Source organism: Protomyctophum bolini, assembly GCF_963924005.1.
Source record: "Protomyctophum bolini genome assembly, chromosome: 17".
NCBI classification, from domain to species: domain Eukaryota; kingdom Metazoa; phylum Chordata; class Actinopteri; order Myctophiformes; family Myctophidae; genus Protomyctophum; species Protomyctophum bolini.
Window position 1 is genome coordinate 37,570,877 of NC_137878.1, and position 72,089 is coordinate 37,642,965.

General features: G+C 44.0%; 2 protein-coding genes across 2 annotated transcripts; both read right to left on the bottom strand.

Annotated features, from left to right (window-relative positions):
* Nucleotides 1-859: 859 nt before the first annotated feature.
* Nucleotides 860-37,413, bottom strand: poc1bl (POC1 centriolar protein homolog B (Chlamydomonas), like). The gene is made up of 13 exons (XM_080787247.1): nucleotides 37,274-37,413; nucleotides 25,707-25,936; nucleotides 24,236-24,471; nucleotides 23,446-23,531; nucleotides 21,770-21,939; nucleotides 17,054-17,243; nucleotides 15,590-15,775; nucleotides 14,962-15,079; nucleotides 14,294-14,470; nucleotides 8,265-8,396; nucleotides 7,859-7,969; nucleotides 6,221-6,373; nucleotides 860-3,618 (listed from the first exon to the last, which is right to left on the bottom strand). The coding sequence occupies exons 2-13, from the start codon at nucleotides 25,840-25,842 to the stop codon at nucleotides 3,487-3,489; spliced, it is 1,827 nt and encodes a 608-aa protein (XP_080643373.1). The 5' UTR covers nucleotides 25,843-25,936; nucleotides 37,274-37,413; the 3' UTR covers nucleotides 860-3,486.
* A 9,308-nt stretch (nucleotides 37,414-46,721) lies between these two features.
* On the bottom strand, nucleotides 46,722-54,584 carry LOC308331758 (5-hydroxytryptamine receptor 3A-like; the record flags this gene model as incomplete). The annotated part of the gene is made up of 10 exons (XM_080787248.1): nucleotides 46,722-47,292; nucleotides 47,934-48,016; nucleotides 48,781-48,927; nucleotides 49,810-50,020; nucleotides 50,612-50,766; nucleotides 51,463-51,632; nucleotides 52,016-52,125; nucleotides 52,918-52,962; nucleotides 53,197-53,345; nucleotides 54,266-54,584. 10 exons carry the CDS (start codon nucleotides 54,582-54,584, stop codon nucleotides 47,062-47,064), a joined length of 1,620 nt encoding a protein of 539 aa, XP_080643374.1. The 3' UTR covers nucleotides 46,722-47,061.
* Between the last annotated feature and the right edge of the window lie 17,505 nt (nucleotides 54,585-72,089).

Sequence of the window (72,089 nt, forward strand, 5' to 3'; positions counted from 1 at the left end):
CTAAACTATACCTAAACCTAACCTTATTCCTAAACGTATTAACCTAAGTAAAACTATGCCTAAACTAATGCCTTATTAGCAAACTTTAAAAATAATCTTTCTAAATCGTTCTAAAAAACTGTTGTAACCAATGTATTTTGGCCCCATCTCAAAATATTTTGTTTGTTTAGGGACCACCAGGCGCAAAAATTTGAAATAAAAATGTTCGCTTTTAACACTCTGCCAGATCCAAGGCATTTCAACGTATAGTTGATAGGATTCTCTATGGCAGAATGGCGTTTGTGAAAGATTTACTGAAAATTCTCTGTTGTGAACGTGCGACAACGAAAGACCTTCAGAGAATGCTTGACTTGTCTGCATGCTTACAGGAAAAAAAAATAACTGAGTTGATAAAATGTTTAGTTTTTGTGTTGGAAGCCATTTAAAAATATATATTCAAAGATTTGCAAAAATGTTCACGATTCTTCAAAGATGGCAGGCTCATGGTGCACCACTTTGTGAGCTTGAATTTCTGCCATTGTTTGAACAGCAAAAGTATGAAATAATTGGTTACAAATCTAAAATGACAAAATGGGGGCGTTTTTTTAGTTTGGTTTTTTTTTTGGGGGGGGGGGGAGCGTTCTGGTTACCCACACACAACCAAACATCCCTTTGTTCTTATAGCTCAGTAGTTCCAGAGATGCACTGTCCCACTCAGGTCCCTTTTAAAACCATAAAAACAGCAATAGTTAAAAGAAAAAGTCGATAAAAAAAACAGCACAAACTAAATTGAGCAACCCTTCACGGTGCCTGGAGTCATTTTGAATGATCAGTCACCCCACCCAACCCCCCCCCTCCTCCCCACACACACACACACACACTGACTAGTATGAATATTTGATATTCATAAGGTGCAAAATTAAAGACCGCAAGGAGCACACCGAGCAGCCGTCTTCAACAACGATGCAGCAGCTATTCAGCGATATACAGCGAGAAATCCTGCTCTTCTAAAAGCCGCTCTATAGTTCCTATAGGCTACACAGTTCCATCGGTCAATCAAATCCCATGTTTATTTGTGGACCACAATCCTTGAGACGATTAAGAAAAACCAAAAAAACAAAACATATATAATTCTCCATAGAGAAAAACGTTCTGCGAACCAGGGGATGAACGAGTGACGTCAGGACTTCTATAGCTCTATTGGTTCAAGTACTGAGAGACAGGTGCTTTCTTAGAGAAAAGGTGCACACCCCCGGAATGACCCGAGAAAATTAGCCGATCTTCAAGCTCACAACGCGCCACAATGAGACACATTTGTGAGCTTGAAGATCGGCTATTTGCCGAGTGTAAGTGAAGCATTGGACCTGTGAAGGCACAGCTAAGCTGTCATTTTCGGCACAAACAAGACTACCCCGACTAAAACCCAATAAAAAGCAGAAGGCACAGAGCGATGGATTTGGAATCTTCAAGGTGCAGTACGTTATTTTCTTTCGTTAAAGTAAGTGTTAAAACTATAACTCTATTATATTCCTATAAGTAATTGGCAGTAATAGGCGGGGTTCCTAATACACATTTGGAATTTCAAAATTCCATACTTTTTCCCCCAGACGCTCGCTCTCCCCGGGCAAGCTGCGGCCGGAAAACCGAGGTGTCGGAAGGGGGAAAAAAAACTGGACGGTTCAGTGTCAGAATGTGTGGTGCCCCCCATACATTGCCTCCCCACAGAGAGTCCCCTGACCAGGGGCCGCCCCACAGAGAGTCCCCTGACCAGGGGCCTCCCCACAGAGAGTAATAGTCTGGAAACATAAATATCTTTCCATACATTATTTGACATTTTGCATTCTTTTCCAGACCTGGAAAAGTATGAAATGGAATTCCATACTGTTCCATACTTGCGTAGGGAACCCCGTTAATATATAGAGTGGTTTGTACGGTAACATGCGTGTCCTCCCCGTCTCCAGCTCTTTATCAAAAATAACTAATATTTGGTTGATCAAAGTAACAATTATTCACTACATGCTCTAATTGTGTAGACTTCTTGTAAATTAAGTAATGCAGGTGTGTAACAAAATTGGCCCACAGACCACTGGTTGAGAATCACTGCTAGCATAGGGCATAGAAGTGGCAGCCATTTTCTGGTGCCATCGATCCAAAACCCCTTCATCTTTCCCAGAAATTTACAAAAATATTTATCAAGCCATCCAGGACAAGAAAAAAGTCAACTGCTTACATCGCTGGCACAGGTTGCGTCATCTTTGAGCCCCTCATCCCCCAAATGTAATCATATATTAAACAATCGGTAAACCTTAAGACTCCCCCTTGATCAAATTGAGTAAACATTAGGACTGTTCATCTAATTCGTAATAATCACCCAAAGTTATAAAACATATTTTGCACTTGATGTAGTGCAACATGACAATTGAATTTAACATCTTAGAAAAATAAAACCCAAATGTTTTTCAAAGACACTCTTTGAGGGAAGGCACTTATTTTTTCTTGCTGGACTGTTTAAATCAGCCCTCGCATCCCGCATTCACGTCCTGTCAGTGAGAGAAAAACTATTTAAAAACTAAAATTAAAAAAAGAACGACATTGAATTGTGGAATGATACAGAAAACATGGGCTGGACTGCTTTGCACAGGCACTTAAAATTCAGGAATAAAAATAGAAGCAAATGAACCATTATGGTTCCATTTGAAGAACCGTTAGGGGTCCATTTGGTTCCCTTTTGGTCCCCTTTCAGGTCTCTCTACTTTGAGCCTCACCACCCTAACACAATTCATTCCATCCCCCAATTGGTATGAAAAACTAGCCAAACTGGCCACCAAAATGACATTTCCAGCACAATTATCATCCGTCCGTCCGACCACCCGCCTGTCCACTGTCAATTCCCAGTTAAAATGAAGTGCCGGTTCAGAGGTTCTGAGGGGGCGTGATTCTAAATTGCGGCCCGGTTGCGTAAAGAACCGCCCACGGCAACCTGTGCTCGGTGGTGTGCCTCTCGTGGCTCAAGTTCGCTAGAGACGGCACCCCCTTCGTCGTGGTCTAAAAAAACGATACATTATCGGCAAAAAAAATAAAAGAAATAAAAAGTCTGCGGTTGTTGGAAAAATAGTGACTGCAACGGGACTGGAACCTGGGAGGTGTGGGTTAGGAGTCTAATGACCAACGGGACTGGAACCTGGGAGGTGTGGATTAGGAGTCTAATGACAAACGAGGCACGCTATACCGTCGTCTTAGATCACGCGTTCGGCGGCAGAGCGCCGCGCTCGGCGGCAGAGAAGACGGCGGCGAGGACAGCAGCCGCCGCCGCGACCGTGGAAGATTAATTGCACTTTGGGTTAAAAGAGTTTCCCTCCTCCCTCGTACGCTTCGTCGTCTAAGAGCCATCGAACGTCCACTGCTTGGTGTCTGTCTGTCTCCATTGTCATTCGTCTACCATTCGAAGGTCCACTGCTGGTGTCTGTCTCTCTACCATTCGAACGTCCACTGCTGGTGTCTGTCTCTCTACCATTCGAAAGTCCACTGCTGGTGTTTGTCTCCCGGCGTGCAGCGTCTCATCTGGACGTCGGCGCGTCCCTCTGCCGTGCGGAAGGCCGTGACGCACATGTCCGAGTGGGGGTGATAGATGCTGCCGTCCTGCAGAGAGGGCGAGTGAGGAGAGAGAGAGAGAGAGAGAGAGAGAAGGATTAAGTGCCTATCTTTTTTTTAAATATATATATATTTTTTATCCCACGATTTTGTAACCCATTTTTCACCCCTGTGTCAATCATATAATGTGATCCTGGGTGTCCAAGTTGCTCATTTTACACTTGACAGGGGGGGAGTTTCCCTGGTTGGACGTAGCGTGTGTGGAACGGAACACGTTATTCCAACCAGTTCCTTTCCCCTTAAGTGCCTATTTCATAGACCAGTTTTGACCACCGAAAACGGCGATCAGTCCAAAACAGAGAGATGTGTTGTGTTGAGCGTTGGTTGACCACCGCGGCGTGACGTCACGTCGGAGCTTTCGGCGGTCAACCTCTTCACCGAAAACTGGACTATGTTCTGGAACTAAGTGTTCTAGTGTTAAGTGGAGAGATACCCATCTGGATTCTGATGACATCACCGTCGTCCACACTCCACATGCAAATCAGTTTGCCTGTAGACCACTTTCTTTGAGGCTAGTTATTCAGAAAACCTCAAGACCACAGAAAATCTACTGAATGATCAAACTTCAGGTTTTTTGGGGTGCAGTTGAGGTCAGAAAACCTACAAAAAAAAGTTATGTCACCAGACCTTTATCTATCTATAAATGCACTCTGTAGTCTCTGTACGTTATGTGTGTACGTCTGTAATCCACGTAACTCGAGAACCGTTCGCCCCACAACTTCAAATTCGACAAAAGCGTTGCACAACCCCACAGGGAGTGCAGTGCAGTGTGTGTGTGTGTGTGTGTGTGTGTGTGTGTGACTGTGTGTGTGTGTGTGCGTGCGTGCGTGTGAGATCGTGTGTGGGGCCCCCCCAGGCAGCCACAAGTCCTGGAAATGTGAGAAATAGTCCTTGTGGGGACAATAATTATCCTTGTCCTCCTCACAAGATAAATGGCCGGTTTTACGGTTAACCCATTCTGACCGGGAACCCCTTTTGGTGTCAGCATCATGTTATGCTTTAGCTATTGAAAAACAGCAGATCTACAAGCTCATATCGCGCCACCGAGTGGCGCGCTACGAGCTTGTAGGTCTGCTATTTTTGAAAAATCGAAGAACGACTGACATTTTTTAGAATCTGATCTCAGGTCAGAATGGGTTCATCAGAACCAGTGTGTGTCCAGTGGAAACCTCGTATGAATCTGATCTCAGGTCAGAATGGGTTAAAAGAGTTTCAGAGTTACTGTAACTGTAGTCTTCCAATTATGGGGAAACATTCAGGTTGGTCTTCAGATGCATTTAGAGGTTATAGCTTTAGGCGCTGGTGGGAAGTATAGTAACTAACTACTGTACTTAAGTACAAGGTTGAGTTATTTCTTACTTTATTATAAGTATTTCCAATTCCTAATACTTTTACTTCTGCTCCACTACTGTACATCTCAGATCTAAATATTGTACTTTAACTCCACTACATTTGGTTACTATAGTTACTTTGTAGATTTGGAGTATTATTAGCCTACAAAGCATACATTACCCACAGCCCTATATAATACAGCATGTGCATTCCGACCATTTGAAAATAGCCGATCTAGCTTGTATAGCAGCTATTTAAAAAATATCTTTTATACATTTTTATACACTTGAAACCTTGTGAAACAGGACATTTCATGCATAATGAGTACTTTTACTGTTGGTACTTTAAAGGGGCATTCCACTCATTTTCAACATTTTACTATGTCATTATTAATATACCTTAGAGGTGTAGGTCCTTTATCTCAATCTGAGCCCTAACAATTGTGTGTGTTTGCGAAGACGATTTTGGATATTCTATGACGTCACAACATACATGGTAAAATAAACGGTAAATAAAATACTATTAAAATTCTGGATTAAATTACATTAGACAAACACGAGATTTCTCGTTTTGGCAAAAAAGAGTGTTTTCCCAATTTCCCCGAGAAGAGGATTTTCCCCAATTTTCCCGAGAAATTGCAGGTTCTGCAAGAGGGGAAAAGGGGTGAAAATAGTGTTTATGAAAAAATATTGATGTCCTCACAAGGATCAATTATTACATTTGAGAGAATTCCACGCCCACAATGCAAATACATCTGTGCCCATGGGAGCGCACAGATTAGTGCACGCAGGTTCAGGTGGTCAAAGTCATACACCTTCCCAGAACTGTGGTGAGCAGTGCACCTCTCTCTATCCTTGCTCGATTACAGAGCGACCACAACCTGCCCAGCACGTCTAACAGGCGTGCAAGCTTCTAGTAGTAATACAAACATGTGTGTCTGTGTGTGTGTGAGTGAGAGTGAATGAGAGTGTGTGAGAGTGTGTGAGAGTGTGTGTGTGTGTGTGTGTGCGTGTGCGTGTGTGTTTGCTAGACAAAGCTCAGTCATCAAATCCAAGTCATTCTTAATATCGAAATGTCAACACAATCCTCCTGTGTGCTTGCAGTCTTATGCAAAGGTTATGTAGACAGTCAGATGACAGAATGACTGTACACACTATACAGTGTGAAGAGTGAAGAGTGAAGTGCCATGTGATTTCTGGTGGTGTGCGGTATAATTATCGTTCGTGTGTTGTGTGTGTGTGTGTGTGTGTGTGTGTACCTCTTTGAAGTGCCACGTGACGTGTGGTGGCGTGGCGTCCTTGTCGTGCGGACAGTGGCTCATCCCGATGCCCGCCTGTCCCTCTGACACCGTGGCACACAGCTCCGTCACAGAGTTGAAGCGGATCTCCTTCTGGGTCGTGTATTCAAAGTACTGCAGAGGGAGGGAGTAAATATGGTGCATTTATATATAGCGCCTTTATCCAAGGCGCTTTACAGAGATTGTGCATCACATTCACACACACATTCATACAGCAGCGGCAACCATGCAAGGCACCGACCAGCACATCGGGAGCAATTAGGGGTTCAGTGTCTTGCTCAAGGACACTTCGACAGTAACTCTGGGGGAGCCCGGGTTGGAACTGGGCTTTGCCCTCCTCTCAATCACACCAAACACATTAAACTCCACTCCCCTCCTGTCTGCTGTGGTTTCAACATCGCAGGCCGCCGTCGGGGACAAAAGGCAGCCTGGCTCGCTGGGGCATGTTGCCCTTTAAAAAAAAAGGGCCAGGTAATCAATCTTCATACTTTCAACCTGTCCCTTTCTCTATCTAACCCGCTCCGGGCCCCCCCCCCCCCGTGTGTGTGTGTCTGTCTGTGGCGCTTTCAAACTTATTTACCCAGCAGTGCCATTCAGTCTGCCTATGAAGGCTCATGTATCTTTTAAATGGAACCTGGGTTCTTGGGGGAGGGGGAGGGGGGGGGGGGGGGAAGAGGGGGCGGGGGGGAGGAGGGGGCGCCTCAGGTTCCCGTTTCAACGACCAGCCATGGAAACATTGATTTTCGATCACACATGCTGCTTTTTGTGGCCCCGGTGGCGGGACACCTGATGCGCCGCGTCAGATGGGTAATAAGATATACAGGACAGGGAGAAGATTCACACAGAGAGAGAGAGAAGAGCCCTGCTTCTGGGCTACTGTCCTGGGCCCCGCATTAAAAATACATTGTCGCAGACAGATAACCCCGCGGCCCCGGCTGTACCCTCTATCAAATATGGAAGACCACAAGGATTCTGTTTTAAATCTAGCTGCCGAGAAGGTCCTGGGTTCGATTCCCGCTCGGGGTGCTGGTGGCGTGTTTCCTCCTCCGCGTCATCAGTGCCCATACCCGAAGGCGGGGTTGGGGAAAGGGCCTTTCTGTGTGGAGTTTGCATGTTCTCCCCGTGTCCCCTATAGGGTAGGTAGGTACGCTCACAAAAAACATGCAGTAATCCTGGTCTCTAAACTGCCTCCCCCTGGCCAGCCGGGGCGCCTGATGGAGGGGAAAGGAACTGGTTGGAATAACGTGTTCCTTCCACGCGCTACGTCCAACCAGGGAAACTCCCCCCTGTCAGGTGTAAAGGAGCAACTTGGACACTCAGGCATGAAGGAAGCATGAGTTCAAGTCCGTTGCTCTCCCTTGTCCCCCATATATGGGAAAAATTATAAGAAAAAAAGAAATCTAGCTGCCGAGTGCGCTTTGTGTGATATATTACAACTGGCCTGAAATTAACACCCCCATACTTCCATCGCACGGCGCACGCAAAAACGTAAAAAGTAGCGGATCTGCAAGCTAGCAAAGGGTTGCAGGGAGAGAGAGATGGAGAGAGAGAGCGAGAGAGAGAGACATGGACAGCGTAAAAAGAGTTTTTTTTACAGACCTGGTTGCCTCCCTGCCCGTGGCAGCCGAACAGAGAGATGTGGGCGCCGGTGGGGCTGTGCTCCGGAGCGTTGTAGTCCAGACACTCTGAATGGATCCCAGAGCTACGCACCTGTTGGGAGAGGAGATATATACAAAGGAAAGGAAAGGTTTGTTTACCCAGGGTAACTGGACTAAGCTCAAGAACTTGTTTTTTCATCCAGGCCCTGCTCATAGAACATTTCATGGTAGGGGTTCAATGCCTTGTCCAAGGGCACTTCAGCGGTGGTAATTTTAACGTGCCGGTCCGGGGATAGCCGCTAGATGATGAGAAGTACAGGCCGGTGCAATTACAGCGACCGCTATGATCCGTGCAATAAGCGCCGTTTTGACCGGAAACGCCGGCTAGGACGAGGAGGAAGACTCACCGCTCCGTGCCAGCCCTGGCGGTCCTCGGGGACGTGCAGGTCGGGGTAGATGTTCTTCAGGTACCAGTCGAAGCTGTTACACTTCAGCCTGTCCCTCAGCAGCACGCGGTGCGAGATGTCCCCATACTTCTCCTGGGAAGCAAAACAGGCACGCGCATTCATTAATGCGCATTAATAAACTATTGAAAAATAGCAGATCTGCAAGCTCATGCGCTATGCAAAATAAACGCACGCCTCTCATTACTAGGCATGTCAGTAAAAGGCCTTTAGCGTTGCCAAGTTTGATTTAGTTTTCGTCATAGTCTTTTGAATAAGATTCCATTTAGTTTTAGTCATATTTTAGTTATCAGTAGGGGGGGTTGCACTTGCACCACATCACACTAAGTTCAGACTTAGCCTAGTTATAGCTTAAATGGCTTTTAAGTCAAGACTTTTAACTAGACTAAGTTTGAACTTAGTGTGAGGTGGTGCAACTGGATCCTGAAATGTTGTAGTTTTAATCTAGTTTTAGCTGACTAAATATGATAAGACTTTAGTGCACTAATTCTAGAGTTGATTTTGTCCACACACCCAAAAAAAAAAAATGTTGGCGGGCCTTGATGGCGCCGTAATGCCCGATTTTACACTTGACTGCATGCTGAAAATAGCCAATATACAAGCTCACAATGCGCTACAGCGCGATCAAACGCGGAAAACCTGTTTTTGTTGTCGTTTGTGTTCCACTGCCGTGAATAAATACAGTATTGCTACACTATTCAACAAGGGGACGTCACACAATAATTGGTTTGGTTTGTGTTTTCTTCCATTGGTGTGAATGAGGTTAAAAGGGTTGTCTCGTTCACCGGCACGGCTCTCTCTTTGTTCCCCACAACACTCGGACATAATGTTATCTGCGATAATCTTGCTGCAATTGGGAAATATTAACAAAATGCTTGCACAATATTGTCGGGGCAGAAACATTGTATCTCCATATTTCAACTTTTAAAGTATATTTTTTTGTCGTTTTAGCTTTTAACCACTTTTGACCATTATTTTAAACTTTAGCTATTTTTGAAAAATCGTGAAAACGTGTGCAAATCTTTTAATATATATTCTTTCACAGCGAACATTTGCAACTCAAATCTTTGCTTCTGGGTAGGGGTCCCTGGGACAACATATTTTGAGATTGGGGTCCATGGCCAATTACATATAATAATATAATATAATAATATAATCTGGGGGTCCTTGACATGAAATAGTTTGAGAACCACTGATATAAAAGGGGTGCATACTTAGTTTAGACTAGTCATTGGTTAGACATGGGTTAAGGTTAGGTTTAGGTGTGCTGCCCTGTGGGAGGTTAGGGTGAGGGTCTGAGATAGGTTGTAGTTGTAGGACTAATGACTGGTCTAACAAAATGACTAGTCTAAACTAAGTACTGTTTAAACTAAGTACTGCACCCGTACAAAAACATAGGTTCATCAAATGGTGGTCCATGTGGCTCAAATGCAGAATAAATGATGGACTTTGATATGAAAAGGGTTGTCTGTGGGTTTTTATAAACATTGAAAAGTATTAACCAAAACTAAACAATAACTACATTGTGGATCGACATGGTTCTTTATTACATTTTCTGACAAGCGACAGTTTTTGGAGATATGAGTTTTCCACCCGACAGAGACGGTAATAAAATGCTAATATTTAACCTGTGTCTGTCACACACACACACGCACACGCACACACGCACACACACACGCACACGCACACGCGCACACACACACACGCACACGCACACGCACACGCACACGCACACACACACTGGGCATGTGATGTGTAAAGTACACACCTTCTGAGCTCCGATAAGCTGAGAATGGAATGGATAAAGGTGTTTGCTGAGTGCACTCAGGCGTCAACAAAGTTGTCAGATGCAGTGGTGGAAAATAATTACTCGCATTTCTTACCATGTAGTAATAAGACCATTTGAAAATTGCCGATCTACAAGCTCACAATGAGTCGCGATGTGACGCATTTGTTCTTGTTTAGTCTCAAAGTGTTGCTCAACAATGCTGGCCATCATTTATGTACATGAGACATGAACGTATTAAACAAAACTCCCAAGCATCTAGTTTGACTTTTCCTTGCCGTTTTTTGCCCACTGCAGCAGGGCAAATTGTGCAATCATTGCAAGCGGGCTGTGTGCTATACAAATAAAAGTCGCCTCGCCTATCGTCGTAAAATGTGGTTGGTTGAAATGAAATGCTAAGCGTGTTAAATCGTCTCTTTGTTTTAAACCTTTCAGTCCCATGATTCTATGAGGAAACGTAGAGCAGAGCGCCTGAGACAGAGCAGTCTGTTGAGAATCAGCAGCTCCTCCGTATGACTGGAGGGAAGACACTTTGAAGCGTAGCGCTCTTCAGGGCCGAGGCTTTTGGTTAACGTGCAAACATCAAAGTGCGGGAGTGTCGACAGTCACATCCGCAAAACAAATCACTTCGTAATCCTGCAAATCAAGCCCCGCTGAACAGCGATATGATAAGAGGATATACGGGCAGAGACGTGCAACATTTGAAAGACAAATATTGTACTTTTGACTCCCACTGCACACTGTACAGTCCCCCATTTCAGATAGTGAAAATGGGGGGCTTACATTCTGGTACATCTTGGAAAGTCTGAACACAGCATTGCATTGATATTAAAAAGGAAAATGTACTTTGTAATTTGTACTTTTGAATATTTTTTTTGGGGGGTCTCCGCCAGGCCGAAGGCGAGGCCAAATACGTGAGGCACGCACAGTCGCACACCACACATGCGCGCAAACACACACTATTTGTAGTAATCCTACAGATTTTGTCCAAACATCACGCAAATCGGTACACATCATCTCTATAGTCATGTGATCAAGACGGATCTGTCCGATTTTGCACATTCCATCCTAATTGGCCAAGATTAGTCTGTGGCTGTGGCCCGTTTTGAACAACATGCCTCAAATCATGAACGCAGTCCAATTGCCATGAAACATTGTTGGCCCACAATAAGCTATAGCTGCCATGGTGGAGACCTGTGCAGATTGTCTAATGAATTGCATTTTTATAGAGCTTTTCCAAGTGCTCAAGGTGCTTTCATTCATTCCTTCATGCATTGGGAGGTGAAGCGGCGAACATTCGACGCCAGCGTCCACATTCACACACCGACGGTGGCGAGCTCACACCGACCGACTCATTGGAGGCACTGTGGGGTTCAGTGTCTTGCCCAAGGACACTTCGACATGCGGACAGGAGGAGGAGCCGGGATTCGAACCGCCAACCCAGGGATCATTGGACGACATGCTCTACCTCCTGAGCCACAGCCGCCCCTTATAGGGTGTATAGTACACGTTTTTAATTATCGCCAGTGTCTTTGTGTCCTGCATCTCAAAGCAGCTGGTGGAAAAACATCTCCAGACTCTCCCAAGCCGCTACCATTGTTTATAGCTCAGTCATCTGGACAGTGACCGTTGTCTTTCTGCAGTGCAGCGTTCGTCTTTGTTGGGAGGCCAGTAGTAGGGATGACAGACACCCAGACATTTCATTGTTGAGAGGCCAGTAGTAGGGATGACAGACACCCAGACATTTAATTGTTGAGATGCCAGCAGTAGGGGTGACAGACACCCAGACATTTCATTGTTGAGATGCCAGCAGTAGGGGTGACAGACACCCAGACATTTAATTGTTGAGATGCCAGCAGTAGGGGTGACAGACACCCAGACATTTAATTGTTGAGATGCCAGCAGTAGGGGTGACAGACACCCAGACATTTAATTGTTGAGAGGCCAGTAGTAGGGATGACAGACACCCAGACATTTAATTGTTGAGATGCCAGCAGTAGGGGTGACAGACACCCAGACATTTAATTGTTGAGATGCCAGCAGTAGGGGTGACAGACACCCAGACATTTAATTGTTGAGAGGCCAGTAGTAGGGATGACAGACACCCAGACATTTCATTGTTGAGAGGCCAGTAGTAGGGATGACAGACACCCAGACATTTAATTGTTGAGATGCCAGCAGTAGGGGTGACAGACACCCAGACATTTAATTGTTGAGATGCCAGCAGTAGGGGTGACAGACACCCAGACATTTAATTGTTGAGAGGCCAGTAGTAGGGATGACAGACACCCAGACATTTAATTGTTGAGATGCCAGCAGTAGGGGTGACAGACACCCAGACATTTAATTGTTGAGATGCCAGCAGTAGGGGTGACAGACACCCAGACATTTAATTGTTGAGAGGCCAGTAGTAGGGATGACAGACACCCAGACATTTAATTGTTGAGATGCCAGCAGTAGGGGTGACAGACACCCAGACATTTCATTGTTGAGAGGCCAGTAGTAGGGATGACAGACACCCAGACATTTAATTGTTGAGATGCCAGCAGTAGGGGTGACAGACACCCAGACATTTCATTGTTGAGATGCCAGTATAGTAGGGGTGACAGACACCCAGACATTTCATTGTTGAGATGCCAGCAGTAGGGGTGACAGACACCCAGACATTTCATTGTTGAGAGGCCAGTATAGTAGGGGTGACAGACACCCAGACATTTCATTGTTGAGAGGCCAGTAGTAGGGATGACAGACACCCAGACATTTCATTGTTGAGATGCCAGTACGGGTGATTTGCTGCCCTGTGTTCAATATGTCCGACCGTGGGTGGCTAATTTATGGTTTGATCAAAGTTCCTCCACATTAATAATGCACTACATCTTTCTCTCTCTGTCTCTCTCTCTCTCTCTCTGACTCTCTCATGCAGGTGAAACTGAGATACCATAAAAGTTTGATGGTGGGAAGAGAGGCTATAGGCTGGCTTTGCGTGGCCTGGTAGGCAGGACAACAAAAAAGGGACCTGTAAAAACAACTCTATCGTGGCGCGTTCTTCTCACTCCACCCGAATCTTATAGACTGACTGATGGGACGTCAATCTAGCGCAGACACCTGGATGGGAGGAGTGAATCATATCATATGCCATCTCTGGTTTCCAGACAGGGCTGTGCTCGGTGTTACATGGCAGCGTTGGCAGTGATTCGGCTCGACGGAGGATCAGGATCCACTGCATGGATGAGACCTCAAGGAGAACCGGTATTATAGGTTCAGGTTCACACACCTGGGGCACAGATGAGAGCTCACACAGCCACGGATGGCTGCGTTTACAAAGTATGTGTAATCATTCCCTGAAGAAGATATTTAATAGTTTCAAACGTAGGGTTCTTTTTAATACGTTTCCAGCATCGTAGCTATGAGTGTGCAGCCTATGTTCACCGCCTTAGGCCTTTATACTACCAATACTGGTGTGCGCCCTTCTCCTGTTTGTCTACAAACTACATGTAATACCATAGTTCTGCATGTATAATTCCAGTTTTGACGGAATTGAATCATTCGTGCTCAACGTACGACGACTTGTTATTTTGCCTCGGTTTGCCTTTTGTTAATTGGGATTTTGTTTACTCAAGCATAATAAGCCAGAAATAACAGAAACATTCAGTTTTAGCCATAGGCTTTTGAATTTAGTTTTAGTCATATGTTAGTCATCTGAAATGTTTTAGTGTTAGTCCAGTTTTAGTCAACTAAATATCAAAAGATTTTAGTTGACTAAATCTACAGTTGTCTGTTACAGGGTTACAGGGTTACAGGGCACCTTCTCGCACAGCCAGAATATATGGGAGTGATTGGCACTCGAACACCCAAGCATCTCCAGCAATATTGCTGCTCTGTTTACTGTGTTTTTAGAGCTTTTCTACCCGTTGTAAACTTGTTGTAGTCCAATTTGGGACATGCAAATCAACTTGACCTTGATCAGGGCGCCCGCTGGCCTAGTGGTCCAGGCACATATAGGCTCTGGCTTTACAGCGCGTCGCGTGTTCGAGTCCCGTTCATGACGACCTTTGCTGCATGTCTCTCCCCTTCTCTCTCTCCCACTTTCCACTCCCACTAATAACTATCAATAAAGGCAAAAAGCCAAAAACAAAACTTGAACCTTGATCAGGGTCCTCCATTGTCCTGCCTTCCGTGTTCTTACCTTCTTGGCCGGGGGGTTCCTGTTGTAGAAGTGCTGCTTGTATCCGTCCATCCAGACCTCTGCGGCGCGGACCGTGTTCTGCAGGAAGTTGGGCCGCGCGTACGGAGCCTTCTTGGGGAACACGTGACCCACGTGGGAGCAGGGGTGGATCTCCAGGCTTCCTCCGCACTGCCACACCTGGGGGGAGGGGGAAACATATTTTCAGATGGGGGTCAAATACGGCCAAATACAGATCATTCTGGGGGTCCTTGACATGAAATAGTTTGAGAAATGAATTGGCATACGTAATAACGACTACGTTGGGGATAAAACGGAGGTAAAAAAAAAGGCACGACAAAAGAAGAAGCGGTGTCCTGTCCTCCGCACCCTGAAGGGGTCTCCGCTCCCCCATGCCCATGTCGTACTGAGTACTCACCCTGAAGGGGCCTCCCCACACCTCCATGCCCATGTCGTACTGAGTACTCACCCTGAAGGGGTCTCCCCTCCTCCATGCCCATGTCGTACTGAGTACTCACCCTGAAGGGGTCTCCCCTCCCCCTCCCCCATGTCGTACTGAGTACTCACCCTGAAGGGGTCTCCCCTCCTCCATGCCCATGTCGTACTGAGTACTCACCCTGAAGGGGTCTCCCCTCCCCCTCCTCCATGCCCATGTCGTACTGAGTACTCACCCTGAAGGACAGCTCCAGGTTCTCGCCTCCCCACACCTCCATGCCCATGTCGTACGTGCCCAGGTACTCAAAGTAGGCCTTGCTCACAGCAAACAGGCCGCCCGCCATGGTGGGAGATCTGGGAGGAATAGACAGGACGTGTGGGTTAATATAAATTAAAAAAAAATAGTGGTGCATATAATCGGTAGCATATCGGCCATATCGGATCGGTCTCAAAAGAATGCAGATTATTTTCACAGATATTGATGACTCCAGAATAATGTGACCGTCAATGACTCTGCGGTCACTTGTGTTTTGTGTATTTCTAATGTTTGAAGGCAGCATAATCCGTACAGAATCTGGAACCGGTCAGAATCGGTATCGGCAGATATGACCCTGCAAATAATCGGAGGTCATGATTTCATAATTGTGCACACCTAATTAAAAAGTGGTGTCTCTGGCTGGATGCTTGTACCGTGTACTGTCATGTGTACTGTGTACTGTGTACTGGTACTGTGTACTGTGTACTGTGTACTGTGTACTGGTACTGTGTACTGTGTACTGTGTACTGTGTACTGTGTCCTTTACTGTGTACTGTGTCCTTTACTGTGTACTGTGTCCTTGTACTCTACTGGTGTCTCCATCTCACCTGATTGGTTGGATGCGGGCCGTGCGTCTCTTGCGCTCCACCTCGGGCACGGCGTGCCACTGGAAGGTGAGGCGCCAGTCGAAGCCTCCGATCATGGGCTCGTCCGTCTGCATGTAGAACTCGAAGGTGTTCCAGTCGATGGTGTCGATGACCGGGCACACGATGGTGCTCTCGTTCTCACCGATCCTGCTCACCGGGGAGAGAGAGGGGGACGAAAAGTTATTGCTTTTCCATTTTGCATACTGTACAGAGGTCACCGTTTTCCCATCGTCAAAGAAAGGAAAAACAGCACCCTCTGCTGTTTGTTTCCTTTGAATAGGTAGCGCATGCACAGAATCTGTTCTTGAGAGATTACTGACGTCACTGAGCCGCGGTGAAGAGCAAACCACCGCTCTCCTCAGTACTTCTCTCTGTTTTGGTCACCTCACCACCGGAGCGGCGGTGGTCACCTCACCAGCGGAGCGGTGAGACTATGAATATTAACCCACTTATGGCCAAGGACGTCTTTTTGGACGTGCTATCAACAAATCCCTCAAGGCCAAGGACGTTGTGGACGTGGTAGACAATAATTCAAAAAAAAATATATATATATATCATTTTTTTCCGATTTTTTTGCATTTTATTTTCTATTTTTATGTAATCTACTAAAAACCGGCCGAAATCCGCGCGATCGTGCACTATCGTGCACGCGCGCCGTCTCTATGTGAATCGCGGCAAAAAATCTGATATTTTGGGATCTTCTGGGCTCGATTTGGGTGATTTATGACTAATGTATGATGAAGCTATTGTTAGCCTAGCAATCCCACAGAGAGAGGCTATCTTGTAGGGGACAATCTTTCATTGGTTGTTTACGTCCTTTTGAACCGGAAGTGTTATACCAGTTTACACATTATAGAGATTTTCAGCATAATGGTACGTTCCCGCCATCTGGTGGAAATCGTGGGGTACTACTTGAAAATGACTGTAAAAGATGGTCGGATTGTATTTTAACGCAGATGTTTATTTTTGCATAAAAATGATGAATTAAGAAATGGGGCTTTCGCCAGAATTGGCTGGCGTTGGCCAGCAATCTAATGGCAATCTAAAAATGTGAGATGTGACCACAATGTCACAGAATGTCTCATTTTGAAGCTGCAAGTCTGTAGTTTACAATGATATAAGAATATTCTTTCTAGCATTTTCCATTGTTTATTAATAAGCATTTTAATACACCTTGGTTTCAGTGAACTAAAATGCTTCATTTTTGCTATAAGTGCTATAAGTAAACGATGGAAAATGCTAGAGAGATGGTTCTTATTTCTTTGTAAAGTGAAGAAATGCAGCTTGAAAATGAGATATTTGGTGACATTGTGCTCATATCGCACATATTTCTATTGTCATTCAAAAAGTCGCCAAATCTGGCCTAAGGCACAAAAATATGTGATTTAAGGCTGGTAATAAGAGGGTGAATAGGCCTTAACCCACCTTTCCAGGAGGGGCTCCATCCAGCCGGGGACACACTCGCAGTGGCAGTCCAGGAACGTCAGTACGTCCCCCGTGGCGTAGGTGGCGCCGATGAGGCGCGCCCGCACCAGGCCCTCCCTCTTGTTGGTGCGTATGAGACGCACGCGCTCCAGCCGGCTGATGTACTCCTCCAGCTGGGACTTTAGGTAGCCTTAAATGAGAAGAATTAACAAACATTTAGGCCTGACGTCAAAATAAAAAATCACCTATATGTTTCTGTATCAGTGATGCTCAATATTTCCTGTCAAGGACACCAAAAATTATATGTAATTGGCCAACGACCCCCATCTGAAAATATGTTATTCCAGGAACCCCCCCAGAAGCAAAGCTTTGAGTTGAAAACGTTCGCTCTGAAAGAATATATATTCAAAGATTTGCACCCCTTTTTTACGATTACAAAAAAATAGCTAAAGTATAACAAAATGCTTCAAACACCAAAAGGGGTTCCCGCCCAGAATGGATTAACCTGAGACCAGATTCTACAAAATCAAAATCATGACACTTGGTCTGAAAAACCTAGGTTTCTACGTCAGTGGTTCTCATGAAGTATTTCATGTCAAGGACCCTAAGAAATAGCAGATCTACAAGCTCGCAGCTTGAATATCTGCTTATTTCCCAAGGTAAGGTGACACCGATGCATTCTAGGTCCACATTCCCTGCTGAATACGACATTGCCGACTTTTGTTTTATTTGTTTCATCGGCCGTTTTTGATCGCTTTTAACACACACACACACACACACACACACACACACACACACACACACACACACACACACACACACACACACACACACACACACACACACACACACACACACACACACACACACACACACACACACACACACACACACACACACACACACACACACACAAAACTCTGTCATTGCCTGGCAAGTGACCTGTCCAAGATTCCATCTGACCAGGGCCGTTAAAAGGCCAGGAAATGATGTCACTGGGAGGTCAGCGCCCGATGAAGTCACCATTATGGTGTAACGTCTCGAGGGTCATCGCACCCACGCACGGTCAGACACACGCACACACACACACACACACACACACACACACACACACACACACACACACAATTTTACTCAAGTGCATTTTAATTCTGGACTTTTACTTTTCTTCTTCTTTTTTTTTTTACAGCTGATCATTAAGCTTACAATTTGCAATCTAAAGCCTCTGCGACCTTACAGGCTTACAGTGCGCAAAGGCTAAATATTTAATTTAGATAGGATGTCACTGTATGTAGACAGATGATGTCACTGTATGTAGACAGATGATGTCACTGTATGTAGACAGATGATGTCACTGTATGTAGACAGATGATGTCACTGTATGTAGACAGATGATGTCACTGTATGCAGACAGATGATGTCACTGTATGCAGACAGATGATGTCACTGTATGTAGACAGATGATGCCAGATCATTAATAAACATTTAACTTAGATAGGATGTCACTGTACTTAGATCATTAATGACATGGCATCCTATAGTTTCAATGTACGGATTATTTATTTTCTTTGGATAATCTACTGTCAGGCGGGCGATATGTTTCTAGATCAGTGGTTTTCAACCAGTGGTCCTTGAGGAGGTTCCAGGTGGTCCCCCCCCCCCAGCTAAATGACAGAGAGTTGGTAACCACTAACCAAATGGACCCTTATAGATCTTTAACTCTTGAGAGCGTAAAGTTAAGCCATTTTACGCTCTCAAGAGTTCAATTATTATTAAATCGCATTGCTTCATTTACAAGAAGTCTACACAATTAGAGAGTGTAAAATATTGTATATTTTGCAGACAAAAGTCCCCATTCTTTGGTTTCGGGGTCTGCGAGGGAGGCTAAATCTCATTGAATGGTGGACTGTGGTTCAAATGCCAAATGCATAGTGGACCTTGTCAGAGGGCTTTAAGCAACTAGTCCACTATTCAACTAGTCCACTAGTAAATGATACTAGTCGACCTTGTTGGTACTAGTTGACTTGATAAGAATGTTATTTTTTTCTCGTTTTTGTAGGCCTCAAGATCAGCTATGGATTATAGTTAGTCACCAAAGTACACAGTTTTTTAAATGTATAATATTTAAATATTTTACATAATAGGTATAGGCCTAGTTAAACAACTAGTCAACTAGTAAAAATCTAGAAGTGAAGCTCTAGGCCTTGATATAAAAAGCGTTGTAAAATGACTGTCCTAGATGACTATATCTATGCTTCTGATGCATTACCTCGTGTTGTCCTTGCTTAATACTCTAAAGGGCAGTCCATACTGTCTCCGACCACCGAACTTTACGTCGGAAAGATCAGACTTTAATTCTTTCTCCGAAGTAGAGTTCGGAGAGTCACAACATCTGGGAGTGCAGCTTTCAGAACAAGAATTCGGAGGAATGGGTTTCAGGAGTTGCGAGTGACGTCATGTTGTGGTTGTACCAGAGCTTTCAGATGAAAGGTTGGATGGTCGGAGACAGTATGGACGGCCCTTTAGTCGCTAAGGATTAAGAGCGTCTGCCAGATGCCTACATTATACATTCTAAGCATAATAAGGGCTTAAACCCACTTAACCCCTCACTGACCGGCGTCCTCAAGCCAGGGGGACTATTACTGGTTTCCCTAGTTCATGGAGTTCAATTGGTTAACAAAGAATGAACCACTTGCACCCCAGGCATCCATATTTATGACAGGTGGATTCCCGTAAGATATCAGTAGTTACAGGAATGCACGCCATTGTTTGCTTCTCGTCAGGGCAGTGATGATGGCACGGAAACCAAGCAACCTGTCTGTTGGTTGAACGAGGGCCCCTGGGGGCCTTTTGTTGGTGGAACGAGGGCCCCGGGGGGCCTTTCATTCATCCATTCATTCACCTGCCTGTTGGTGGAACGAGGGCCTCGGGGGGCCTTTCGTTGGTGGAACGAGGGCCCCGGGGGGCCTTTCGTTCATCCATTCATTCATTGCATCACCTTTAGACTAAAGCTTGTCTAAGAAAGGTTGAGCGCCGTTGTGTTCGTTTAGCGTATTCTCGGGAGGATCAGAGAGGTGTGTGCAGAATGCGTCCCGTCTCGTTCGCAGGCTGCTATTGTTTAAGTCGAGAATGACAGCTTTGTCGGGTGGAAACCTCACACGTCCAAAAAACAGGATTCAAATACAAAAGTAGCAGATCCACATTTTGAGATAAGTGGTTTCTGCCTGACGGCAACGATTTACACCTTGGCTAGCTCCTCAAGTGTCGCGTCAACAAACACGCTTTGCGACGCGCTGTGAGAACTTGTAGAGCAGCTATTCTTCAAAGGATTTCTATACATTTTGAACACAGTACTTTTTGCTACTTTAAACCATTTCGGGGCGGGAACCCTTTTTTGGTGTTTTAAGCATTATGTTATGCTTTAGCTGTTTAAAAAATAACAGATCTACAAGCTCATAGTGAGTGCCACGCTACGAGCTTATGGGTCTGCTATTTTTTTTTAACCGTGAAAATGTAGTGCAAATCTTTGAATATCTATTCTTTCAGAGGGAACGTTCCCTCTGAAAGAATAGATATTCAAAGATTTGCACTACATTTTCACGGTTAAAAAAAAACTTTGAAGTCTTTGCTTGGAACAACATATTTTCAGATGGGGGTCGGCGGCCAATTACATATATCTTTGGGGGTTCTTTGTCATGAAAAAGGTCGAGCACCACCGATATAGAAACATAGGTACTTGTAGGTCTGCTATTTTTGAAAAATCGAAGAACGACTGACATTTTTAGAATCTGATCTCAGGTCAGAATGGGTTAATCAGACCAGTGTGTGTCCAGTGGAAACCTCGTATGAATCTGATCTCAGGTCAGAATGGGTAAAGTTTCATAATGCTGTTCTGCACCCGTCTGTGTCGCTCTGGTTGCCGTGCGACGGAAGTAAACAGGAAAAGAAAACTGGAAGTGAAAAGTCAGCGTGCTCATGATGGAAACGGATTGTTTTTAGAATCCATTTATATTGATCTGTGACTCATAACTAAAGTGTTCATGATCACGGTTACAACATGTATGTTTTGGGTGAATGAAATAACATCTAGGACACGTTACAGAGACGATTCTATAACTTCCGGTCGTCCGTTTTCTGAGTGAACGGCTTACCAAAATAAGATGGCTTCTCCGTTGAAATGCACTGCTGGCGTTTCTCGAGTACGAATTCACTTGAGTTTAGGGATGTCCCGATCTCACGTTATTTTGATCTCGAGTATCTGCCAATACCGATTTTTTTCCCGATCCGATATTTACATTTTTATAGAACACTTATGCCAGTATCATACTAGTACAATATCCAAAATCACAGACAATATCCAGTCTAATATCATGATATGGATATAATATCGATACTAATCGACACTAGGGATGTCCCGATCTCACGTTATTTTGATCTCGAGTATCTGCCAATAGCGATTTTTTCCCGATCTGATATTTACATTTTTATAGAACACTTATGCCAATATCATACTAGTACAATATCCAAAATCACAGACAATATCCAGTCTAATATCAGGATATAATATCGATACTAATCGACACTAGGGATGTAACGATCATGTGTTTTTTTGCTCCATGGGACAACCCTAACTGGAGTAAATGTTTTCTCCACCACTTTGTGTCCCAAACCCCAACACGGTCGGGTGGTCGGTGGGGTGGGGGGTCTGACTCTGACCTCGGTCACTGTAGTCGTCGATGAGGATGACCTCCTTGAGCAGGACGGCGGGGGTGGTCTCCAGCACGCTGTGGACCGTGCGGAGCAGCGTGGACCAGGCCTCGTTGTAGAAGGCGATGACCACCGAGGTGGTGGGCAGCCGCCGGTAGTCGTACTGCTTGGCTCGGCATCTGGTGAGAGAGAGAGTGGAGTGGAAACCAATTAAGTAAATAGCTACGCGGTGATATTAGTCTTGTGCGTGTGCGTGTGCGTGTGAGTGTGAGTGTGAGTGTGAGTGTGCGTGTGCGTGTGAGTGTGCGTGTGCGTGTGCGTGTGCGCGCTGGAACTGGAACTGGAAATTAGTCTCCAACGTCACAGCAAAAACAAAAAAAGGCTCACTTTGAACTTTGAATAGTGCAGAAGGAATCACACCAATGATCAACATACCACAGAGCAGAGAGAGAGAGAGGGGTGGGGGTGGGAGGGGATGGGGGGAGCTGGATGTAAACGACAAGGCGAGCTGGGGTCGCGAGAAATGCTAGGAGAAAGAACAAAGAGAGGACGTTGTGTCTGTCGGGACACGTTGCAGTGTCTGTCTGTCTGTGTGTCTGTCTGTGTGTCTGTCTGTGTGCTACCAAAGAAACAGCTTGGACTTTTAAACAGCTTAAACAGCATAAACAAACACGCCTGCGTGTGCGCACGCACCCACACACCCACACACAAATGGATAATTAGCATTCTACAGCTTTCTCAGCTTTCTTAGCTCTCTCTCTCTCTCTCTCTCTCTCTCTCTCTCTCTGTGTCTCTCTCTCTCTGGGGACAGCTGATGTGATCGTCTCATTAGGGGACGGGACGAAGATGCGAGAGGAGGAAGAACTGTCTAATAAAAGACACACTGCCAACATCACTGACATCACTGTGGCCCAGAAAATGTTTTTTTTTGTAGAAAAATAATGCTTGGAATGGATTCAGAATCATGAGAACCCCCTAGTTTGGCACGTCACATTCTACTTAAAGCATGATGAAATTGTCCTTATATAGGTTATTAATGTTATGGTCACATATTATGCCAATTATGAAAATTGCTCAACATATGCAAGTTACTGTAGCAGCAGCCGGCAGTTTCTAGATGCTGAGGACCCATACTCAACATTTCTAATATAAAACGTTAGGGTACTCAAAATGCCAGGGTTCATATTCTGGCAAGATGGACTATTTTGCAGTGTTGTTTTCGTCGACTAAAACTAAGACGAAAAATGCTCGTCGACTACCTTTTTTCACTGACAAAAATGAATGGAAACTAAATGAAAACTAAGCTACGATGACTAAAACTAAGACTAAATATACTGACAATTTCGTCGACAAATACAAACTAGACTAAAATGTTAGGAAGGGACTAGTGGACAAGACATCCAGTATAAGTCATCTTATACTTGATTGCATGGTGAAAATAGTGTAAAAACATTCATTATGACGGCATCAAGGCCCGCCAAAATACATTTCAGTCGACTAAATCAACTGCAGATTTAGTCGACTAAAATCTTATGACATTTAGTCGACTAATTCCATACTACATTCCAGGTGACTAAAATATGATAAAAAACTAAATGAAGTTTCAGTCCAAAGACTATGACTAAACTAAAATTGAAACTTGCTGCCAAAAACACTGCTATTTTGAGCCTTTGGAGACTACTCACTCGGGCATGCGGTGGTCCTGGATGTGCCGGTGGAGGGAGATCTTGTCGCTGGCGTAGATGTTGATGGCGTATCGCTCCACGCTGTCCTGCTCCACGTGGAATAAATAAAGAAAGCAAAAAATTAAAATCTCCAAAACCGGCTGAAGAAATCATGACATTTCTGAGACCATGCATTCATGTTCCTGGAAGATGCTTTCTAAACTTTGTATTCGATTTGCTAGTTTGATCTACAAGCTAGTTTGATCTACAAGCTAGTTTGATCTACAAGCTCACAACACCACGTGCTGCGACGTGTTGTGAGCTTGTAGATCGTCTATTTTCGGTGCGCAGCATGCTTTCACATATTAGACAACACAATAAAGAAATAATATATACACTATATTTGAAGCAACCACTTCAAATATATATAAAGCACGCTTTAAAAAAGCTAAATCTATGTGGGTGTAACGTAACTAGTATAAGGCATATAAGCTAAATATGTATTTTCTGTTTATCATTGATATATAAGAAGCACAACACTACAGATAATCAGTTTTCCCATTGCTATTGTTCCTGTTTTTGTTTTTTTTCTGTTCCTTTTTTTCCCTTTTTATTATTTGAATCAATAAAAAAGGTGGGCATAATAAGCTTCGGCTTCAGCCCCAAACCTTTTCAGTCAAACTGTAATTCTGTAACCCTCGTTCTGAAATGTACTGTACTGTAAATGACTGAGATAAATAAACTAACTAACTAACTAACTAACACTGGCTCCTATGGAGTCCACAAAATGACAGAGAAGTGTAACCCATGCCTGCTCCAGCGTCTTGTCGTCGGGCCCGAGGTGGTTGAGCCGCGTGGCGTGGCCCCACTCGCCCGGCGCGCTGTCGTCGGGCGCCGGCTTCACGTAGACGGGCCGCGCCAGCAGACCGTCCAACGCGCCAGCGCCCGCCGCGCCACCGGCCTTCTCCTCCAGCGTGAACTGACGCACCAGGAGGCTGCGGCCGCCCCCGTCCTCCTCCTCCTCCCCGCCTCCTCCTCCTCCTCCCGCTAGAATGACAACCAAAATAATCAGCTTAAGAAGGTCCTTGCAATCAATGGATGGACATTATTGAGGAACTGTATTCTATGGAAAAACTAACATTCATACTGAGACTACAAGAGGATAAATTCTATAAAAAGTGGGAAAAGTGGAATCTCTTCTCTCAGCCTAGCGATATTGCAATAGGATTTCAGTGAATGTTTGTTGTAATATGAAAAATGCAGCCTTTTTGTCTTTTTCTTTTCTTTTTCTTTCCGTATTGTCTTGTTAGTTGTGTTTTTTTGTCTGTTCTTCCTTCAATAAAAATTAAGTGAAAAGAAACGCAGTGGCGTAACCGTCTGGGCACCCGACTGGTAATCCAGTCGCAGTGTGCCGCGGGTTCGACTCCCGAGCCCGACACGGCCTTTACTGCATGTCTTCCCCCCCCCATCTCTCTCCCGTTTCCTGTCAGCCTACTGTCTGTCCCTTCAAAAAACCAATAAAAGGCGTAAGCCGCAAAAAAGAAGGTCCTGGACTGGACTGGACTGGGCGTGTTTTCCGGACAACCAGCGGGAAAAACGCTGCAAAAAATCCGAAAGAACGCAGCAGTGTAGTGTCGTGTGAAAGGACCTTTATTGTCACATGAAGTTAAAAACTAAATCACACCCGTGAAAATTGAGCTGCTCAGCAGCTGTTCGTACTCCAGACAAACAGACAGACAGACAGAAATGAAGCTCCGCCCACGCTGCAACTTGCAGTGCGGGCAAAGCGTTTCCGGTTTTCTGGCCCACGCTTGCAAGTTGCAGCGTGGGCGGAGCTTCATTTCCATCCACCAGCTGTCTAAAAACCAGGAAGAGACTCCTGAGTCCTGCCACTCGCGGCAACTGGCATCTTCCTGACTCGACGGTCCGAATGCAGTCAGACAGACAGACAAACATACAGACATACACACGCAGCCAGGCATTGGAGTGGTTCGGCGCAGCTCAAAGAAAGTGGGTGATTATTATTTCATTTTTTCAAGAAAACAATCACACTCGTGTGAAGTGAGCGGCGCTGTCATCATCATACGTACAGAAGAGAAGAGAAGAGAAGAGAAGAGAAGAGAAGAGAAGAGAAGAGAAGAGAAATTTGAGCGGCGCCAAACCACTCCAATGACTGGCCGCGTGTGTATGTCTGTCTGTCTGTCGTACGAACAGATGCAACAGATCCTAAAAATGATTATTGGCATATACATTCCATCATTATTACGGGGACCCGTCCCTACCTCCCTTGGCGGCGCGGCCCTCGTGCGACAGTCCCACGGTGCGTCGTCCCACCACCAGGTAGGCCAGCCACAGCAGCCACAGGAAGAAGGCGGCCTTGGCCAGCGTGCCCAGTTTGCGCGAGCAGCGCCCCCTCATGGCGCGGCTGCCCCCCGGGGGTCGCTCGGGGCTCCCTCCGCCGCCGCTGGTGTCAGGGTGTCCGCTGTCCTGCCGGGACACTGCAGCCCTCGATCTGATTGGCCCGGCCGGGGGAAAAGGGAAACAACAGAAACGTCATTCATTATACCAGTTGTGTCATTCAGGGGTTTCTCAACCCGTGGGTCGTGGTAGGCTGATTTATAGGCCCACTGGTAGAGCCTGACTGACCAGAGCCTTTTGTGGTGGTTCTGGATAACCGTGGGTCCGACCGACTCGATACCGGGCACTAGTGCACTCCCTGTGGGGGTGTGGAACGCGTGTGTTGAATTTGAAGTCGGTGGGGCAAACGGTTCTTGAGTTACGTGCATTACAACCGTACACACACACACACACACACACACACACACACACACACACACACACACACACACACACACACACACACACACACACACACACACACACACACACACACACACACACACACACACACACACACACACACACACACACACACACAGAGACGTGGCGCATTTATAGTAGGATTTTGAGGTACTTTTACTTTACTGGAGTATTTCCAATTCCCAATACTTTTACTTCTAGCACATGGAAGCATACTAAAATAAATACATTGATCTGCAGTCTTGACAGCCAGAGATTAGCGCAGCAACCGGGGCGGGAGAGAGAGAGAGAGAGAGAGAGAGAGTCACTCATCTACACTTCACGTTAAGAGTGTAATCACACAATTGTGTCGCATTAATATTGCAGGCCCTACGCCTACAGTGTGCTTTGTGCCAGGCAAGAGGCTTAGCAGAAACATTGATCCCTCTCTCTGTCTCTCCGTCTCTGAGCGCGGGCACACGGGCACACAGGCACACGCGGCCACCAAGAAGTGGAAAGAAAGCGCCTAAAGCCGGCGTCTCTTCGTCCTGGTTTCTAACCAGCCGGTGGATGCGCTGCTTCAACTTGTAGCGTTCTGCGCAGCCGCGCGAGCGTCATTTCCATCCAACAACTGTTGAACTGTGTTCCATCCAACACGGAAGAGACGCCTGCTCTAGTCTACACTGCTCTACGCGTTTCTGAAGAGACGCCTGCTCTAGTCTACACAGCTCTACGCGTTTCTGAAGAGACGCCTGCTCTAGTCTACACAGCTCTACGCGTTTCTGAAGAGACGCCTGCTCTAGTCTACACAGCTCTACGCGTTTCTGAAGAGACGCCTGCTCTAGTCTACACAGCTCTACGCGTTTCTGAAGAGACGCCTGCTCTAGTCTACACAGCTCTACGCGTTTCTGAAGAGACGCCTGCTCTAGTCTACACAGCTCTACGCGTTTCTGAAGAGACGCCTGCTCTAGTCTACACAGCTCTACGAGTTTCTTGACGCGACAGCGTAGTTGTACCCCTCTCTCTCTCTCTGCCTCTGGGGCGTCGATACCAGTGTTGCCAGATTTTGCAACAGAAACAAGCAACCAGGTCTATAAAATCAAGCCCAAAAGACCATCCGTTTAGCACCTTAGTTTAAACCTAGATATACAGTATACAATGCATCGGCAATCTGCAAATAGCCAATAATGAAAAGAAATATTGACAGAAATGTCAAAATGGGTAGAATGTTTTATTTTAACAACATCTTTTATGGGGGTCTCTCTCTCTCTCTCTCTCTCTCTCTCTCTCTCTCTCTCTCCAAAAACATGTTCATTTGGTGGTCCTTGACATGAAAATGTCAAGGACATGTTTATTTTTCCAGCGCTGGCTCCACTGTGTCCCCCAACAACCGCCGTTCACAAAGGACGCTATTAAAGTAGCGCGTCATCATCCGTCATGTCCAGATCCCCCAGTGACTGTTCTGTTCACGGATCGCTTTAATACCTCGGTTGTGTGCCATGTCACGCACACACGCACACACACACACACACACACAGTGGATGTGTGTGCGCGTGCATGCGTGCGTGCATTTATACTATACTTGTGAGGACCAAAATGGTTCATTTATGGTTACAAAAATATTTTTAGAGAGACGTTTACAATTGGCAACATACATACATACTGATACATTATTCAGAATTGGGGGTTAGGGTTTATGGGTTATTAGGATTAGACATTTAGAGGCTATACATAGAAGTTCAGGTGGGTTGGGAGAAATAGTTGTAGAAAGCTTGTAGAAATGCAAATTTAGGGCAAAATGTTAAAAAAAAAAAGAAAATGGCATTCGTAAAATCGCTCACAAGTACAGCAGCAGCAAAGCCATACAAAATGCTGCGTTGATGATTCATGGGCGCCTGGGTGATTCATTTGGGGTTTGGCGCAGCCTATTATGGGAGAGAGAGAGAGAGAGAGAGAGAGAGAGAGAGTCTATAGACACACACACATCACACGCAGGCAGCGCTGCATTGTCGGGCCACCAAATGTGAAGAGGAAGACAGGCAGGCTCCGTTTGCACAGGAGAAGAGGCCGCTTAATGCCCCGAGGCGGCAGAGGCAGTGGCAGCTCTTTATGCTCAGAACCCTGCATGGCTGGCTGGCTGGCTGGCTGGCTGGATGGCTGGCTGGCTGGCTGGGCCACTGGCCAGAGGACTGACTCTGGGAGTCCTGAGGTTACTAAAATGGAGAGAAGGAAGGCCCCTCTCTCTCTCTCTCTCTCTCTCTGGGGCTCTGCGAGCACAAAACACCCTTTTATTTAGCAGCCCGGCGTCACACCTTCCTTCATCACTGCTCTGAATCAGATACTATGGCCGTGGTGAGAGAGGGAGGGAGGGAGGGAGAGAGACAGAGAGAGAGGGAGCGAGGTCTGTGACAGAGGGCTTAAGATGCAGCCTGAGCCTCAATCCATGCCCCACTTTTTTTGTCTAAGTGGCACCGCAACAACAAGAGAGAGAGAGAGAGAGAGAGAGAGAGAGAGAGAGAGAGAGAGAGAGGGAGAGAAGCCAGCGACGGATAAGGTTTGCGTTCGTTCTCCCTTTCACCTAAAACTAATCAACTGCTACAAAGAGAGTGACCATTTGGAGTGTGACTCAGAAAAGAGAGTGACCATTTGGAGTGTGACTCAGAAAGAGAGTGACCATTTGGAGTGTGACTCAGAAAAGAGAGTGACCATTTGGAGTGTGACTCAGAAAAGAGAGTGACCATTTGGAGTGTGACTCAGAAAAGAGAGTGACCATTTGGAGTGTGACTCAGAAAGAGAGTGACCATTTGGAGTGTGACTCAGAAAAGAGAGTGACCATTTGGAGTGTGACTCAGAAAAGAGAGTGACCATTTGGAGTGTGACTCAGAAAAGAGAGTGACCATTTGGAGTGTGACTCAGAAAAGAGAGTGACCATTTGGAGTGTGACTCAGAAAAGAGAGTGACCATTTGGAGTGTGACTCAGAAAGCAGTCGCTGTCGGCCGGGCAGACTCCATATTCTAACTCTTTGTGTTTATTTTTGTTAGATTAACCCATTCTGAACGGGAACCCATTTTGGTGTTGGCATCATGTTATGCTTTAGCTATTGAAAAATAGCAGATCTACAAGCTCATAGCGCGCCACCGAGTGGCGCGCTACGAGCTTGTAGGTCTGCTATTTTAGAAAAATCGAAGAACGACTGACATTTTTTAGAATCTGATCTCAGGTCAGAATGGGTTCATCAGACCAGTGTGTGTCCAGTGGAAACCTCGTATGAATCTGATCTCAGGTCAGAATGGGTTAACGGCTATATTTGATCACACTAGACTACGACTACAGCATCGTACAAGAGCATGACAACTAGCAGATCCAACAAGATGTGCAGATCTTAAACCATTCAGACCTGACGTCAAAATTAAAAAGAATGTCTTCTAAATTCTGACAGTTTTCTTGAAATACCTCATGTTTCTGTATCGGTGGTGAATAATATTTCATGTCAAGGACCCCAAAAATATATGTAATTGGCCGCCGTCCCCCCACCCCATCTGAAAATATGTTGTTCCAGGGACCTCCGCCCAGAAGCAAAAGATTTGAGTTAAAATGTTCACTCGCGATTTTTCAAAAATAGCAGGCCTACAAGTTCATATAGCGAGGCACTCGGTGCCACGCTATGAGCTTGTAGATCTGGTATTTTTCAATAGCTAAAGTATAACATAATACTTTAAAAACACCAAAAGGGGTTCCCGCCCCAAAATGAGTTAAAATAATAATAATAAGAATCCTGAAAAAGTAACAATTTCGAACATATGACGTTTCCACCCGACAGAGACAATATTATATCTAAAGACTGTATAACAGGAACGCCCCGTGGGCGTGGTCGAGTGCTTATAGCCGACAATGTACGAGAGCTTATACAGAGCAAAGAGACAGATGCCTTTCAACATGTTAATAACAGCCTGCACGCGTGTACGTTATGACAAGCCTATTATGAGGCACATTTCAACATGTTTAACCCATTCTGAACGGGAACCCCTTTTGGTGTTAGCATTATGTTATATGCTTTAGCTATTGAAAAATAGCAGATCTACAAGCTCATAGCGCGCCACCGAGTGGCGCGCTACGAGCTTGTAGGTCTGCTATTTTTGAAAAATCGAAGAACGACTGACATTTTTAGAATCTGATCTCAGGTCAGAATGGGTTAATCAGACCAGTGTGTGTCCAGTGGAAACCTCGTATGAATCTGATCTCAGGTCAGAATGGGTTAAGTGCATAATAGCAGCATACTGTATACGTGCAGTGGTGGAAAAAGTAATAAATACGCAATGTAAGAAATACTCTCTGTTACAAGTAAAAGGAATTCCAAATTTACTTTGCAGTTTACTTTGCACAATGTCCCATTTCACAACTTTTCAAATGTATACAACGAAAAATAATCTTTTTGAAAAGATTGCATATCTACATTAGCTCACAATGTGTTGCATGACACACAGCCGAAATGTATATAGGGCTGAAATGGAACCGTTTTGTAATAATAATAATCTAAATCTATACAAAGTAACTATACTGTATAGTAACTGAACATTTCAAATAGTAGTGTAAGTGGAGTAAAAGTACCATATTTGCCTCTGAGATGTAGTGGAGTAGAAGTTAGTATAAGTACTGATAAATGGAATACTTTAGTGAAGCAAAAGCACCTCAAAATATTTAAGTACAGTACTTACACTACATACTTGCATAGCCTTAATTATGTCAATTATGTGAACTTGCGAGCCAAGAGAGATGCATTTTTCAACACTGTTGTTACGTCGTTATGTTGGACAAGCGGGACAGAGCCGCATGATTAGCCCTGGTCAGTCTGGGATGCTTCCCCGTTTTTCCTACCCGATTTCGCACCAGTGAGGGGAGGGAGGGGCTAGCCCACATCGGGTAAATGGTAAATGGTAAATGGTGCATTTATATAGCGCCTTTATCCAAGGCGCTTTACATAGATTGTGCATTACATTCACACAAACATTCACACACCGATTGCGGCGGAAGCCATACAAGGTACCAACCAGCACATCGGGAGCAATTTGGGGTTCAGTGTCTTTGCCCAAGGACACTTCGACATGTAGACAGGAGGAGGAGGAGCCGGGATTCGAAACGCCGACCCATGGATCATTGGACGACCTGCTCTACCTCTTGAGCCGCAGTCAGCCCACAGAGAAGTCAAGCACAACTAAACGGACCTTTGCTTATGACACTTATGATGCTTAGTATGACACCCATGAAACAAACAACACAAACCAAAACAGAAAGCCCAACACGAGGATGAAAAGGAAACATTCAGTTCAGTCCAAATGTCCAGTTTGCTAATTCACAACAACTACCAATATACTTTGATGTTGAAACTTCGATTTTTTTTCTCTCTCTAACTATTATAAACATTCACGAGAGTAGCGTACAAATAAAATGTATGAGACGGCTATAATAAATTATACTAATTGGTCAATAAAAGTAAAATAATATAGCCTTTCCATAGGAGTATCATTTTATATTTGTTCAAGAAGATTACAGACAGTAGCATATTACTTAAGTTATAAGTAATAACTAAAACATTATAGTGGCTATAGGCTATTATGGGAAATATTGTACACCAACTCGTTGTTGTGTTTTCATTCTGGATAAAACCATAAAAGGGTCTAATCTAATGGAATAAATGGATGATCAAATGCACTTGTATTGTTATGTTAGAGTTTGTTTACTGTCGAGTGAGAAAACAATGTTGCACATTAAAGCTAATTATCTGGGGACCCCTCCCTCAAAATAATATGGGGAGCCCACATGGGGGTCCCGACCTCCAGTATTGGAGGTCCCTTGACTCAAATACACCAGGAGTATAAGGCCAAGGTGTGGACAAGGACGGACACATGCACACCGCACAGACGAACAGTCTGGTGAGACGTAGGAGGACACTAGGCAGGAGCCAAACCATAGTCCTAGAGACCTGTCAGTGCCTGATGTCCCCCAAGATCACCCTAACTATGTTCTAGAGACCTCTCAGTGCCTGATGTCCCACAAGATCACCCAAACTATGTCCTAGAGACCTCTCATTGCCTGATGTCCCCCAAGGACACCCAAACCATAGTCCTAGAGAGACCTTTCAGTGCCTGATGTCCAACCAAGGACGCACAAGGCAGAGGGAGCTTCCTGCTAGTTCTGGCAGGGGAGAAAGGACAGTGTGCCGGGTCCGTGGGGGGGGGGAGTGCCCTGGGCGCGGCGGTCGCTGGGGTGTGGTCAGCACTGGTTTGCTGCACCTGGCCGGCAGGTTTTCCGCACTTCCCTGCTGGCCGGGTGTGGCTCTCTCTCTCTCTCCCCCGGTGCTGGTTGCGCCTCGGTGGGTGATGGCTGCACGCGGGGTGCCCCTCCGTGGACTGGAAGCCTGGAGGAGAGGGGCAGTGACTTGGCCAATCACTGCTGACCCACCAACTGGAGAGTGTATAGTGGTTGAGGGTTGAAACACTCTAAGAAGGTCGGAGACCACCTGATGACCTCTCTTCCAGGCCAAAGGCTTCATCCATTAGAAATGGATTATATTCGCATCTTTGATGTATGTACAAACGGAACCACTCTTGACTTCTACACCGTGGCAACATGCACCATATAGAATGATGCAACTGGAGCTGGAACTTCATGGGTCAAATGAGGAGGACAAATGTCACTGTTTCACCGTGTGACAAATCGTACGACTTTGAAGTCAACGAGAGCCGGTCCGACCAGCTCACTCTCTCTCTCTCACACACACACCCCCACCCACCCCATGTGGGCTGGGTGTGACAAGACAAGACTGCTTACAATGCCCCTTCACCGTAGCTAGCGCTGTTATCATCATCATCATCAGGAGACATATCCTGAGAAATGGGCGAGTCAGCTTTAGCCAAGACAAGACCAAAAAAAAGGAGGGGGGGGGGGAAAGACCTGCCATCTCCGGTTTACTTCCTGTATATCTGCCTGAAGTAGGTGGCCACCTATTTAGGAGACCGGAAGCATGTTTGAGTTTATTATTATAAAACTCCAATGGAAGAGCGAAGTCAGTGAACCTGAACACAAATCAGGAGATAATCAACTTTATTAATCATATTATCAACCTTTCTCTGTCCCAGAAACACACACTCTTGCGTTGCGGGATCTATATAGCACCAGTAAAACATTGCACAACATTCGCGAGATCAGACTGCTGCCACCCGCTTTAGGAGACCATTTTGGATTGGTGACGTACCCCTTCGGCTTTAGTTTCAACCCGCTGTCACTCTCTCTCACGGCAGGGTGGTTGGTCTGTCGCGGGACGACTGCTTTGCCACTGAACACCCCCACATCTGCAGTACCCAAGTAGTAAGGACCCTTTGAGAACGGCCACAGACCGATGGAGAGAGTTGACTCACTCACTGTAAACGACCCCCAGAAGGTACAACAGCAGCGCAGACAGACAGACAGACGATGATTACATTTGGTGTATACAAGAGAGAGAGACGGAGATAGATGAGTCAGTCTTGGCAAGTGTAAGGGATGTTGGACACACACACACACACACACACACACACACACACACAAACCAAAGCAAAAGTATCCTGGCCCCACTAGCCCACAGGGCGATAACATTTAGCTATGTCAACTATATGTCTTGCATTAGCTAGTACTGTTTGGGTTACCTAGATATTATACCTCAGGACAAGAATTAGTTTAAGGTCTAAGGTCTCTTAAGGTTAGGTCTATTCCAATGGAACACATCTGACAGCCTGGCTGATATGACATAATTACAACAATCTAATTAAAGACAAGTAAAATTATACTGACTAATATAGCCTCAAAGTTTAAAAACATGGGTTGCAGATGTTACTAAAAAAAGTGTGGTAGAAGAAGAGAATTCAAGTTAGATTGACTATACTAGTCTCGCCTAGTGCACATACTATAGTCAAATTAAAGACCAGCTAAAGTTAGACTGACTAGTCTCTAGGCTCAAAAACACAGGTTGCAGTCAGATGTCACTTAGTGTTGTATAGAAGCTAAAGTTGGATGGGGGAGAAAAAGAGAATCTCTAGTGGACGTGTTATCATCTGTCTGTCATTACTACTAGAGAGACAGACTCACATTTGGGACAGAGAGAGAAAGAGGGAAAAGTTTCAGAATCTGTCATTAAAGCCCTGTCATCCAACCATCCACACACACTCCTGGCCGGGTGGGTACACCCAAACATACACGTCAAGCAAGCAAAGCTGCCCCTTGAGCATGCCACTCTTCCTGGTTTTTAAACTGGAAAATACTCCAGACCGAGTCCAGAATTCAAAATATACTTTGTACTTTTATACTTATATAAAGTACAAAGGTATAGGTATCAAAATAGACTTAAAGGTATACCAGGAGTAGAAAGCACTCTACAAGTTTTCAAATGCATACATTCATCGTATACAAATCTTTAGAAAATATCATACAAGCTCACAATGGATTGCATTGCGACGCATTGTGAGCTTGAAGATTGGCCATTTTAAAATGGCCGAAATATATATATATATATATATATATTATATATACATATATAAAGTATACATATACGACAGAAGTGCTTAGTGTGTTGTTTTTTTTTACAATAAATAAAAAAGTAACTAGTAAACATATTTCCTCTGAGATTGAGTTGCACTGAAAGTTGCAAATGCTGAAGAAAGCAAATATATGTACTCGAGTAAAGTACATGTACTTAGATACTTTACACCACTGCACAACAGAACAGACACAGCTGAGCAGCAGGCAGCAGACTGTGACACACAACAGTGTCGCCAGGTTTTGCGAGAGAAACAAGCAACCAGGTCTAGGGAAACAAGCCTAAAAGAAGCAACTAATACTAATACGTACTAAACTACGTGGGCACTTTAAAAACCAATTATACAGCGTCTCATTGAAAATAGCAGATCAAAAGCTCACAGTTTAGGTCGTCTACCAGCTTACACAAATCTGTATGGGAGGTCAAATCTGGCACAACTTGTTTTAAGTCTATGTAGTAGCCATCAAATTTGATTTCACATATTTGTGACTAAATGGCACCCCCACTGGTTGCCTTGGAGAATGGCACCATGGTTCCCTTTAATTAAGCCACAGGCCCACAGCTGTGGAGGGTGGAAAGATGCCAGTAGTAGAGATACAGATTTCAACAGCTCGCACAACAATACAGCACAGTTTAAAGAAAGAAAGGAAAGAAAAATACTTTATTATTTGTTTATTGAACGCTGCGCTCGTCTGTTTTAAGACCTTTTGTTTAGTTTATGTCTGGAGCTAGCCCCTCTCGGAACCCTACATAAAGCTTTTATGAAATTTGATTGTCGCTTTACGTAGGGTCCCTGGTCATGCTAAGATTTTCCAATGCGATTGTTGGAACGCGGATATAAACAAACTCAACCTTTCTTCGATCGGCGCGCTATTACCGCGCTTTTTATTGTGTTTGTTTATGAATGTGCGAACTATAAGTACCTTACATACCTCTGATAAAATCTCCTGTGTCGCGGAAGCCGTTAAGTATTTTTAATCCATGTTTGATTAAAAATGTCGCTTTGATTTCTTCTTGTTTATTTACCGTTTATTGTACCACCTCCCGATGTGCGGTTGGCTTTGCGGGCTACGTCCCTGCCTCTGATCTGCTCCGTCATAGCTGTAGCACCACTAGCTAGCCAGATAGGCGGTACAATGACGTGTCAATAAACAAGGTAGGAAGAAGCGACATTTTTAATCAATCATGGATTAAAAATACTTAACGGCTTCCGCGACACAGGAGATGTGTCGGTATGGTATGTAAGGTACTTATAGTTCGCACATTCGTATGTCAACACATGAATAAACATGGTAAAAGCGCGCAGAATCGTTTATCATGGCGTGTTTACATTGTATTTGTGTGTGCGTAACTGGCGGCAGCCCAGCGTGGAGCAGGACCCAATGGGTAAAGTAATCAAAGTGTCAGAAACTTTACTACATTCGGGATCTGCTTGCGGGGCTAGTCTGGAGCCTGTTCTTGTTTTGTTTGCCCCGTTTCTATTTTGAAACCTTTACACTCACAAAACACAGACTCCTGCCATAATATTATCAACCTGTCGCAGTCATCATCAATCAGCATCGACAAACAAGTGAATAACAAAACGCATAACATAATAACATAACAACAACAATAATAACAAATAATAATAAACAACAATAACAATAATAATAACATAACAAGTCCCAGGTGGGATCATTGGGATGTGTAAATTACGTCAGACTTCGGTGCTCTATAAACAACTACACTTTAGAAACAAGGCCAATAAGAAACTATCACTTTAGAGAGAGGCCCAAATAAGCACGGGTATTGCATATAGCCGGGTGGGGCATGGATCTCCAACTTCCATCATTACAGCCTCGGTGCTCTGTAGCCGGGCACCGGTCTAGTAAGTAATGTATAATACCAGCTTGTCAGGAAAAACAGGCCAATGCCGCTTATAATAAGCAGACATGGCAACACAGCTCACAACTGAACAGGATGAGAAGGAACTCAAATGAAACCATCCCCACTATGCAAATAAAGTGAAGAAGTGGCTCTCAAAACTCTTTCATGTCAACTTCAAGGACCCCGAAATTGAAATTATACCCCCGACCCCTGAAAAGGTTATAGCCTATGCTATGTGCCAGGGAGACCCCAGAAGGCAGAAGAGAAGATTCATTTAGCACCATAATACTAAATCCCTTCTTCTTCATCTGAAATGACATGGGCAGCCGCAGAAACAACTGCTTTCGGTGGGGGGTCACGAATTTCGATACAACACCAACGCCGCACAGAAACAAGTCACTCAGGAAGTCTGTGGTTTACATTAACAAAAAAGTCACGTTGAAAACTGTTGCAGACATCAACACATGTGATGCGTGGCAATACTACTACACTCATGTACTTAACCAACAGCAGCGACGCCTAAACATTGATCACACACCACACAACCTTCCTCTGAAAAGCTGCAGTCGAAGTTATAGTTATAGGTATAAAAAAAAACCATGCCCTTACCGTACCTTTATTGATCACAAGCTACATTCTTGTGGCTCCATGTTTGAGTTGTTGTGGTTCTTCTTCTGAGTTATAATGTCACTTTGTTAAAGCTCAAAGCTCTCTCTCTCTCGCTCGCTCTCTCTCTCTCTCACTCACTCACTCTCAGTCTGGACATTGGTACGAATCAACACCTCCCATAGCCCGGGGGGGTGGTCGGCTTCGCTCTGATTGGCTTAGACTGGTTGTCAAGGCAATACCTTCTTTCTTTCTTTCTTTCTTTCTTTCTTTCTTTCTTTCTCCCCCCACGTGACCCTAACATAATTGGAAGTTAATTATTAACAAACTATTAATTAAGAGTAATAAGAAAGAAAGAGGTACATAATATTTGTATATCCTCTTCAAAGTTCAAACAAGAACAGAACAGGCTGTTGTTTTACACATGTCTTAGAAAAGTATGTAGCTGCTGGTTGAGTTTTTGTTTGTTTGTTTGTTTGTTTGTTTTACATCTTTTTTTAAATTATGACTTTATTATTTTTTTGTGAAAATCGCGACGGTTCACCTATGGCTCCGGGTTCACCGAGTGACAGCCGTGCTGCGGTTGTCCTGACGACCCGCTGGCTAGCCAATCACAGTGCGCCTGTCCCCCCAGGCCATGGGGCTGTTGACGCTATACAATAATGTATGCAGATGTCAGCAATGTCTATGGTCAGCATCACCAGCATAGGCTACTACATGTATACATACTGCCACCACCACACCACATCCTCCTACAGACAGACAGACAGACAGACAGACAGACAGACAGACAGACAGACAGACCTGGCTCTGGTTGATAACCAGTCCTGCAGAGTACAGACAGTGGTCAAGTACTCAAGTAATGTTGAGGTATTTTTTTGAGAGGCCCCAGCCTAAACATGAGGACGTCTCATGCAGCACCACCAGCTCTGTCAGCTGAGCTACTGTAGGCTATTGCCTCTGGCTGCAGGAACGTTGGAGAGAAAGATCACATGGTGCTCGATTTACGGTAAAAAGGACTTCCTTCCTTCCTTTGCCTGTGAGAGGGGTAGCAGGGGACTGAAAACATGATCATCTCTTCATCTGCAACTGAAAAAATAAATCTGTCTGTCTGTGTATGCCACTGATGTATAACCCCGGCTGCCTGTACATTGAGGCGAATCGATATAGCTTTGTTTGTTTTCCACCTCAACAATAACTGAAAGACAGAAAATATTACAACCTCATTATGTGTGGCAATGGATGACGGATCAAATGTAATCTATTGAGCCATTTATTTTGTATTGTTTTACTTTAAAACAAGTCTCTCCTGTTTCCTGTAATAGAGAGTTAGTCTACTCTATACTATCAAGCAAGACACATCTCATTAGCTCAGAACCAGCTAGGCCCGTTTGAATTGGGTGACATTTTTATTTCTTACAATAGCCTCATACAATAGGCACAATACAGCGAACAAAGAGTAGAGGTGGCAAACCTGGGAGAACATTTCTATATAGGACATTCCAAGGTCAGTTTTACCGTTGAATAAATGTTAATATCATCACGCAGTATGTTGTTGCCCTGGACTGCAGATTTTCAAGCAGCTCCTCTGTGTGTCGAGATGGCGTGGTAATAACTAATTTCACAAAAATTAAGAAAGGGTAGAAAAATAAGAAAACGGACGTCTAGCTATTTGATAAACAATCAGGCCGACATGAGACCTTTTTAGCTCACATTATTGTTTTTTTGTTTATTCTTTTTTAGGAAATGACATCTCAAGAGAGGCCTAGCCTACTGGTTCACTTTCTCATGAGCTTTTGCATTTGCTGTGTGTATGAATATTAGGTTATACTTCTGTCCATATAGTGACAGACAGAATTCACAAAACAATATTGTGCTTTGACTCTTTTTTTAACTCTTTTTTTCTCACCCAATTCATCCAGAGTACGGATAAGAAACACTCCCACATCCAATACATAGACTTTCTCTCTCTGTAATTCTCTTACACACACACATCCGCTTAGAAACAGTCAAGCATGCGCGCGCGCGCACACACACACACACACACACACACACACACACACACACACACACACACACACACACACACACACACACACACACACACACACACACACACACAGTTTTGAATTTGAATTATTTTATTTGGATCTGCCCATGAGGCGCAATACAATAGATCCAAACAGGACCAGGACCAGGAGAAGGTTACATTATACAACTGTCTGCTGCACATGCTTAACACACAGAGGAACAAAGATAGCACATTGATGACATCGGCCTATACGTACTACTTAACACACAGAGGAACAAAGATAGCACATTGATGACATACTACTATACTTGACACTATGTACAGTAGCCTACAGTATGTTTTCTTTAACCCATTCTGACCTGAGATCAGATTCATACGAGGTTTCCATGGGACACACACTGGTCTGATGAACCCATTCTGACCTGAGATCAGATTCTAAAAATGTCAGTCGTTCTTCGAATTTTTCAAAAATAGCAGACCTACAAGCTCGTATCGCGCCACTCGGTGGCGCGATATGAGCTTGTAGATCTGCTATTTTTCAATAGCTAAAGCATAACATGATGCCAACACCAAAATGGGTGCCCGGTCAGAATGGGTTAAAGCCACCAAAGGATAGATTAAACATCGCCTTCTCCAGATAGACAGACTGCGCAAAATAGCTGAGACAGAACAGTATTTAGCCAACGCACACACACACACACACACACACACACACACACACACACACACACACACCAAAGCCCCTCCCTCGGTGTGTGTTTGCCATCATAGGCTCGGTTTGTTTTCCCATAGCCTATAGGTCCGGCTCAGAGCGGAAGCCGGTCTTTCCACACAGCAGCGTGCCATCAGGCCACCCACCCATGCCACCGGGGGCAGCGCAGGGGCCCCAGCATTGTCTCCTAGACACCTGCACCTCTTGGAGGAGGGCCAAGAACCTTTTCACCGCTTCTCTTTGCTTCCGCTCTCCTTTCCTCTGTCCTTTCTTCTCCCATGTTCGAAACCAATTGACACTCCATTATCATTATCTTCGTTTTCCTTTGCACGATGATACAGATCTAGGGCTTTTGAGGTCATTACAAGGAGAGTTTCTTGTACATGGTCTCAGGTTTCGACCTTTCCGCAATTCAAACTCTTGTCTTGTTTGGTTGACGTGACGTGTGCCTTTCTACAGTTTGTTTTGTAAGCATTTGTGTTTGAGCGGGCGCTGTCCCCTCTCCAACGTCTGGTTTTCGGAAATTATAGTCTATGGCCTTATTTAATGTTTGTTTAGAGCACTTTAGACAAACATAGATTCAATGTTGTTGACGTGCGACGCAGTGAGCCCCAGACCACCATTTGATGAGATTAAGGGCTGTATTTTGCGTGTCTTAAGTACCTGGTCTTATTCCCTAACTTGAGTAAACTAAAGACCTGGAGGCGTGAGCAATGCCATTTGGCTATTCTGAGTGGCCAAAGAGCATTGATCACGCCTCCAGGTCTTTCGTTTACTCAAGTTAGGGAATAAGACCTGGTACTTAAGACACGCAAAATACAGCCCTTAGCCTCTTGGACCCAATACTTAGAATATTTTGTTATCGCTAGATTAAGATTTTGTCCATAATGCTGTATAGATGTGTTACCATTGGAGAGATAGGCAAACGTATAGAGATCTACAATGGCGGCAGTGGCTCAGGGGTAGAGTGGCCGGTAGAGCAGCTGGGACTCTGGAAGAGAACCGTGAGGTTACCGGTTCGATTCCGGACTCCCCCGGAGTTATAGTGTCGAAGTGTCCTTGACACTGAACCCATAATTGCTCCCGATGTGCAGGTTGGTGCCTCGCATGGGTTCCACCTCCATGTGTATGGCGTGTGAGTGTGTGAGTGTGTGAATGGGTGAATGTAATGCACATCTCCTTGGATAAAGGCACTATATAAATGCACCATTTACTCCCACGAGGAGTCGAGGACCACTGCTCGAAAACCAAGAAGGTTTATTTAAGTGGTTAATCCATTGTTTTTTTTCACCTATACTCCCATTGGGAGCTGAATCTGTAGTCTGAAGCACGACACCTCTGTGTTGTCGATAATCTTCACTGGAAATCTCAGAAGAAAAGGATCTTTCAGTTCAACTGCGATTATCCTACTTAAATAGCTCATTAGACCCTATCTTGGCTGTTACTTGGTCACAGTCTTAGTATAAAGCCTCTTTCGCTGTAACCGTGAGCTGACGCTGACGACCTCTCGGGTCAGCGTGAGGGAGATCGCTTTCAGTGTTAAAGTATAACTAAGTACCTTTACTTTAAGTACTGTACTTAACTTGAGTATTTCCAATTCCCAATATACTTTTACTTCTACTCCACTACGTCTCGGATCCAAATGATTGTACTTTTTACATGTATTTAGAAAATTACATATACCGTAGATTACTTACCACTGGGGCGGCCTATTCCATGTGGGACCTGAGACGAGGGCACATGGCTGCACACGCTATACTGAGCTCGACATCTGATGATGACACACGAAAGAAGAAGAAGTAAAAGTATTGAAAAGTGAAAATACTCCAGTACAGTAAAAGTATTTCAAATTGTACTACATGCAGCACTTGACTTGAGCCCCATACTTGTACTTAGTTAATTTCCACCACTGAGCATGGGTTGGGTGAGGGTCAACATTTGACCTGCGGCATCCTTGCTCAAGAAGATGAGCTGAGAAAGATCAAGCAAAGTAGACACCGCCATCTAGTGTCCAAAGTCTGGCTGGAGCAGATCTGTCATCTAAATAGAGTTTTAGTAGGCCATGGGGCCTGGGCATATGCAATAAATGTACATACAATACAATACAACAATACTATACACACACACTATGTGAGCATTTAACAGTGCCATGTTTTGTTCGACGACACAAACGTTCCATCTCTGCAAGTTAAGAACTGAACGTCTCTCTTCTCTTATTGTTGGTCTATTTGTCACAAGGACACACAGAGCTATAGCATTGCCAGGTAGGCTTTCCCCATTAGATTAGATTTGTCCACCCATTGTCATTGTTTTTCTGTGGAAAAGAGTAGATCTATACACACACTCACAATTGAACATGGTGTGAGCTCGTATATCAGCTGTTTTTGAATAGCGAATAAAAATATGGCTCAAGTCTATACACTGTTTCTCATTTCCCCTGGAACCCTGGACTCCCCACGGAACCCTGGACTCCCCACAGAACCCTGGACTCCCCACAGAACCCTGGACTCCCCACGGAACCCTGGACTCCCCACAGAACCCTGGACTCCCCACAGCTCACTTTGAGAACCAGTGGCCTATTTAACATTAAGGCTTGGTATATTGTTATTATTGTACAATTTAATATTTTTTGATCTGCAGTTATACCAAATATAAATACATGCATCTTTATTTATTTTTTTAAATAGAGCTGAAAAGTTAAGTATTTGTAGCCTATACTTGGTATGAGAAGGAGTGGATTTCTGTTAAGACTAGAGCTGGTACTTGAATGGTTAAGTGGGGGCACTTAAGCAACCATTGTTCAGATTCTGTCTATTATTGGTCTGTACCCCCCCCCCCCACACACACACACACACACCAACTCTTCTCTGATTGGACCATCATACACCCTCTGTGAGTATTTAACAGTGCTATGTTTTGTTCGATGTCACACATTGATCTCTGCAAGTTGTTAAGAACTGAACCTCTCTCTTGTCGTGTTGGTCTATTTGTCACAAGGACACACAGAGCTATAGCTTTGAGAAATGGCCTTCCTACAGTCGCTGATGTCCTTGGTCAATGGGCGACTATCTGCAGCAGCTGAAGACATCTGTGTGACCGTTGGAAGAATGCTATCAGAGTATGAGGACGAAGCTTTCTGCCTGAGACAAGAGATCTACCGCAAAAGCAGACTACTGGATATGGCGTTGAAGGAGAACATCAACTCACACAGAGCAGGTTGGTAGCGAATGAGTGTCAGAGTCAAGTTTACATTTTTGACTGTATTTTAGAGTAACCCTATCCCATTGTGGTTGTAATGTTCCATTGTGGTGTTTTTTGCAGAATGCTCAATAACCTTTTATAGTTTCTCCAAAGTATAGAAAGGACAAAATATGCACGGCTGACCGTTGTATTGTGATGTAAACAGCACAACGTAGCTGATATGAACTACACTATAATACTTTATTTATCAAAATGTTTGTGTTTGATACATCCACAAACAATTATGTTGTGTATACTGTATATATGGTACATAACAATATTTCAAGTATATTCATATTTTTCGTCCCATTTTATCTTTTGCCTAGACATCCTGCAAAATCAGGGGAGGAACTCCATTGTGGTTAAAGGAGAACCAGAGCCTCCTCGTATTAAAGAGGAGCGAGTGGAGAAACTTCTCACACAAGAGGAAGGCTTGATAATACTAGCGGTGACAATTGGGGATGACGTTGAAAACGGAGAGACGGTAGCCAGCGCGTCAACTGAACACATGACAGGTGATTCCGAGGACTGCGGAAAATCACAACCAACTAGTGACGACCAGATTATCTCTTCGCATTGTTCTGAATCTGATACTGAAGACAGTGATGAGTGGGAGTTGAGCAGGGATGATCAGTCAGCTTTAAACAAACTGGCATCACCCAAGACACAAAATGTGGAAGGACAAAGGGTGTCACACACGACGACTCATACAGCAGAAAGGTCCTTTACTTGTTCATTGTGTGACAAAGGCTTTGTTAGAACATGCAATCTAAAAATACATATGAGGACTCACACAGGAGAAAAACCCTTTGAGTGTAAAGTTTGTGGAAAAGGCTATAGTCAACAAGGTCATCTAATGTCACATATGAGGACTCATACAGGGGAAAGGCACTTTAGTTGTACAGTTTGTGGCAAAGGCTGTAGTCGCATGGCAGGTCTAAAGGTGCACATGAGAACCCATACAGGGGAAAAGCCATTTACTTGTACAGTTTGCAGCAAAGGCTTTGGTAAAATGGATTATCTAAAATCACACATGAGGACTCACACAGGGGAAAAGCCCTTTGTATGTACTGTTTGTGGAAAAGGCTGTAGTCAAAGAGGTCATCTAATGTCACACATGATGACTCACACTGGGGGACAAAACATTTAGTTGCAGTTATTGGCAAATGTTTTGATGTTCATAGTGTTCATGTTCTGTAAATATGCTAAATGTTTTTCTTTCAATAAAGTTTTCAAATCTGTGATTCCCTTGTGTGTGCTATAATTATTTTGTGTGTGTGTGTGTGTGTTAGACCAGTAGTAGTAGCCTATGTGAGAGGCAAAGAGAGATTAAAACAATGCAAAAACGCAGTGCTTGTTATATTATAATGTGTATTTTAAATGTTGCCACTGCTGCTGAGCAATCCATTGAATTTAATTGTTGATATCGCCCTGACCGACTGCAGCTGAACATGCATGCTGTCAAGTGAGATATCAGGATTACGGCATGTTTTTGTGAGCGTACCTACCCTAGGGGACACAGGGAGAACATGCGAGCGTACCTACCCTAGGACACACTGGGAGAACATGTGAGCGTACCTACCCTAGGCCTAGGGGACACAGGGAGAACATGTGAGCGTACATACCCTAGGGGACACAGGGAGAACATGTGAGCGTACCTACCCTAGGGGACACAGGGAGAACATGTGAGCGTACCTACCCTAGGGGACACGGGGAGAACATGTGAGCGCTGCGTACCTACCCTAGGGGACACAGGGAGAACATGTGAGCGTACCTACCCTAGGGGACACGGGGAGAACATGCAAACTCCACTCAGAAAGGCCCTTTCGCCTGTTCACCTGTGGTTGAAAAAAATATGTTACAGAATGACATGGCAATAACAAATCCAACAAATAAAATAATCATACGGCTGTAGTATATCAACATTAAAGGCTTGGATGTGTGAGACTCCCAAAACGTTTTCACGGGTGAAACCACATTCCATCTGGTAATGAAGGTCACACCTGTAGGCTACACAGTACTTCACACACTCAGTCCAGGTAGAGTTCAATGCTATTCAAAATGGCTCAAAATGCAGTGCTAACTGAGGCATTAACATGTCAATATTGCCACCATGGAGGAGGAGCACAAGCAACTATTTGGATAGTAGGCTAATGGCAAGCTTCAAATGCTAATTTGAAGTCTCATGTGAGGGCCAATATGCAGAGTGCAGACAGTAAGAACTAGGCCTGTATCTTTACTTTGTGTGTGTGTGTGTGTGTGTGTGTGTGTGTGTGTGAGATTTGTACATGGACCAGGCATTCCAATATAAATATTCTAAGTATCAACCATTACTTGGAAGCATAACAAACTTGGGGTATCGCTGTAGATTTGCCATACTGATATTCGGAAGCCTGGGCCATGTGCATAAACTGACCATGAGTGGCCTAAGAATAGCTGGCATGACAAAAAGCAAAGCCAAACAACTTGCCAAATACTGTTCTGTCTCGTCTGTTATAGGCAGTTTGTCTGTGTGGAGAAGGAGGTGCCATGTGTATCCTTAAGTGAACATGAACTGTCAACCCCGTTATATTTGTTTCCTTGTAAAATTAATTGTAATTTGTGGATTCAAATAAAGAAATCGAAATGTGTGTGTGTGTGTGTGTGTGTGTGTGAAAAACATGCTCACAGGGAACATTGATACCGGCCGTACTCAAGGTTAAATCAGGCTTAAATAAAAATGTAGATTTGTACATGGTTGTTTGATGCCTCAGTGAAAATGTTAGGTGCCTTAAGTTTATCAACTGTATCTTGGTTCTGATACTTTTACTTTTTGAAATAAATACTGCAAAGGGGGTATAATCTACTTGTCGACCGGCTCTACCCAGCCTAGACTCCATTTCTACCAGCGCAGGGATAGCTTTTTTTCGGAACCTCTGCACCTCGGAGCTAAAGCGTAGCAGTGTAGATATAGAGGTTCCAAACGGATTCAACAAATAATAATCACATTGGCCGTAGCATATCAACGTTAAGGCATGGATGAAGACCAAAACATTGTCTCTGGGTTTAAACCACATTCCATCTATGGTAATGAAGATCACACCTGTAGTACACACTGCTTCACACTTACACCATAGAGTATTAAAAGGATAGAGACTGAACTGGCGCAAAGCCAAATGTTGGTGTCCAAATGCGGAAGTGCAGCTGGGCTTTAACATTGGGCGCTCGGTTGCACGGGGTTTCCTCGTCAAGAATCCACGGGTCCGGCTGCAGTCCTTCCTCTTACCACTAGGGCCCAGGCAGCACTTCAACATTGGAGTGCATAGCTGGCCCCTTGACTTACACTCAGTCGAGGTATATAGAGTTCAATGCTATTCAAATGGTGTCTTTAGGCTCAATTGCTGCTCATGAACCCTTTCAGTGCTAACTGAAGCATTACCATGTCAATACTGCCACCATTAGTATTATTTTATTTTAAAAGTCTACAGGCCTACAGTACACAGAAGCAGACATTTGCTACCACAGTAAAGAGACGTAAAGTGGCTGCATGATAGGAAAAATCACACTTGTGTGTGTGTGTGTGTGTGTGTGTGTGTGTGTGTGTGTGTGTGTGTGAACTTAAGTGAGTGCAGGCACCTGGTAACGTTTGTTTAAAGTGTTCTAAACAAACATTACAAGTCCATAGACTTGGCTGCCCTATGATGTAATTTCAAAAGCCAGATGTCGACTAGGAGTACTCTAAATACTATGAGCAGTCACTCAAGACTCAGTGTTCAACATTCACAAATAACGATCAAATAAGCAATAGACTAGCTGCTGCAGCTTGTGTTGATTTAGTATTCAGGACTCCATGCACTAAAGATGGCGATCAGAAACACGACGACCGTTGTCACGTAGACAATGAAGAAGGCTTTGTTGATTCTGGTGGCCATTTGGGTCCAGTAACCTGCAGGCCTGCCCCCAGCTTCTTTACTCATAAAGAACACACGCAGGTTCTTCTCCAGGTCTCTCAACTCGTCCAGGATCACCTGGAAACCATGAGATTCCCCTTTGAGATTGTTGTCCTAGAAACACACATTAGATTGTTTATAATTAGTGTTTATTAAGTGGACGGTGACTTGTCTAAGCGTGGTATATTTGACATTCGATTTTTTTTGGACCAACAATTATGCTAATAAGGACACTTATTTGTTTAGTTTTCTTCAGATAAATATTGGGAAAATAGCCGATCTACCAGCTCGCTGCACCAGTGCTATTTTCAAAACTGTTGCCACTTTCTTATATCATTATTATTATACAACTTGGCCAATGTTTACAGTATATATCGGTTACTTTCGAGGCAGTAGGCTTTTTTTATATATACAAAGGCCTTAAATGACTATAAATTGTCACTTCACTGACTGTTATTTGGGGGTCCCGACCCAAAGGATGAGAACCAGTGCACTAGAGATGCATGTATAATGGTGACACGACGCTAACCTCTTCCATACTCTGTAGCTTGTGACGCTAACCTTGGCACGGCACGTTATAATTACCACTGCTGAAGTGCCCTAGCTTGGACAAGGCATTGAACCTCTACCATGAAATGTTCTATGAGCAGGGCCTGGCTGTAAACAAGTTCTTGAGCTTAGTCCAGTTAGTTACCCTGGGTAAACATAGTACCTTTCCTTTTCATTTTCCATACTCTGTAGCTTGTGACGCTAACCTCTTCCATACTCTGTAGCTTGTTGTGCGTTGTCTCTCTCTCATCACCACCATCAGGGACATCGTTGTAAAACCATCTCTTCTCTGAAATGAGCAAATTACACATAATAATAATAATCTTAATTCATAGAGGACCTTTCCGAAGTGCTTAACATTCAGAAGTGCGAGTGTCCAATGCTATTTATTTTTATTTATTCATTTATTTTACCAAAAATATACTTTTTGTGTATAATTATTCATATAAGACGATATCTGGAAACATATGTGATGTTTATCTATTGTCTTTGTGTGTTTTATTGAAAGAAAAAAACAAGTATAGGCTAAGTAGTAGTGAAAATACAAGCTCAGTGTGGCACAAGGCGACGCGTTGTGAGCCTGTAGTAGATGTGCTATTTTCACTAGTCTGGGTCCCGGCCCGGGCAAACTCTAATTTCACTTTTGGGTCGTGAGCTATTGAAGAGAAGACTTCCGCACACTCGACTTACTAATAACAGCAGGTGCGTCGCCGAGAAATCAGCAGACTGCAGACACAGGAGAAAGAGCAGCAGACTGCAGACACACAGGAGAAAGAGCAGCAGACTGCAGACACACACAGGAGAAAGAGCAGCAGACACACAGGAGAAAGAGCAGCAGACTGCAGACACACATAGGAGAAAGAGGGAGACCTGCACACTGCCACTCGCTGGTTCAAGAGCTTTTTTATGTAATGACCAAATAAATGCAACATTTCGGTCCTTCGACCTTCCTCAGTCGTGAGCTAAAACGTTTTGGGAACCAGTTGAACCACTGTTGTAAACAATGTCTCACCTCTGGAACAAGTTGAACCACTGTTGTAAACAATGTCTCACCTCTGCCTGTGGTCTTGTCCTCCTTCAGGTTGAGGTCTTTGTCCACGGTCTCCGTCTTCTGGGAGTCTTTTTCCAGCAGATACGTCACAAGCAGTGTCTCCAACAGACTCAGCAGCATCAGAGAAAAACTCCCAAAGCAGTACATCGCTGTGGGCAGGACACAAGTTGTTGATTCATGTAACTAAAGCAGTGCATCGCTGTGGGCAGGACACAAGTTGTTGATTCATGTAACTAAAGCAGTGCATCGCTGTGGGCAGGACACAAGTTGTTGATTCATGTAACTAAAGCAGTGCATCGCTGTGGGCAGGACACAAGTTGTTGATTCATGTAACTAAAGCAGTACATCGCTGTGGGCAGGACACAAGGTGTTGATTCATGTAACCAACCGTGACATCTAAATAGATTATTATATTGTGTATACGAATGATGCAAAGATTATAACATCTCATCCTGGGCTGGGCTGGCTGACCCCAAAGGTTATGTTCCCTGCTGAACAAATGCTACAGTGGTACGATGATTGCTATAAGGAATGATTGATTGATTGACAGTTTGCCAAAAAGAGCACAGGAAAGCTAAAAGGATGTATAAGTATAACCCAAGAAAAAACAAACTATGGCTTGTTTCCATTGGGGTCCAATTCATGCTCAATGCTTCTAAGCACAAGAAGTCCATTGTGTATTTTTTTATTTTATTTTTATTTTTTAACCAGCAATGACCGTGTACACCTATGTATGTATGTGGCATGTCCATGTTCACCTATGTGGCCAAACTGGCCATGCCCATGAGCACGAGTATATGACTATAGGGTACCAGTAGGGGGCGCCAGAAACAGAGAGAGAGATAGTGCTGGAATGTTGCCTGCTAATGAGAGAGAGAGCTAGAGAGAGAGAGATGGGGGGTGGGGGGGGACTGCACCACTCAGTTCACACGGGTGTGATTTTTCTTACTACAGATGAGAGGCTCTACCGGGAGGTGCACGCCACGGGCTCAAAAGTAACAACGCTATATGGAGGCGGAGCTACACGTTACCAATGAGGGGCATCCTGTTGGACGTGGCGGGCAGGATGTCGTTGAGAATGAGCTGTAGAACGGTGACCGCCAGCAGCACGGTGACCTTGAAGCTCAGCTTCTCTCCGCCGCCGTCCGAGATCAGGAAGGACGCCATGTCCAGACACAGGAAGCACAAGACGGGCAGCAGGAAGTTGACGATGTAGAGGACGGCCTTCCTGTTCATGGTGACCTGCATGGAGGGGGATGTCAGAGGGTCAGCCTAGAGAGACGGTTCAGAAATTGCAACTGGAACAGCTTGCATTAAGATGTAGACAAAACACCCTAGCCCGGGGGGTCTTCAACAGGGGGGCCCGGCCGGGACCCCTATGGAGTCCTCAGAGTTACTACAGGAGGCCTGCCAAATCTTTATGTGATAGGATATTCATATTTGTCTTTTACATTAACCACTTGAACCCTATTCCGAGGAGAACTTTAGCCAAAAAAAAAAGCGCTGCAGGGCTTTGTGAACTTTCTGCTATTTTCGGCAAAGAGGCTTGCTGTAAAAAGAATAGCCCAAGGAGTATAAGGTCAGGTTTATTGCAAAAGTATTGAGGGTTAAAGTGGTTAAATGTCTGCAAATACACATTAGCATGAATCCAACACAGTGCTGTCAAACAGGTCTATGAAATGTATGAAAAACTTAAATCTGCAACACAATAATTGTATAGAATATGGGGGGGGGGGGGGGGTCCCTGCTTCATCTATCTCTCAGCTAAGGGGTGTACTGGCCTGATGAGAAACGTTGAAGACCCCTGGCCTGGCCTGTAGGAACAATACCTACAGTGTAGACAATGCGATTTGGCCTGAAGTCCGACGCGTTGATTTCGACGTAGGAAAAGTTCTGAAACATCCAATCATACTCGTTCCTAATCATCATCACGGAAAAGTAACGGGTGAGAGCGAGGTCAAAGGCTGCTTTGAGCTGCAATTCCTCAGCTGGTAAAGGAACGGGAGAGAGAAAGCACTGAGGTTATTCAGACACCAAAACAATTAGGCTAGATGAGGACAAGAGGAGAGGACAAGACATGCAGCAGTTCCATGAACTGCCTGAAAAAGTGCCCGGATGCCGGTCTGAGTGACAACAACACTGCAGCCACTTCATTTATCCTAGCTCACCTCCCAGCTATACAAGTATTTGGAAGTCGTCTTAGTGTCTCTTCAAAACTCCCGGTGGTTCCTTGGCTTCATGGCCGACAAATTAAACTCTGAATGAATGAGGACATACTGCTGTAGTGCCGGAACGATTTTGGCTCTCCCCGAACCTCGAATGACGTCACATTGTAGTCTCTACAGAACCAACTTATATTCGGCTCTAAAATATAGCAGTATGAATTGTCCCTAAAATGTTGGATTTCCACACAGGAGACCCGGGTTCGAATCCCGGGCGTTACATTGGTGCCGTGACCCCGTACGTTTATTTTGTTGACGAAATAGACAATATATGTAGTCTTAGTTTTAGTCATCGTAACTGTCAGTGAAAAAAGGTAGTCGACGAACATTCGAATTGTCATAGCTTTAGTGGACAAAATCAACACGCACGCACACGCACATGCACACACACACACACACACACACACACACACAAATACACATACAGTACATTCAAACACAAACGGTGCAGGGCTCCCTCACGATCATATATCCCGGAGGCAAACGTGAGGTCGCAGGACTGAGTGTCGAAGGGGAACTTGTAGACGTTCATCATACAGGTGCTGACGACCACTTCTTTATTCAGAGCGAAGACTGTCCCGTTGCAGTGGACGGTCACGTAGGGGCTAGGAACAACCTTATCCATCTCTAACCTGGACACACACACACACACACACACACACACACACACACACACACACACACAAGGCCTAGTTCTTATACTGTCTGCATTGGCCCTCACATGAGACTTCAAATTAGCATTTGAAGCTTGCCATTACTATCCGAATAGTTGTTTGTGCTCCTCCTCCATGGTGGCAATATTGACATGTTAATGCCTCAGTTAGCACTGCTGTGCTGGTATCCAAATACACGTTATATTATGCATTCATAGCATGAAAAGTTGAACAACTGGTGCTGCATCATATCTCTCTATCTCTATGTACGTATGTGTGTGTGTGTGTGTGTGTGTGTGTGTGTGTGTGTGTGTGTGTGTGTGTGTGTGTGTGTGTGTGTGTGTGTGTGTGTGTGCACACACCTCTCTTCGATGATGAGGTCAGGCTTCCACAGCCATTCAGTGGGTACAGTAATGAATTCAATTCCACAGAACTCAGAGGGATCCCAGGATATGTGCTCATTCTCCCATGTCTACAGTGGAAGGAAAATTACAAACAAATCAATCAAGTCTAATTATTTTACATGTCATATTACGGTCCTGATTCACTAATAAGCCGTTTGTAAATAGCGTGTAAATGACTGCTCTTTACTGTGGAACGCCCTTTCTTTTGGCGACACGAATGCTGAGTCCGTTGACAGCTTAGTGAATCAGGATAGAATCACCAGGGTGTAGCTTTTTCCAATTAAAGTGTTTATATATCTACTCATTTACTGGTATTTTCTCACAATAACCATTCCACCAACCTACCTCAAACCCATAACCTATAACGATAACCGCAAGCACAGAGCAGCGCATGTTCACCAACCTTAATCCGGTCGCCAACCTTAACACATGGTCGCCAACCTTAACGCATGTTCGCCAACCTTAATCCAGTCGCTAACCTTAACACATGGTCGCCAACCTTAACGCATGGTCGCCAACCTTAACGCATGTTCGCCAACCTTAATCCGGTCGCCAACCTTAACACATGGTCGCCAACCTTAACGCATGTTCGCCAACCTTAATCCGGTCGCCAACCTTAACGCATGGTCGCCAACCTTAATCCGGTCGTTTTACGCATGTCGGAAAACAATGGTCGGAAGAGTGTACGCATCCCCTGCTCCACGCCAAAATGATGTTGTAAATGTAACATAAATGTATGTATTCTTGTAATTGTACTTGAACAAATTGTAAATTGCATGTATTTCAGTTGTTAAATCTAGTTTCTGACAGCTTACAAGTCTTGCAAATACAAGATTTCCACCCTACAAATCAGAACTCACCATTGAAATCCACATGTTTGAGATGAATTTCAGGTCTTTCTCAATCTATGAGTAAGCATACACAGACGACAATTACAATACCTCATATCTGAAAATATCTGAAAAGTATGTTTAAGTAGATGCAAACAACAATGGTGTCCCATTTTGGGGCATGTCATGATGTAAATGTTGTATACCATACATTTAGTTATTTCTACGATATGATATTGATACGTCTACTGAAGTAAAAAGAAAATGGTGGGTACTACTTTTTATTGAAAAGACGACTTTTCGACTTACCACGTCTAAAATAGCATTGAGCGACACATCCATGGTAACCTCTGTGATTTTGGTGTGGTTCAAAACGGGCCGTGTTGCCGTGTACAGCCTGTTGTCTGCCCTCAGGTCCAGGTGGACCACTACGTCATGGTAACTACACACCTGTTTACCTGAAACCGAGCAGAACAAAAGATTCTTCATTTAGGAAGATAGTCCATTTCGATTGGAGCCACTACTAGATGGTATACCCGACTCCGCCAGCTGGTGGCAGCAGTGAGTTTCCCCCCTCCTGCTCCCATCTGGTCCCTCTCGGGCAGAGACGATGCACTCCCAACCATTCCTGACCGGAGAGAGACATGCGGCCGTATAAGGCCGCTAGAGGCGGGATCAACGCGATACTGATGACGTATCGAAGCGCTGCCACAGTGCAAATGTAAATACAACCTAAAAGACTTACAACTCAAAATTATTGTGGACATAAAGCATCATTCTTTATAATGTTTTCAGTGGGTAGATCTTGTTGAAAGTAGCTCCCAAGTCAAAAAGTGTGGGCACCGGCCCCTGCATTACAGCAACATCTGGAGAGAACATCTGAACTCTCTACAGTAGTTCAAGGTTCAAGTTTATTTAGTGTCCCCGAAGGGCAAATTGGGTTGCAGCGTAGACAGTACATTAAACAATGAATGAAACAGTACAAACAAACAAACAGTTCACATAGCGGATACCAGAGTACAAAGGTGCACACATCCATTAAAGTGCAGGCGTTAAAGTCATAGGCACGAGATAATACAGTCTCGTGCCTATATGTCTATGCACATGCACAGTTGCACTTCTAATATTGCAACTGTTCGGCCTGCAAAAGCGGGCCTGAATAGTGTCCGGAGAGACTTGAAATTCTGTAATTGGGTCTTATGGTCAAAATAAGAACATTATAATGGTGTGTAAAAAAAGAAAACCAACGGTCAAGACCAAGTCTTTGACATGGACACATTTATGGACATATCGATGACCCCTGAATGAGTTTGGAATGCACAAGCCATTGCAGGACTACACATTCCTGTTGACTGTCATTGAACACAATTCTACACACCTTTTCTTGCAGCTGAATCCTGGTCATCGGATGGCTTCTGGGTTGGCATCAGGTCATCGGATGGCTTCTGGGTTGGCATCAGGTCATGGGATGGCTTCTGGGTTGGCATCAGGTCATCGGATGGCTTCTGGGTTGGCATCAGGTCATCGGATGGCTTCTGGGTTGGCATCAGGTCATCGGATGGCTTCTGGGTTGGCATCAGGTCATCGGATGGCTTCTGGGTTGGCATCAGGTCATCGGATGGCTTCTGGGTTGGCATCAGGTCATCGGATGGGTTCTGGGTTGGCTTCAGGTCATCGGATGGCTTCTGGGTTGGCATTACGGTTGGCATGGGTGCTGCCGTTCCTGAATCTGCTGAGCCTGGCACCAGGAACATTTGGTTTAGTAGGTGCATACGTTGCATGCTTGACCAAAAGAGCCAAACATGAATGCTCAGAGTATGCGCACATATCTTGGATTGATTGAGTATTATGTATAGGTGCTTAATTTTGTTCCTGTGACCCCCAGAAGCAAAAATGTTCGGTATATAAGATTTGCACAAATCATTATGAGCTTGTAGATCTGCTATTTTTGAACAGCCAAAGTATAACACAATGGTTAAAGTGACACATGCTTTCCAGGTTTTAATGCATTTAAGGTCAATAAACCACATTTTACTGAGTTCCCCATGGATCTATATATTACCTGTCCTTTTCCCCTGTATACACTGTATTCCAGAGTCATGGGCCGGCCACTGGACTTGCATTGATTGATTGACTGAAATATTTATTAACAGTTTGCATGCAGAATTACAGTACATTTCAGGCACAACTCAATACAAAGACTGTTAACTGTGAGTGGACGACCCAATTAAGCACTACACTTGTTTACAAGAGGGTCCGGTCCACCCAATTGTTCAATTCATCAAACATGCAAATGAGCTTGAGGCACAATCCGGAGCAGCTGGTCACAAGAGCTGTTTTTGTGGAAACGTGTCTTGACTTGACCACAGTTCTCATTTGATATTAATTTGACTAGGCAGTGTTTCTGTTTGCCAAGAATTTGTGTATGACCGAAAACCCATGATGTCGTCTCTCGATCAATAGCCTTTGTGTATTATTTGCCTGAACTTGTAACCTATGAATGCTGCCATAAACTTTTGACATTAGCCGCAGAATAGATTGATTATAGGCTTGAACTCTGCTGCTCTGGACTATAGCGTTACCTGTCTTACATGATCACATGGTCGCTTACATGGTCGTGTGCAGGAAACCTCATTATGTCCAAAACTGTTCCTTTTCAGGATTCAAATAAAAATAAAAAGCTCAAAACGTTTCGAGCTTGTAGATCTGCCACCTTTGATGCTTTTGTGTAACACCGTAGTATGATCATAGCCACGCATTCAGGGACAGGTCTGTTGGAGGCAGGGTTTTGTCCCAATGGGGGGGGGATTGATCCTGTCCCAAACCTATATTGGGCTTAAGTGGTTAATGTATATTTGGTAATAATAATCAAAATAACTGGTAGCAACTAAACTTTTCAAATAATTGTAGTGGAGTAAAAGTATAATCTTTGCCTCTGAGATGTATGGACTGAAGAAGTAGGCTACTTGAGTATAATTGTACCTATATTACTTTACATCGCAGCCCCTTTGCTATACTGGGCCTGCAAGCTTTGGAAGTAATCACATTTCAATGTAATACAACACATCTGGACTGATACATCTGGATCACATTACAATGTATGAATGAATGGACCATTGTAAATCGCTTTGAGTAGGCACGTAGTGCATATAAAAGCGCTATAAAATTGAAATCCATTATTATTATTATCTGTTACTGCAGCGATAATGTGTACGGATGTCTGTGAGGTTTGGGCAACATTTGTAGGAGAAGTGCAACCAAAAATAATAATATGCAAAATGGACGATATACAAGCCTAAAAAGCGATGCAATGTGCTGCTTTGCATTGTGATCTTTGTAGATAAAAAACTGGTCAAACATTTGCCAAATAATATAACAAAGTAGCAGATCTACAAGCTCACTGTGCCTTGCGTTGGGAGTTGTTGTGAGCTTGTAGTTCTGCTATTTTCAGCAGGTCCCCACGCCTTGTAGATCTGCTATTTTCAGCAAAGAGATTTGGTGTATAGAGGGGGAAGAAATAACAATACCAGAAGGACAGAACATATGACCAGAAACACATACAGATGACCACAACAGGTCTGTAACTCTGAGAGTGTACAAATGGTTTCATTTATACACTTTAAGAGTTAATATCAGGAGGTCCTTGCAAATAAAACGTTTGAGAACCACTATATGAGCCATATAGTGTCGTAGTAAATCGGTGTCATACATATTCTGGAGAAAACCGGACTCTTGACATTCAGTAATTGGGTATGATGATCAAATTAAGAACATTCTAAAGGTGTGTAAAACCTAAAATCTAAAAAGGTGCCTGCCTACAAGACCAAGTCTTTGGCACGTCGGACACATTTGTTCGAGTATACGGTCATATCGATGACCCCTCAGTTAACCCATTGAGACCCGAGGACGATTCTCCAAATTGTCTTCTAAATCACGACAGTTTTCTGAAAAACCCATGTTTCTATTTAAGTGGTTCTCAAACTATTTCATGTCAAGGAGCCCCAGAATTATCTGATAATATGTTGGTCCAGGGAACACCCCAGAAGCAAAGATTCGAGTTAAGAGAATGTATATTCAAAGATTTGCGCCACATTTTCACGATATTTCAAAAATAGCAGACCTAAAAGCTCGTAGTGCGGCAGTGGCGGCACTTGGTGCCGCGCTATGAGCTTGTATATCTGCTATTTTTCAATAGCTAAAGCTGCATTAGACATCGTCACATCACTACGTTTTGGAAATCATTTTAGCGTGCATTAAAGCTAAATAGAAATAGTAAATGTCACAGGGCATGCATGTATTATGTTCTAGTTTCTACATCAAATATATATAGGCTACTATTTGTCTTACCTGTGAAGATGAGCAGGAAAATGAAACGAACAAGCATTGTAGCTTGTGTCAGTACGAGTGTGTGTGTGTGTGTGTGTGTGTGTGTGTGTGTGTGTGTCTGTGTGTGTGTGTGTGTGTGTGTGTGTGTGTGTGTGTGTGTGTGTGTGTGTGTGTGTGTGTGTGTGTGTGTGTGTGTGCGTGCATTTCTTTCTCCCCTAAGCCACATAACAACGATAAAACAAAGATACAGTCATGCAACTGTAACTGTGTGTGTTCATAAATCAACAGCATTGAATCCCAGCCCTGGTGTCCAACAGAGGAGGGCCAGTGGTGAAATGTAACTGAGTACACTTACTCAAGTACTGTATTAAAGTACAAAGAGTATTTCCAATTGTCTATCCACACTTTTCCTGGGCTGTGTGTGCTCCAGTTCCTGTTGATTTCATTGGATTTCATTGGTCATCTGACCAGTTTCATTGGCTTTCATTGGATAAAATCGACAGGAACTGGAGCACACACAGCCCAGGAAAAGTGTGGATACTTTTACTTAATACTCAGAGAGATCTCAGAGACAATATATCATACTTTAGTGGCTCTGTACCAGTATTAAAGGGCAGTTTGTTACACAAATAGACCAAAAGATAAACAGGAGCTAAAAGCCCCCAAAATGGGCTGCATCGTGCTACAGAGGGAGATACAACACAGGGAATTACACACAGGGGGGAAAGTGTGTGTGTTTCTCTATAATATGCAGCCTTATAGCGGGGTGGTCACTGGTATAGGCAGAAACCCGCCACCGTCACAAGACAGACAGTTGTGTGTGCCCTCTCTCTGTTCGATATCCCCCCCACTCTGTCCAGTCTCTCTCTTTCTCTCTCTCTCTCTCTCTCTCATGACATGAGTCAGATAGGGGGTGGAGGCAGCATGCTGAGTTAAAACAGACACACAAGTATTACAACATAACAGGGCTGTGTGTGTGTGTGTGTGTGTGTGTGTGTGTGTGTGTGTGTGCGTGCGTGCATGCATTTGCATAGCCTATACTCTATTTCTGTTCATCATTGTTTATGTTTTTAACTCTAATTTTGCTATCACTCACCTCTATTGTGTGCTGTCTCACAGTTATTAGTGTTTTTTCTTACCTGCACATTGTCCCATGTGAATGAATAGCACTTTACCTGCACATTGTCCCATGTGAATGAATAGCACTTTTCTGTTGTATCCTTTTGAGGGTTTTTTTTTCTCGAATATCCACTCCACAATTTGAATTTGCACATTACTGTCCGTCACTGGCAGACTCCATGGTTCAATTGCGATCTGTTGTCCTTGTTTTCTTTTTAGCTGAGCTGTAGACACAAGATTTGTTACAACGACATCACACATGGCAGAAATGAGCCACCATAGGTAGCTGATCCTGGTGGAGACAACGACGACATTTCAGCCAATCTACCAAAGAATTGCCATAAAATCGGGGTCATACCTATGTTCCCTCAGCCCTATGTTCCCTCAGCCCTATGTTCCCTCAGAAGGAGCATTGGTCCGAGGTGCGCTGGGGGTCGGGAGAGGGTGGGTGGTTAGGTTTAGGTGTCTGCCCCGGGGGAGGTTAGGGTTAGGGTGAGGGTTTGAGGTAGGTTGTCGATCGGACCGTCGGCATATTGACGCGGACCCGAGGGAACATAGGGCTGAGGGAACATAGGTACGGTCCCATAAAATCCATGAGTATCGCTCGGCCTGCCCTGCCATGGTGACTGGGAGGTTCAAAATGATCAAGCATGAATTGAAATAGCCATGGTTCATGACTCTCGTATCTCATACGAGAGTCATGGCGCAACTGCAGCCTGTTTTACGCGATCGCTACATTTACAATTCTAACGTAAAACATTTCCGATTTCAAATATAAAGTACTCACAATTTGTCCCACGGGTGTTAGTTAGCATGCAGGTACAGTGAAACATTTAGGCCAAAAGGATAACACAAAAGGTCCTGGGGACTTGTTTCCATTGTGGTCCTATAATATCCGGATTCATAATTTTCATGATCTTTTGTGCCAAGATTATCCTATAGTGAAAATACATACCGAGTTGTGGGTGGTCTTCAGGTTCCTCCTGTTTGATAGAAATGTCCATCGCTGAGTCTGGAGAGTTCTTCTGCACCTGCAGTCTGGACTCCACACACTGGTCTGAAATGAAGCAAGTGAATAAGGACTTTATTAAGTGGAGACCTAGTGGAGAATATTAGTAATAATATTTGCAGAAGGTAAAGGGAACACCTAAGCCTGTCTTAAAGTATTGTGTGCTGTATAAGATGATCTGATGAGATCATTATCCTGTAGTGTGTGATGCTATCAGATTTCAAATAGAAAAATAAAATCGGGTAATTTCTAGCCACTCTTACTGAGGTCTGGCTGGTCTTCAGGTTCCTCCTGTTTCACTGAAACAGGTCTGGCTGTGTCTGGATAATTCATCTGAGCCTGCTGCCTGGACTCCACTGAGTCTGTAAAGAAACCATTAAAATCCCAGAGGACATAAGGAGTAACTTATTTTGTTAATCACTTGTTAGTGCAAGTTACTTTTTCACAGAGCTCTTTGATTTACGAATAATATACCTTTTTCACATCAAGCTGCCCTGTATAAAAATGCACAAATCTTTAAAAAATAAATAAATGGCAGATCTACAAGCTCATAGCGTGGCAAGAAGTCACACGCTATGAGCTTGTATATCCGCTATTTTGGAATAGCTAAGTGGTTAAGATGTAAAATTACACTTTCCTGGTATTAACAGGTTAATGAAAACACATAATTCAAACTGTTCAACTGTTCTGAAGATTTGCAAATTTGGACACTTTGCTAAAACTATAAAAATATATAAAGTTCTAATGTGAGTTAACCAAGTGAGCCCAACATTCCTATTCTGGACATTTCATAGTGGGCAAACATTTATTGAAATGGTGAACAATGAACATCCATTGTTAGCTTGTAGGTCAGCATTTTTTGGTCAAGAGGGCAAATGGAGGGGGCCTAGTACAGACCCCGGGAATCATGGTCAACAAAGTATATAGAGTTTAACTCCATTATTGCTCGCTAGGTGGTAGCATAAGCACACCCCACCCGTCCTCTCTCACTCTACGATCCTCGTTTCATCATCAAGCAACTTTGGATTGGACTTGGCAGCAGTCTTACTCACAATGTATAACATACTCCCCAATAATAACAGAAGCAACAATGCAGTACAGTACTTTTTATTATTATACTTCCCTCCAGATGTGCTCACTGATTAGGCTACAGTACGACAATAGTGTGCTATAAGGGCAGGCTATGAGATATTAAACGATTTTTCTGGTTTCTATGTAATTTTCCATGAAATGATAATTAGTTGCTCTCAAATAAACAGTGTCATTCAACGTTTTGGAATGTCAGGACTTGTCTCATAGAGGAAAGCAATATGAATGGAAACTTAATGCTCTGTCAGACAGATTAATATTCAGGTCATATAGCTATAAATGCCAGCCAAGGAGTTGTACATTAATAGAACACAGGAAAGCCATAACATAAAACTGTAAAAGTGCAGAAAAACAGTTCTACCTCATACATTTCATGATGGTTTACCTGGTAATTTATAGCAAAATACAACACCAAAATAATCTGCAATAGGTCTACATATGACCCCCGCAATGGAATCCTCTAGCCAAAAATAAAGAAATCACCAAAAATGGTTAACACTTAAAACTGATTTTTGCTTTCTTCTTTAGAAAACCTTACTTTCTTTTTTAGAAAACCTTACAACAGAGTTGGAAAGTCTCTGAAGACCAACTCCTAATGCAGGCATCTTATGACAAGACCTGTAGAATTGTTTTGCCTGTCTATCCATCTCACTGCCAACATACAGCTGTTAAATGTGATCATCCAAGTGAGTCAATTTATATGTATTTTTCCACCTGTGGTGGGAATGCACTGACGTCTTTTCAGAGCACTTAACTGACTGAAACGTTTGTCACAGTGATAACCTTGTGACAAGAGTTTTCTCCAGTGTGGACACTCTGATGTTTGTTCAGGTGACTTGATCGACTGATAAGTATTAACAGACTTAATATTGTGACAAGAGGTTTTCACCAGTGTGGACAAGCTGGTGTTTCTTCATGTAACGTGACTGACTGAAACTCTTGTCACAATCTTTACACTGAAAAGGTTTTTCTCCAGTGTGGATTACCTGGTGTCTCTTCAGATCACTTGACTTATTGAAACTCTTGTCACAATGAGTACAGTGAAAAGGTTTTTCTCCAGTGTGGAGACGCTGGTGTGTCTTCAGAGTACTTGACTGATTGAAACTCTTATCACAATCTTTACACTGAAAAGGTTTTTCTCCAGTGTGGCGACGCTGGTGTGTCTTCAGATTACTTGAATCAGTGAAACTCTTATCACAATGAGTACAGTGAAAAGGTTTTTCTCCGGTGTGGAGACGCTGGTGTGTCTTCAGAGCACTTGAATCAGTGAAACTCTTATCACAATCTTTACACTGAAAAGGTTTTACTCCAGTGTGGATATGCTGGTGCCTCTTCAGATGACTTGAATCAGGGAAACTCTTGTCACAATGAGTACAGTGAAAAGGTTTTTCTCCAGTGTGGATACGCTTGTGCGTCTTCAGATTACCCAACAGAGTGAAACCCTTGTCACACTGTTTACAGTGGAAAGGTTTTTCTCCGGTGCTTGTCTCCCCCCAATCATCACTGTCTTCAGTGACTTCAGTGTCAGAATCAACTTCAACTTCAACTTCAGAGCAGTGTGAAGAGATCTCTTCATCAACTTCACTTTTCACTGCTAGTAATGTCAACATTGACCCAACAGGTTCATCTGGTCTTTGAAGTTCATCTTTAATGTGTGAAGGCTCCAGTTGGTCCTGTAGCAGACTGGGGCTCCTCTCCTGTTCAGGAGAACCTTCCTCTTTACACACAACCATGTGCAGGATGTCTACGAGCAGAAACAAATAGCATGATAGTCAACACTGGATTCCTAAAATGTAAAACAAAACCAGGTTTCAAAGATTTAGAAAGATTTGAGCAAAACTATTCATTTTAAATGGTAACCCTAATTAGTTATATTACCAACTCAATGCTTACAATTCTCAAACAGCGTACACATGTGATTTAAAGTTTGCGATCCTAACACTTTGTGCTGCACACTGCAACAAGGCAGGGCCCAATCAAGTAAGGCTGTTTTACTGTTTTTACCTTCAGCAGGGATTTTCGAGCAGACGTCCGAACTATCTTTTTATTCCTTTTTCATCAGAGTGCTTTTAACCAAGCTGCAATTCATTAAAGATCCTATTGGGGGCTACATTGCATAGTCTATCGGTGAAAACAAAAGGCTCTGCTCTGTCTTGGAAACAGTTGATTTGAAAGCTCACAGCATGTCGTAGTAGATGATGAAAACTAAACTGTACAGCGCAAAAACAGTTAATGAAGCTTATGGCGAATTATAATATATATATATCCCATGCCTACAGTTATTTGGGGTAATTACTTACAGCTGCTGGATCATGTAAAGTGGATTTTGAGAGCTTTGAGAGCATGTAGGCTATAGCTGCGCAAAGTTTTGACATCAACTGCCTAATGTGCGCGCACATTCATGTGCGTTCAATGTGCTGTTTTCAATGGCTTGTAACTCTAAATCGGTGCCAGGAATGTAGTTTCTGGATAGGCATATCACATTCTGATCTGATATATATATATTTGAGTAATTTTTATTTATTTATTATTAATTAAGATTCGAGTGGATATCATAACGAGCGATTGTTCAAGTGTATGTTACTGCATTGGCTATTTAACACATCAAATGTTTTTGGAAACATTTAATGTACTGTTTATAACATAATTAATAATGCACCATTCGACCATCCTCTTTGTTCAGGATAAACAGTGTGGCACTGCCCTCTGGTATCTAGCAGACGCTAACGAGTCACAGCTGTGTGAAAGACTACTTGATAAGTGCTTAACATAATGTTAAAATTGGTTTGAATTTCTGTTCTGAAATTGAGAATTTGGTGCAGATTTAATTTTTTATTGCATATTCAATTGATTGATTGAATACTCAAACAATGTAAATAGCACACAGGTACGGTGGAATATTTAGGCCAAAAGGATAACACAAAAAGTCCTGGGGACTTCCATTTTGGTATAATTTTCATTATATATATATATATATATATATATATATATATATAATGAAAAGCACCTGACGAAGCTCACGGCGAAAAGCGTCGTGATAATAAATAAGTTTGATGCAGTAAGTTGTCCGTCTCTGTTCCCTGGAGTGTGCAGCCCCTCCCTTGGAAGGTTTTTCTCTTTTTTGAGATATATATATATATATATATATATATATATATATATATATATAGTTTTACCAAGATTATCCTATAGTGAAAATACCTACCGAGTTGTGGGTGGTCTTCAGGTTCCTCCTGTTTGATAGAAATGTCCATCGCTGAGTCTGGAGAGTTCATCTGCACCTGCAGTCTGGACTCCACACACTGGTCTGAAATGAAGCAAGTGAATAAGGACTTTAATACCTGGATACCTAGTGGAGAATATTAATAACGGTAATATTTGCACAAGATAAATGCAATACCTAAGCCCAACATATGAACCAGGGATGCAAAGATAAGGAAATTGATATGTTATGGTACAAATCAGTGAGCCCACCTGGGGAGCCAGCCAGAGCCCCTGGTTGTCCCAGGTACGATTCCAGGCCAGAAATGTGTCGTTGTGTGTCCCTGAGCAAGACTCTAAACCCCTAATTGCTCCCAGAGCACCACACAATGGCTGCTCCCTGCTCCTAGTTGTTATAGACGAACCCAGGAACGGGTCTCATGGTCGCAGCTTATGTATTTCCTGTAGGCAGACTCGACGTAGCTGTGGGGGTTAAAACCCTCACCAGGCGCACCTCTTATACTATAGTGAACGGCAGAGTGCCTCAAACGTTACTCTTTTACCTGCTTTTTACTAACAAAGATTCCCAGAACACCGGAATGAACCTGTGTAGTTTATGGCTGCTCCAACAGTAGTGGCAACATTACTGAAAGATACATAACGTCAGTCTTACCCAATACCCAATCTTTCTGTTTTATGTACACATTGTATGCTGTATTTTATACCAAAAACTGTTATCGCAAAACTGGAAAAATAAAGAAGCACCTTCCCTTCAAGATTGGAAAACACTAATGAAATATTTCTTGGGTATTGAGAGAACAATGGCGGAGGTTCCGGTCGGGGAAACTCCCTTGTCAGGTGAAAAGTAGCCTGGAACTCACCTATGCTTTCTATGGCATAGGCAGCTCCAGAGAGTGATCGACGTTTGTGCTACTCTATGCCGTATTGAAGTGGACTCGGACCCAGACCTTTTTTTCTCCCTGGAAATAAAAACGTCTGGGTTTCCGAGGCTAGGTGAGAAGAAGCAGCTTGGATAGAAGGAAGCATGAGGTCAGTCCACTGCCCTCCCCAGGTTGGCAGAGGAAGTGTAGCGCCAAGTATTAATTAGATAATTGACACTGGGTGAAAAAATGGGTTGCAAAATAGTGGGATAAATTTTTTGATATATAAAACAATGGCAGAGGACTGTAATAAAGAAAACCAATTTAACGATCTGAGTGCTGTAGGATGTGGAACCACAGAGTCAACCAGCGATATAAACCCTAAGGAACCTGGGGTGTGTGTGTGTGTGTGTGTGTGTGTGTGTGTGTGTGTGTGTGTGTGTGTGTGTGTGTGCGACTGTGCGTGAGTTAGAGTCTGAGTAAGTAGGCTATGAGGAAATAAAGTTAAAAACAACACTACTGACAAGTGTAATGTAATGAGAAACCATTCCCTTGTTCCTCCTTGATTTCTGTCTGTCTGTCTGGGGTACCAACAGGGCGCACTGTTGCACCACTCACTTCCGACCAGGGGGGCAGTCAGACAGATATTTTGTGAAGCCACTAAGGAAATGAAAGTTCATATAATGGCCTGTTGTGGCGCTGTCATTGGGCTCAAAAAAACCCCATAGCCCCATAGAAGTCCATGTATTTGGGCCCAACTTCACCTAGACTGTATTACCTTAATAAACATGGTCATGAATACTTTTTGCTTCCAGTCACTAGTTTAAAGTCTCATTTCTAATGTCATAATATTTTTTTTTGAAAATTATGGTCCCATTTATAAAATAAATTACCATAAAGTCGCGCATGTTCTGAGGGGCGTGGCTACCATTACAGTCTATGAACGGGATCCCCCACCCACTCGAGTCAAAATAAAAACCAACAAAGAAGAAGGGGGGAAGTCCCGCCTCGTTGTCTGGGCCAGCCAATGGGCCAGCTGGGCCCAAACGGATCTAGAAAGATGGCGACTTCCATTGCAAGGACTGACAGGCTTCATTTTATGTTCATGTTAGACCCGCGGAACGCTTTGTCCATATTTTTTACAGTCTATGCTTCAGACAGGTACATTTTTTGTTGATTATGCTATTGAATTGTCAAGTATGTATTCATGTACCACAAATATAAATATATATATATATCCTGCTACCCTAATAGACAGGGGTACATAAGCACAGTGGCCGTTTATCCAACAGCTTTCTCCGACCGAACCACACTTTCACCACACATCTCTATATGCAAATTAAATTCGGCACACTCCCAGAATACATATAGGCTACATTTAATTGAAAGAAATGTCTTAATTACTCTATAAATATTGTTTTACATCAACACACGATCCCATGGGACAACTTTCTGTGACGTCAAAATCGTCATGTTTGCCACACTCTCCACCAGCACAGAGCCTCCTCCCCCTTTCACTGCTCCGGTGTGCTGTGTGTGACCTACTCTCTGACTGCACTGTACTACTAAACGGACTCGCGGCACGCCACTCGCCCACTCTACAAACAAAGTGAACAACAAACAAGACTCATGCTTGCCACCGCCAACAACTGGAGTACATCATGCCACGAAGAAAACGCTCCGCACTTTCTCAATACACGCCAAACGCCAAACGATTGCGAGCCAGTCACGCAAAAGAAACCAAAACAGGTAATCACAGCACATTGTGGTGTGTGTGTGTGTGTGTGTGTGTGTGTGTGTGTGTGTGTGTGGCGCGTCGGCCTCCAGCTTCAACCCAAACTCACGCACTATCCATGCACATTATTATTACTCGCCTCTATTTATTAATTACTACATCGCCCTGTGTGTGTGTGTGTGTGTGTGTCGCGTCGCCATCCAGCCGCAATTATTATTCGCCTATATTTACTACACACACGTGCACTTTATTAATCGCCTATATTTATTATTTACTACATCGCCCTGTGTGTGTGTGTCGCGTCGCCATCCAGCCGCAATTATTAGGAACGGAAGGCATACATTCTCCCTTCTCCAGTAAAATTTTTTTCTTAAATGAGCAATCCTACCACACAGCCTTATCAAAACGAGGCACGGATGCACTGTTAATTCTGCTGCATTATTATTCTCTGTGGACTGTGGGTCTGCTGCCGAGTGCCGACGTTATGAAACTTTTTAGCTGGCTAGCGCCTGCGCTCCGCTGTTATGCTCAAATTAGTGACCCTAAAGAATTCTGAGGCAACATGGCTGGAGACGAGGCAGCCAATCAGAACTGCGCTGCGCTGCGCTGTATAGTCTGTGTTTAGGAAATGTGCGATTTATTCTTCAATGTATGCCGTTGTCGGCGTGTCGCGTGGCAAATATAACTAATCTACAAGCTCACAAGTCACAACGCTTACCCATGGCACCGAAAACTAATAATAATAATAAATAAAAAAATATTTTTTATTATTATTTTTAATTCGAACCTTAATTTTATATATTCGGTTATTAATTATTTCTTTTGATTCGAATCTATATTCGGATATAGAATATTCGTTGGCAGCACTACAGCCCATTGCATTGCTCGGTGTGTGCGTGTGACACACACAGTGACACCTCCCCCCTGCTGTGTGTGTGTGTGTGTGTGTGTGTGTGTGTGTGTGCCCCTCCCCACCCCCCCACCCATGGCGCTGGGTGCCAGTGGAATGTAACAAGGAACAGTCCTCTTTGAACCTCATGACGCCCATTTACACAAAGCACGCCTGTTCAGTTACTCAATTAACACATCTGTTCTCAACTTTTTTAACATTCACCTCAATTCACCTCAACTACACTCTATGAAATAATTGGTGCAGCCTACACAGATCTATTCAGGCCCATTCAATTAATCCATCACTATATTAGTTGCCAATCACTCGGCAACTCCATTACGACTAATCAATTAATTGGAGCAGATAAACACTCCAGATTACCTTCAGCTTTCTCAATGTATGCTTTCTCATTCCTATACAGCCCATTGCATTGCTCGGTGTGTGCGTGTGACACACACAGTGACACCTCCCCCCTGCTGTGTGTGTGTGTGTGTGTGTGTGTGTGTGTGTGTGTGTGTGTGTGTGTGTGTGTGTGTGTGTGTGTGTGCGCGCTAGAGAGTGAGTGCATGCGCAAACACACATCTATATTACATTATGTATGTACTACCGACATTCTGCTGTTATAGTAAACCACACAACCCAGACCACTAACACAGCCTTCTCACTTCTCAGCTGTGCAGAGCCGCCGTGCCCAAGATCGCCAGAGGCACACTCAGACCAGGTCCATGGAGCAGCCTCTGGACACAGGTACCTACAGTATGCATGTTATCTGATAATCACCCCTACAGCATTGTGTCCATGACACAGACTGGACTTCCATGCCTCAATACAAATATCACTTTGCCACACAAACAACTACCCACACTCAAACACATTGTACACCACTATCTGCACACAATACAATGCCTACCATAAACCTAAATCACACCAATCTCCACTTCTCAGCTGCACGCCTGGAGGACATGCGGCACAGAATGAGAATAACCCGGTCAACGCTCACTTCTCCAGCCACATGTAACTACTCTTCTTCTACCAGTCATATTGTATCTACTACAATACAGCAATAACAGCAATAACACATTAACTTTGGACCACATATGCAACAACTGGATGCATTTCTGACAAACAGTACAGTTTATCATTACTTCTCATAACCCAATATCAAAATTTTGACTCTACCATCTCAGCACAGCAGCATGACGACAGGCACCAAACACGGACACATACCTGTTCATTGGAAACGCCTCTGGCCACAGGTAACCACACACTAATATCATTACCCACATGGTAGTACCAACTTCACAAATATTTCAATTGACTGCATTAATGCAACGGCAGCATTATTACATAACTATTGCACCACAGCTGTTAACATTAGCTCTCATAACAACATACAATTTACGTTTCTCCCCTACCATTTCAGCTCCCAGCCATGAGGACAGGACAACTACCACATCACCCCCAGAAACACACATCAGACCACGAAGAAAACGCACATCGCTTTCAGCAGATACACGCGACGCCACACGGAAGCGTTCCACTCGCGCAACAGCACCAGAAACAGGTAATCACACGTTCATAACATGTTGCATGTGTGTGCTTCTGACAACTTCTGTCTGTGTTTAATAGTTTTCATGCCAGTGCATTGTTGTCTTTCTGTGCTTGCATGCACTTTCCTATTCTCCATTTTATCAACATACGTGTGTGTGTGTGTGTGTGTGTGTGTGTGTGTGTGTGTGTGTGTGTGTCACTTGCACTTTAATGCAACACCATCATTAAATAACACTTCTTCCATTGATGACCTACACTTGCAGTTTATCATTACTTCTAACAACACAATATTTACATTTCACCACTACCTTCACAGCACAGCACCATGAGGCCAGCCACCACACAAGGACACACACCCGCTCATTGGAAACGCCTCTGGCCACAGGTAACTAACTACTCATCTTCTCCCATTATCCCTGTACTGCACTTTTGCTGTTAACCATTCACTCCATGACCACACACATGTCCTAACATGCACACATTTCACAACTCCCGTCACTTCTAATAACTCAATAATGCTCTCCTATCTACCTTCACAGAACCACAATCACGCATGACCAGACAAAAGACAACACACTTCAGAAAAGCCTGGACATCTCCTCAACTACTTACACACAGCAATCCATTACAGACACCTAGGATGGACTCGGTCTGCATTTCATGCCATGCTCTCATGTTCCCCTGGGAGACGTCAAAAGGTCCTGTTGGGAAAAAAACCTTCAGTGCCTGTTGCCGTTATGGCCAAATTCAACTAAAACCATTCATGGACCCACCTCCTGCACTAACATCTCTGTTTGCCAGAACATCACCACAGTCAAGGGAGTTCTTTGACAACATCAGACAGTACAATGGCTTGGTTTCTATGGCTTCTAAGTCTGTGTCTGGCACGAAAATGAACTTCAGAGGACGTGGCCCACAACCATTCAAGATGAGTGGCCAGATGTACCACCTCACTCCCTCAGCAGTCTTTCCTGACAACACACACAAACACAAATACTCACAAATCTTTGTCTATGACCAAGACAATGAAATTAAGAACCGCCTTCATCACGCAAGGGGAGATGGAGTTAGGGAAGACACTTTGACCTTGATTCAGGATGCCCTGAAAACAGTTAATCCTTTAGTCAAGTCCTTTAAGAGCGGAGCGGAAATGTTCAACCTCAACCCAAGTGAGGACTTCACTATTGTGTTCAAGGCCAAAAGCTCACAGGGAGCACACAAACGTCATCTTAATCCAGATGTGACTAATGTGGTTATTCTGGCACCGGGGGAACAAACAAAGCCGAGGGATGTTGTACTCTACAGAACTGCAGCTAATGCACCTCATCAGAGACAAACAACACAAATCAATGCACTCCATCCTATGTATGATCCAACCGCCTATCCCATAATCTTGCCACATGGAGATGCCGGCTACAGCATTGATAATCACATTATGAAAGTTCATGCAACTTCAACCACACAAAAAGTCAGCCTTCAAGAATTCTTCAGATTCCACATACATCCCAGAACTACCTCCTTCAACACTCTACTGAGGTCGGGGAGACTTGGCCAAGAGTACTTTTGCGATCAGTACAGCAAGATAGAAAGCTGCAGGATGATCTTCTACAGGAGGAAGGAACTGCAAGACAAATACAGGGTACATCAGTATTCAGGTCTGTCTGACATCCTGGCTACTCAGCAAACCCAGCCAGGACAGACTGAGGCTGCCCACATTGGTCAACGCATCATTCTTCCAGCTAGCCACACTGGGAGCCCCAGATACCTGTACAAGCACTATCTTGATGCCCTTGCAATAGCAGCCAGATACAAGAATTTTGACTTATTCATCACCATGACTGCAAACCCACGGAGTGACGGTGTTCTGCAAAACCTCTTTCCAGGACAGCAGCCCAATGACAGACCAGACATTGTTAACAAAGTTTTCAAATGGTTCTTGGATAACCTCCTCAAAGACATTAAGTTGGGTGTCTTTGGGAACATGAAGGCTACACACCATTGAGGGACAGTTGAGAGGACTGAAACACGCTCACATCCTCCTACTACTACATGAGACCTTGAGTGTTGATGACATCGATCACATCATTAGGGCAGACATACCCAACCCACAGACAGAGCCACAGCTGTATGAGCTGGTGTCTCAAACAATGCTGCATGGACCCTGTGGAACAGTCAACCCCAACAGCCCCTGCATGGTCAATGGCATCTGTACCAAGAAATTCCCTAAAGCATACTGTGATGAAACTCGCCTACCTCACAATGGCCATGGCTACCCAGAGTACAGAAGACCCATCAACGGTCACACTGCTAGCAAGCACGGCTTTACCTTCGACAGCAGATGGGTCGTGCCTTACAACCCCTGGGTCCTTCTGAAGTACAAGTGCCACATTAATGTTGAATTTGTCGGCTCCTTTCACACCATCAAGTACCTCTACAAGTACATCCATAAGGGAGTTGATGTTGGCACTGTCACCATTGAAGATAAGGATGAGATTTCCAGATTCATCAATGCCAGGACAATTGATGCTCATGACGCACACTGGAGAACAATGGAGTACAAAATCCAGGACAGAGTCCCTGCTGTCTTCAGTCTCGCTATCCACACAGAAGGCCAGCAAAATGTCATCTTCACAGAAGGCCATGCACAGGAGGCCCTGACAGCAGCCAAACCCACTACATTACTGGCCTTCTTCCAGCTAAATGTCAGTGACCATCACGCAAGGCAACATCTGTACATGGACATCCCAGAACACTACACTTGGAATTCAAACAGCCACATGTGGAAGGAAAGATCTCCAACATCCACGCACACGCACACTCCAACGACAATAGGAAGGATGTCCAATGTATCAGTACTCCAGGGAGAAAGATTCTACTTAAAAATGCTCCTGGCTCATATCAGGGGACCAACAAGCTATGACGACCTTAAAGTGTATGAGGGCAACCACTACACAACTTTCAAAGACACAGCACGAGCCATGGGCTTGCTGGAGGACGATGGAGAATGGATCACTGCCATGCATGAAGTCTCAAGTTATGCATCCTCAAGAAAACTCAGAGAAACCTTTGCTATCATCCTCCAATACTGTCACCCATCACAGCCCAAACACCTCTTTGAAGAATTCTTCGAAAAGCTCAGTGATGACTTCCTCCATGCAGAAGCCACTGCACAGATGTGCCCTACAGATGCAGTAGACAAGGCATTTATCCACAACCAGGTACTACTTGCACTGGATGATGAGCTCTCACAAATGGGAAATCGTCTATCCAACTACACGGACATGCCACAGCCAACACCACTAACTGAGCAGGAAAAGCTGACACAAATTTTCACATCAGAAAGATTCAACAACACAGAACAAGAACAAATTGTACAGCTGCTTAGTCCTCTACTGAATG

Excerpts from the sequence above, each read along its gene's own strand:
- poc1bl (XM_080787247.1), bottom strand. The coding sequence starts at position 25,842 with ATGAGGGGGCGCTGCTCGCGCAAACTGGGCACGCTGGCCAAGGCCGCC. Across the intron at positions 21,940-23,445 it reads CAGGACCACCGCATGCCCGA|ATGCCGAGCCAAGCAGTACG; the intron begins GTGAGTAGTCTC and ends CTCTCTCACCAG. Across the intron at positions 3,619-6,220 it reads TCACGTGGCACTTCAAAGAG|GACGGCAGCATCTATCACCC; the intron begins GTACACACACAC and ends CCCTCTCTGCAG.